Source organism: Amblyomma mixtum, chromosome 6 (assembly GCF_055824585.1).
Source record: "Amblyomma mixtum isolate Tamu chromosome 6, ASM5582458v1, whole genome shotgun sequence".
NCBI classification, from domain to species: domain Eukaryota; kingdom Metazoa; phylum Arthropoda; class Arachnida; order Ixodida; family Ixodidae; genus Amblyomma; species Amblyomma mixtum.
Genome location: NC_143017.1, coordinates 68,923,548 through 68,995,277, shown reverse-complemented (window position 1 = coordinate 68,995,277; position 71,730 = coordinate 68,923,548). Strand labels below are relative to the sequence as shown.

Here is a 71,730-nt window from a genome sequence, read left to right as displayed (position 1 = left end):
TTTTTTTTTTGATTGATCGCCAACTTTCTGCGAGGTCTAAATTAATGCCGCTGAATTCATTTTACTCCCGCGATTTTGGTACGCTTTACCGCCTTTCTTTTCTTTTTTGCTTAATCCGCGTTCTCGCTGCACTTTAACCCTCCAGCGCTTGTATTTCCCGTCGCCGAGGATTTAGGACTATTGGATGCGAGGATGGAACAACAAAACGACACGTTATCTTTCGTCCCGCGAGCAACTCCGAGCAGGAAGAATCCAGGGATGAATCCAGGGAGGAATTGTTGCCAGGGAGGAATCGTACAATCAGCAGGGAGGAATCGTACAATCAGCGCACAGCTGCAGCAGTGCAGTTGGCTTTGCGCGGACGTCAATCTAGCGCGCGAATTTCGCTGGTTCCTTCGCATATACGACGGGGAAATCAGGACGCGTCGCTCTTTTCCGGACTCGGCCGCGAATGCGCGCGCGTCGCAGATTACGAATCGATCTCGCAAGCACGCGTTGTAATGGGCCATCGAATAGCGGCTGGCGTGCTACGAACGCTTGATGCTCGTCCGGAGCATTGATGAAGACAACGTCGCCTCTCTTTCTCTCTGCTCCGGCGGGCACTTTGATCGGGGCGCCGCGGGTGTAAATATTTAAGCGGAACGAAAGTGGAGTTTTCCGGTATGCGGCACCGGACCGTATCTGCGTATACTATGCGTCCGTATTTCGTGCGTGTACGTGTAGAAAATTGGCCCCTAGAAGTTTTCATAGTGGCACCTCACATTCACTGAATGGATGAATGCGTAAATTTGTTGAAGAAGAAAGACCCGACGTCTGTGGTAGGGAAATTCAGTCGAAAAAAAAAAAACGACAGAATCTTTCTCCGAATACGACAAAGTATCTAGTCTATTGGTCGTAAGTTTTTTCCGCGGTATTATTCTGTACTCAGGGGCAGAACAATACCTCAGAAAATTATGTTGCTAGTGCAAAATGTTTCGTTGTTAATATAAGTACACGGCACGACATACTGCAAAAAATCTGTTGTGTCGGCAGGTAATTTTCTTCAATTTTTTTTTTCAGCATGAAAGGGGTATAAGTTTGCGCTAAGTGAAGTCCTTTGAACAGGCGCATAGTGCCACCTGTCGCTAAAACGTGCTGTGTTTTCTGGCGAAGATACCAGCCGGGGGACAAGTAGCATTGACAAGATGAATTAAATGCGTTAATGAATCTTTTCCAGGTTGCACTGAAAAGCACCACCGAAACGAACGCGTCTGGTAAGAGCGGAAATTCTTTCATAGAAAGGACAACCCCGCCCACGTGTGTGCAAAGTCTCACAGTCCTCACCCCACTCATTTACTGTCCCTGCTAGAAGAGGGGAAGGTCACCGACTGAGAACGACAAAGCAAGCCTTGCTCGCAGGGTTCTCCTAAGAACACTAGGTAGGCATGAGGCAGGAGGAGAGAAGAAGTACGAATTTCGGGAACGTTTATATCGCATCTTGTTGACTCGACGAACACGTAGCAAAACTACTGCTAGACCGAAATTTCGCTAATGCTGAAATGAACAGAATGGGACATCGCTGTCGTCTGCGTCAATTCCCCGAAAAACTTCGCCCCTAGCAGTAGCGGATGAGGCATCGCAAGTTGCAAACAGCCGGACCCTCCACCACGATTTTCACAAAAGGAAAAAGTAAACAAATGCCAGAGATTTCGGAGCGAGTCATCACTGGTATTTTCTTCCCCATCCCACACGAATACTACTTTACTTGCTTCACGAAGAAAACGACATATATCGTGCACGTGTGCCAAGTTCAACGAAGGCTGTTGCTCAAGTGAGCACGCGTCCGTAGTGTTAAGTCATCGGTACAGGTCGACAATTGAGCAGGAGGTTTTCCTTGTCATTTACAGGTTAGTTTAACCGTTATGACGCCTTGTGAGAAGGTACGACTTCAGACATCTAGCGACTGACAATCGTTACACGCGTTAGTCGCGCAAGAAAACGCACGTTGGCTGCGTCAGTACGGCACGAAGTCTCTGAAATCACGACGCGACGCACGTCGCGACATTGTTTACATCGACAGCGCGAGCTTCGCCTTGCTGCGACGGGAGCTTGTTGAATGGGAGCGGGCGAGCGCGCGCAGTCGCCGGCGCGAAGGGAGAAGAGGCGCCGGAGTCGGCGACTCACCTGCGCTGCGTGGTGCTGCCGGTCGCGGCGGATCCCAGCCGCACGCTGCCTCGCGCCGCACCTTGGGCCGGCCGCCGTAGCTGCTGCCGCCGCCGCCGACGCCGCTGTGGGGTCACGTGCCTCCTCCCCCCCTCTCCGCCCCCCGCTCTCTCCTCCTCCTCACCTCTCTTCCCCGCGAGCCTTCTTTTCCTCGGCGCCCCTCGGCTTCCCTCTGATGAAACGGAGCATGCGCTCTTACCGCGGGACCCCCGTAGACAGAAGAGCAAGGAACGGCTGTTGAGTCTTCCATTTTGGTTCTCCGAAACGGCGTGCTCTGCTCTCTTTCGGGTAATTTTTTTTGTTGTTGGCACAGTCGTAGTCGGTGGCGCTGTATTCCGCACGCCTTCCCGAGTCACTCTTCCCGAGGCCCTAGGGTTTAAAGATAACAATGGTCACGTAAATAAATCTGCAGTGGAAGTTAGCAAAGAGCGATTGGAGGATTGGTGGCTGAAAAGCAGAGGTTCTTGGGACTGGGCTAAACGCTGAGGTTAAGCGCAGGTTAACCTCAGCGTTTAGCCCAGTGATGTGACTTAAGGTTAGGAGTGTAGGAAACCGTGGGTAAAGAAGATGGCGAATCTTAATGAGAATTGACAACACAGTTGAACAAAAATAAAGAAAGAAAAGCTGAGCATTGTGGCAAACGGGGTGCCACCACCCCGTTTCAAAGGGGGGGGCTCCTATCCATCCATCCATCCATCCATCCATCCATCCATCCATCCATCCATCCATCCATCCATCCATCCATCCATCCATCCATCCATCCATCCATCCATCCATCCATCCATCCATCCGTCCGTCCGTCCGTCCGTCCGTCCGTCCGTCCGTCCATCCATCCATCCATCCATCCATCCATCCATCCATCCTTAGCACACCAGAATACAGAGTCTCCATGCTGTAGAGAAAGAAGAGGTGGATTTTAGTCGTTTGATACAATGATGATGACAATGATGACCTTTAATGGCGCAAGGAAAGCTTTCGCCAGAGTGTGCCATGGCATAAAGTATTTTCCATCTTAACAATATTTTCCAAGCGTTTTACAAAAGAGAAGCCCAGACCCAGGCCAGATGAAAGCTTCTACCCAATGTATCATCGGCGCTGGGTATCGAACCCCGAACCTCCTGCATGCGATTTCTCAAGCCACTAGACCACCGCTGCGATTCGTATTAGGCAATGTATGGATGAGTTAGTTCATTCTGTAAAGCAGAACAAACAAGACGTTTACCACCGCGCAGATTTCATCTGGCAAGCTGGTCACGGCTGAGTTATCAGTGCGTGGGTAAGAGATTTTAAATAAAACGATCCAGCTGAGTTATAATCCCAATGAAGCACTTCAGGCATAACGACAAGTACATGCAGAAATAACAGCTAATTTCAGGTAATTTAGGTTGAAAACATTTCAGAATGAAGGAAAAATGTAACTACCACGAATTCACCGGTGTGAGCTTCGCAGTTCACTCGAACAAAAAAAAAAATGTCCGAGAGAAAGACAGTGACACAGAAGAAAGGAAAGGCGGGTCAATGTACAGGGCGTGTTATGTACCTGCCTTTTTTTTTCACACAGTGTAAAAATAATAATAATAAATTATTCACTCATTCCCTTCATCAGCTGTGAAAAACAGCTGAGGGAGAAAGCCACAAGGGCCTTGACTAGCTCTCAAACCCAGGTACACCGCATGCACAGTCTTAGACAAAAGTCCTAAGGCCACAGGATTCACCCTCAGCGAAGTGAATGTCCCTAGAATGCGCCGTACAGCGGATCATTCAAAACACAAGTGAAGCAGGAAGCTTTTCTCATTCAGAATAAACTTTTTGCTAGCATTTCAACGTCATTTGATGTTTAATAGTGCCGTAATAGCTCTGTTATGGGGCTGAAGCGAAAAGCCTTTGGCCTTAAGACTTTTGACCAAGATAGTAAGCATACATGGATGCAGAGAGTATATAAAGTGCGCCTTCGTGTAGTCAGATGGCTCGAGTCTCGCTCACTAGTTCGCAAGTGGGTGGAGTGGGGTAGGGAACAAACACGAGTTAATGACATCCTAGTCGAAATCAAGAGGAAGAAATGTGCTTGGGCAGAGCATGTAATGCGAAGGCACGATAACCGCTATTCCTTAAGGGTGACGTAGTGGATTCGAAGAGAAGGCAAGCGCAGCAGGGTGCGGCAGAAAGTTAGGTGGGCGCATGAGATTAAGAAGTTTGCGGGGATGCGGTGGCCGCTACTGGTCAAGGGACAGGGTTAATTGGAGAGACATTGGAGAGGTCTTTGCACTGCACTGGGCGTAGTCTGGCTGATGCTGCTGCTGCTTCTGGTGATGATGATGATGAATCTTTACTCGGCTTCGAACTGGCTTCAAGCAGCTGTTCATTACATCAGTCAGCAGACACGTAAAAAAAAGTGTTTTATTCTGCAATACAAAAGTTGCCCTTATTCTCTTGAAAAAGCCTTTGCAGAATTGAGAACGCGAATAATTGGTTCCATAGATCAGGCTTATATGACATCACGCGCTTGCGTAAGGTCACGGCATCAGTTTTCAGTGCGTGCAAGATCACAGTGGCATTGTCTGTAATGATCTTGCTGGCAATAGAGGCGGATAGGCCCATAATATCCCGCATTATACTGACAAGAGCCGACGCCGGAGCTTCTTGTGCTCGGCCGCAACAATGCTCTCTATTCATAGAGTATTCCGGAAAAGCTGGGTCGTCAGCTGCGCAGCCTCGGCCCTTTTGCTGCCAAAACCCCTGAATTCTAAGCTTCAGCATAGAAGTGCAGATCTTGGTTTTTATCAGACATTGCCGGTTGTGTTGAGCATACATTTTTAGTAAAACGTGCTCCTTGGTTACCTCTGTAAAGAAATTCTCAAAAAGAATACGGCGCTCAGGAGTCATCTCGAAATATTACAAAGTAATCTAAACGCTTATCTGAATACCTCAGCTAAAAATTTAAGTTTCCCTGTCTAGCAGAAAGTTGGGTTTCGAGTAATACTCGTCTTTAGGAACAATCTCGCACTCATCTTTCGAGCAAGCAGAAAGTACAATCATAAGGGAGTAATTACTCATTGACATCCACCCGAGCGCAGCCATACGGCTACAAAGGAAAGCTATACAGCTTTCACAGAAACTTCGTTTCTCAGAAACTCCCTTATTACAAATTTACGCCACCTTGGGGATTCCCCTAAACATTTGACCAACACAGTTCCCTCTTCGAGTTATTGATCAATTCGCTCTCGCCCTACTATAAGCTTGCCGTCCCTGTTAGCTCAATTGGTAGGCTGCTCCGGTGAAGCGGTGGCCCCGGGCTCGAACCCCAAACCAGGACGAATTTTTATTTAACTACGAAGTTTCTGAGAAAGCTGTATAGCTTTGCTTTGTAGCCGTATGGCTGCGGTCGGGTGGATATCAATGAGTAATTACTCCCTTATTACAAATTTACTCCACCTTGGGGGATTCCCCTAAACATTTGACCAAAGTACAATCGACTGCGCATAGAAAGATAAACCTCGTCATTTATATATATTTTGGCCTTGTCTTTGTAACACCAGACTTCATGTTCCATTACAGGCGTTTTCTTTCTCTCATATATCACTTGCAGTCATTTAATAAGAAAAAAGATGCCATCTAAAATATCCTACGTACGGGACTGTTTTAAATTAGGCGTTCGCTTCTTCTTTGCAACAATTACAAGTTCCTTTGCTGCGTGAAAACTGAGCTGTACGTTCGAGTGAGGTTCCTACAACGTCGCTTCTCACTCAATTTTTACTCTTTCAACTAAGGACAGATAAAAAAGAAAGGAGCATCGGGTGGAAATTCTCGCCACTTCATTTAAGTCCAAGAGTTGCAAATGACGATTTCCTTGACGAAGCACTCATAGTTTGCAAGCTCGTTGAACGAATCTGCATTATTGTACGCTGCTGGGTGAGTTGGGGGTTGGGAAAGGAAAACACCTTAAAATAACGGGAGTACGAGCGACAGAACAGGCTCACACGAGCGCATACTAGCATCTGAATGCCTTTATTGGGTTAGTGCATTAAATACATGCGAAGAACGCACGCGCAGAAACAAGAATATTTAGGGGCGATCAATTGGACTGATGCAGAGGAAATTCCATAGCATTCTTCTTTCACTCGGCAATCTGTTCTAGTTCTTTTCCATTTCAATTCTGATTCCATTGTCTTTCGGTTGGTTGGTTTTTGGTTTATGGGGCTTAACGTCCCAAAGCGACTGAGGCTATGAATGACGCCGTAGTGAAGGGCTCCGGAAATTTCGACCACCTGGGGTTCTTTAACGTGCACTGACATCGCACAGTATACGGGCCTCTAGAATTTCTCCTCCAAAGAAATTCCAGCCGCCGCGGCCGGGATCGAACCCGCGTCTTTCGGGTCAGCAGCCGAGCACCATAACCGCTGAGCCACCGCGGCGGCATCCATTGTCTTTGACTCACCAATCTGTTCTAATTCTGGTTTCTGCCAATTCTGAGTCTATCCCAATTCTGTTCTAATTCAATTCTGAATCTATCCCAATTCTGTTGTAATGCAATTCTGATTCTATCCCAATTCTGTTGTAATGCAATTCTGAATCTATCCCAATTCTGTTGTAATCCAATTCTGAATCTATCCCAATTATGCTGTAATGCAATTCTGATTCTATCCCAATTCTGTTCTAATGCAATTCTGATTCTATCCCAATTCTGTTCTAATCCAATTCTGAATCTATCCCAATTCTGTTGTAATGCAATTCTGATTCTATCCCAATTCTGTTGTAATGCAATTCTGATTCTATCCCAATCTTGTTCTAATGCAATTCTGATTCTATCCTTATTCCATTTCTATTTGTAATCGCTTCCTTTATGCACCTTTACTGAGTCATTCCTAGTCCAGCCTCTCCCTCCTGTCCCTTAAAAGTAGAGAGGGGGATTTTCCTTCTCTCCACCTGCCACAATGGCAGGCGGCAGATAGAAGGCATCACAAAGACGCCGGAGCCGGACAGTTTTCGCATTCATGGCCCGCCTAACACCATTGCATTAAAAAATATATATATCAATGATTGCATCGACGATTGCACATATTTGCATAGTATTTCTCGTCTGTGTTTATAGGGAATGGCAATAGCGCTCCTGCTCTGGAAGGCGGTGGTATGTACTCTGTAATGCAGCCCAGAGTTCGTCTAGAAGTTACTGACGCTATCCATCATCTGCCATTTAAAACACCCTGTGGCGCTGACGACATCCCTCCTTTCATCGTTAAGGGCTGTTGCGACGTCCTGGCGCCACTTCTACTGGCAATATTTAGGTCGTCTCTTAGCACGTCAACTTTTCCCGCCGCTCGGAAAGAAGCTCTCGCAGTACCAGTTTTTAAAGGCGGAGAGCGCACCGCTGCCGGCAATTACAGGCCTGTATCCATTGTGTCTTCGTTTGCTAAGGTGTTTGATATAGTCATTCACTCACAACTGTCACTTCTTTTCAAAAGCCACTAGCACGACTATGGATCAGCATGGCTTTCGTACAGGTCGCTCGTGAAAGCAAACTTGTCAGTTCTTTAAGTAGTGTTGCTCCTGCAGTCTCCTGCCGAGAGCAGGTTGACACTGTTTATTTTGACTGCAGCAAGGCCATTGATGTAGCAAACTACTGAATCCTTTAAAAATTGTCGAACTATGGTATTTGTAAGTGCTATTGCAGCTCGTTTGGTAGCTAGTAGCTAGCTACCTACAATGTAGACAACGTCGCGTGAGCTACGTTGGTGCCTTCCCTTTAGGGTGATATATGGGGTTTCCCGAGGGTCCAGCTTGAGGCCTCTGCTATTCAATTTCTTTATAAATTACCTTTACGAAATTGTTACTCACTCTCAAATGTGACAATATGCTGACGACTCGAAGATATTCCACATAATCAGATCCCCTCGTGACTGCGTCGGCAAAGCTTTCGTCTCTCGTTTATCGGTTCGGGCGCCTCGAAAGCAGAAAAGACGCGCAAAGAGCCTGAACCACCAAACCAGCGAAGTTCAGCCTAAGGACATCATCATCATCATCATCATCATCGTCAGCGAAGTTGCACACGTGAGGCGTTGTGCGCGCAGGTTTGATCTGCCACGTTGTTGCTATGTAAAGGGAAAGCTATTGCCACCTAGCATTGCCAGGTGGCGCATAGCTGCTGACGACGACGAAGAAGGGCTCGCGCCGTGTGGAATCTGTCGCCCTTGCTGCCCCAGCTTGCGTGGCCTTGTCTGTCTTCGCACTTGTTATTAAAGCCCCCCTTCGTGTCTGCGGCCGGACTTGTAGACAATAGTGATGTCAAATTCCTGGAGCCGTAAGCTCCAGCGTGCCAGGCGTCCAGATGGGTCTCGCAAATTTGCCAGCCAGCATAGGCAGTGGTGATCGGTTACGACTTTGAATGGGCGGCCGTATAGATAAGGGCGAAACTTCATGGTGGCCCACACGACCGCAAGACATTCTTTTTCAGACGTGGAGTAATTGCTCTCGGCGCGGGAGAGAGTACGGCTAGCATAGGCGATAACCCTCTCAAGGCCCTCTTGGTGTTGAACAAGGACAGCTCCAAGACCGATGTTACTGGCGTCGGTGTGAACCTCGGTATCGGCATCTTCGTCGAAGTGCGCAAGAACGGGAGATGTTTGAAGGCGCTGGCGGAGCGTAGAGAAAGCGGTCTGTTGCTCAGAGGTCCAGACAAAGGAGGTGGTATTCCTGGTGAGACGCGTCAACGGCTCGGCAATCGTGGAAAAGTCCGCAATAAAGCGCCGATAGTACGCACAGAGACCCAGGAAGCGCTGGACAGCTTTCTTGCCGGTTGGAACGGGAAAGCGCGCGACGGCGGCAGTCTTTTCGGGGTCCGGCCGCACTCCCTCAGCGCTCACAACGTGACCCAGAAATTTGAGCTCTTCGTAACCGAAATGACACTTCTGGGGCTTCAGGGTAAGGTCAGCCGAGCGGAGAGCGTCGAGGACAGCCCGCAGGCGCTGGAGATGTTGATCAAACGTTTCCGAAAAAACGATGACGTCGTCCAAGTAGACAAGACAGCTTTGCCATTTGAGGCCTGTGAGGACGGTGTCCATCATCCTTTGAAACGTAGCCGGGGCGGAGCACAAACCGAAAGGAAGCACTTTGAATTCATAGAGGCCATCTGGAGTCACAAAAGCGGTTTTTTCGCGGTCCCGTTCATCTACTTCAATTTGCCAATAGCCGCTCTTCAAGTCAATAGATGAGAAGTACTTAGTGCGCCGTAATCTATCCAGCGAATCGTCAATGCGCGGCAACGGGTAGACGTCCTTTTTGGTCACACTGTTCAGTTTGCGATAGTCGACACAAAACCGGAGAGTGCCGTTCTTCTTCCTAACGAGGACGACAGGCGAAGACCACGGGCTTTGGGAAGGTTGAACAACGCCATCATCAAGCATTTCCTGAACCTGGGTTTGAATAACTGCCCGTTCTTTAGCAGAAACACGGTAAGGCTGCTGTCGTATAGGGCGAGCGTCGTCATAGGTGATGATGCGGTGCTGCGTGATGGGTGTTTGACGAACCTTCGAGGAAGAAGCGAAGCACGGCTTGTATTCCTTCAGCAGAAGCTCCAAAGCCAGTCGTTGTTCCCGAGGCAGGTGGCAGTTTATGTCGACGTTTTCAAGGGAGGGCTCGTCAGTGCCGGCTGCCGCGGAAGCAAAACAAACAGGAGTATCGATAAAAGATTCGGCAGAAGCAATAGCGGTTCCTGCAAAAAGATGTCGGTATTCATTAGAAAAATTTGTGACCAGCACCGCAGATCGGCCACTACGATGTCTTGGAACGGTTCACTTGCGGAACTTTGCTCGTTTTTTGTTTATTTTTTTTTGTTACGTCGACAGCGCTCTTTTTTCATAAGGGGGGGAATAATGCCACCTAGCATTGCCAGGTGGCGCATAGCTGCTGACGACGACGAAGAAGGGCTCGCGCCGTGTGGAATCTGTCGCCCTTGCTGCCCCAGCTTGCGTGGCCTTGTCTGTCTTCGCACTTGTTATTAAAGCCCCCCTTCGTCAGCAAGTACGTTACACTATATATCTATAGCGGTGCGTACGAACAAAGACGCACCGACACGTGACTTCACGATTTTTTAGTGTTACGTAAGGCTGAAAAAATTGATCGTCGTGTACAAAACAGGGTTACCCTACCTTTTGCAGCAAAGCCGCTTCTCAGCATGGCCAAGGCCATTCTCTCTGCAGAGGGGCAATCTCATTACTTTTATAAACAGAAATTATAGTAGGATAAGAATTAATAAATGACTTCGGTCTTATACAAAGGAGCCATCATGCGTGAACTATTGCGTTGCATCCCTCTTAATGACCCCACTCCTTTCTACCACCCTTCTTACATATTTGTCTATTCTCTACCCTATGCAGAGTAGCACGTCAGCGAATATACATGCCGGCTAAAACCTCGGCTTTTTATTAAAGAGCTCTCTCACTCTCCCTATGACTTAATAAAATAGCATTTGGGGGCAATGGCCCGTGGTCCGCCGGGTCTTGTATTAACGCGCTTACCACCTCAGCACTATACAAAAGCAATCTTTTCATGTTTTCATCCGTTTAAACTAGTCAAAGGGATAACCGTCTTGACACTTTCAATTCAGTCTTGTGAATAGCGTTCTGTCAACGTAATAAGAAAAGCCTCAACAACAGACAATTTTCTGTAGGCCGAGATTTTGTGTGGACTTCAGTGGTATCCGATCATGGTAATATAATTTCATTGCATTTTCGCGATTTTTAGGAAGGTCATTAATAATGTAACTTAAATATCTTTTTTAATTTTTTTGCATGTATGCAACGAATGCATCCTAGGGAGTGGTGTAAAGAGAACAAATAAATAACAATCACTATTTCTACAAGGTAGGTGCCTCTCATACTCGCAAATGCTCGCATGACTGGCTTTGGACAACACCGCCTGAATACGCGCCAAATCCGCGCCCGCTAGTCATTGTCATTATTACGGCGCCACAAACAAGACCGGCAGTAAACAGATCCAGGGGCGGTCAACGCTCCCGGGCAGCACTACGTTTTCTCCGAACAGTTATCGTTGTGCCGACGCGCCGCTGTCAAAGCCCTGTCTGCCTCTGACCCCATAGCGTTACATACTTCATGTCCCGCGGACGACACAAGCGAAACGGCGCGCACAGGGCACGTACACGCGACTCCTCTTCCCCACACCGCACCCTCGCCGATCAGTGCGACTCCCCCGTCCTGTGGGGGCGGGGAACCCCCGGAGGGCCAGAAATGAGGAGAGCGCGACAGCTGATCGCGCGCCCCTGGCCCGGCCGCATATGCCAGCGTGTGTGCCGACTCGGCGGCAGCGATCGATGCAGGCACGCCGCCTAGCATCTCTGCCCCGCACAAACCTCGATCGCCGCCCTTCCCCTCCCACGTCGCACGACGCACGTGATTTCTGGTCTGCCCGTGGTTTTGTGACCGTGCGCTAGAGGTCGTTAGCGAACACGCGTACTCCTGGACGTTCTTCTCTTTTCTTCGTTTATTACCTCTCGCACTTTCACTCCTTCGTGAGGTTGATACGTCTGCGAGCGCGACAGGGAGTCCCGTCACGGAACACTTGTTCGACTGGGTTGGCAGTGTTGCATTTTGACCGATCGTTCTGCACAGAGCGGAGGAAACAGGAGGAACGACCTCGGCGGCTTTCCTCGAAGCGTGATCGCTCTTTCAATGAGAAACTGGTTTGGTTTGGTTTGGTTTATCAACGTCCCAAAGCGACTACGGCTATGAGAGACGCCGTAGTGGAGGGCTCCAGAAATTTCGACCACCTGGGGTTCGTTAACGTGCACTGACATCGCACAGTACACGGGCCTCTAGAATTCCTCCTCCAAAGAAATTCAACCGCCGCGGTCCGGATCGAACCCGCGTCTTTCGGGTCAGCAGCCGAGCACCTTAACCACTGAGCCACCGCAGCGGCTCTAAATATATGTAAATATATGTAAATTACCGGCAAGTGAGATATGTACGAGGGCCGAAGCGTACGTCGGCTTCCTTGCATTTCAGGCCGAATCTGTTTCTTATTACTAGCGACGGGGATAAATCCGAGGATGCCCTCCAGACAGTTCTCAAACTTTACTGCGCTAAATGTGGCTTTTCCTCAGTAACAGCTGCATTGCAAAAAAGCCTGCTTGCAGAATATTTTCTGACAATATTACAGCGGCCGCGATAGGTAAATGCGGTTAATTTTTGACGCTTCAACAACTCCGCTTTGTACATCATCACACTAGATGTTGCCGACGCTTACTCACATACTGAAATGCCCGGTATGTGCACCTCGCGCAAATTTGAGGAATAAAAATACTTGGCGACCCTCAATGACATACATAGGATGCCCTACACAAATAACTGTTTGAATTGTTTTTAACACTGGCTCTTCAGAATTCGAGTCGCGTATTCTAGGAAGGATCATAGATGCTGCCATCCACACTCTTCTCTTTGAAGCGGTATCAACGAGAGCTTTAGGGCATCGCTCCCCTACTTTTTTTTTTGCAACCCTTAGAGGTTCGTATAGAGGGCAAAACACATTTCTAGAACGCGTTCTGGGCGTGTTTCGGGCCGAACACGCTATATATATCTTTAACATTTGGTTAAAAATTGTCAGGATGTAAGCATGTGCAGTTAAACTTGAATTTTGACATCATTTTGTGCCTTCCTGGTTGCAGCGGCTTTGGGATCTGCGGAAGGCACAGTTTGGTTGTTCTAGACAAGTGTTTTGCCCTCTGTACGGACCGGCCCTCTGCTCTGGCGCAGAACTCACGTCGTGTTACGGATTCGGAAGATGCTTGCTGGCTTTGATGTAATCAGACCCCACCTCCCTTCCGCCCCCCCCCCTCCCCCCCAAAAAAGAAAAAGATCAGTGGTACACAAACATACCGCAGAGCACATAAACATGCTCCATGTGCTGGATTCTCCAAACGGAAGAAAAAAGTGAAAATCCCATAACTGATAAATTACTGGCAGTAGCAAGGTACGGGTTTGAAGAGAGAGGAGAGTTGACAGAAAAATCTGGGAACGAATTTTGAATTCCGTGAAATTTTATCTCCAAAGCAGTTACATTTCCAACCGATTGATTCCGCTTCAGTTCCATCAGTCGTTTGTACAGTGTCAGTGCACCCCGCCTGTCAGTGACGAATGTCGCAAGGAAATATCTTCTTATCAGACAAAATCTCTCGTATTTGTGGGTTTTTTAATTAATTGTCTAATTTTTAAATTAATTAGCGTAAACATTGTGCGCAGACCTCGTCTTCGTTTGCCTGTATTCATCGTCATCTCCCATCGTCGCCTTCGTGGCGTACGCCATTCCTGCCGGTGGCAATAAACCCTGCTCCGGTCGTTCCCAATCTCTCGTCGTTCCCAATCTCTCACACTCCCAAGCCCTCTGGAGCTCCGTTCCGGTGGCCGTCTGGTCGGCCCACCAGCCCCGATGGAGCCCGTCGACTCTAGTCGCTCACAACCATCCACCTTCCTGCCATCGGCATGTTTACCCTTAGCCCCGAGCCACCGGCAGCCTCGGGCCCCCTGGAACCTCTACCACACCGTCGCCGGCCCCGCCTGCTTGGACGGTCAGCAACCGCCAGCGCGACCCTGCGATTTTCGCGGGCCTTCGTGGCGACGACGTTGAACATTGGCTGCAGTAATACGACCGCGTAACCGCTTTCAACCACTTCGACGCTTCCATGAAGCTTATTATTATCTCATTTCATCTATCTGATGTGGCCATAACTTGCTTCCTCAACCATGAAGATTCCATTCCTGGCCGGTCCCAATTCACATCGCAGCTTCCAGGCGAGTCTTACACATCCTACATTGAGGACTTCCTTGCTGTCGGCCGTCGTGTGAACAAGGCCATGCCATAGGCCGACCGCGTTCGCCATGGCCTGACAGGCATCGGCTTGTTAGCCTTCACTGCACTTGCTGGCCAGAACCCGTCATCGATGCTGGACATTCTAACCATCTGCAACGTCTTGACGACCTGCATTCCCACCCGATACAAGACACCTGGGAGTCGCCCAAACTTGGGAATCTCAAATTCTCTAATTTTTGCTTTTTCTTCAACTTTTGGATCACCCTGCATATAAACTGGTTCTTTAGCTCTTTTCGCCGCGTCCTCTGTTATCGACATGCGCAACCAGGATTGTAAGCATGTTTTCTTCCTCTTCGCTGTTTCGAAGCATTATCGCTTTGAGGCGCATCAGTTTTGCGACCAGACGTCCGCATCCTGCACACAGTTTCTTAAGCCATACAACTATCGATGTATTAATTATAGCCCTAATAACAAAGACAGAAGTGCCGAGGAAATAGATAGTTCTTGTTAACAAAAGATAAATAAACAAAATCCTTAAAGTAAATCCAACGAGGGAAAACCTACAGATGAGGACAGGGGACGTTGAAGACGCAAAAAATTATCGACAGTTATCTTACTAATCGTTGCTTGCGAAGTAGTTACTAATGTTATCCCTAACATAATCAGGGTAACCTTACACTTTAGTCAAGCAGGAAACCACTAGGTTTTCGGAAATGGCGTTGAGCAATATTTCCTATTAGCTCCATACATGATGGTTTATGATTTACGGGAGTTTAACGTCCCAAAGCGACTCAGGCTATGTGGGACACGGTAGAGAATGGCTCTGGAAATTTCGACCACCTGGGGTTCTTTAGCGTGCACCGACACCGCACAGTTCAAGGGGCCTCTGGAATTTCGACTCGATCGAAATTCGACCGCCGCGGCCGGAACAGAACCCGCGTCGTTCGGGTCAGCAGCCGAGCGCCGTAACCCCTGAGCCACCGCGGTGGCTAACTCCATAAATGAGGCGATACACAAATGGTCAGGATACAGCCAACCCCTGTGCATAGCTTTCACATATCACTAAAAATCATTTGATTCCGTCGGAACAGCAGCAATCATGATGAACTGCATAGCGAGCCACGTAAGCGACAAATGCGATGTACTACAGAATACCTAGATGGACTGCGCACGACCATAGTCCAGCACATAAAAAGTCGCACTTGTCAGGACGAGAGTGAAGGAAAGTGACACAGTGTTTACAGGGGTACTCGATGCGTGTTTACAAGAGATGCCCAGAGTGTTCGATTGGGGACAAAAGTTATTCGAGAACACCTGCACCACCTCCGACCTGCTAGTGACATTGCCCTTGTTTGGGACTGTGCGTGTGCGTGTGCGTGCGCGCGTGCGTGCGTGCGTGTGTGTGCGTGTGCGTGTGCGTGCGTGCGTGCGTGCGTGTGTGTGTGTGTGTGTGTGTGTGTGTGTGTGTGTGTGTGTGTGTGTGTGTGTGTGTGTGTGTGTGTGTGTGTGTGTGTGTGTGTGTGTTTGGTTTGGTTTGGTTTGGTTTGGTTTAACGTCCCAAAGCAACTCAGGCTATGAGGGACGCCGTAGTGAAGGGCTCCGGAAATTTCGACCACCTGGGGTTCTTTAACGTGCACGGACATCGCACAGTACACGGGCCTCTAGAATTTCGCCTTCATAGAAATTCAGCACCGCGGCCGGGATCGAACCCGCGTCTTTCGGGTCAGCAGCCGAGCGCCGTTACCACTGAGCCATCGCGGTGGGGCGTGCGTGTGTGTGTGTGTGTGTGTGTGTGTGTGTGTGTGCGTGTGTGTGTGCGTGCGTGCGTGCGTGCGTGTGTGTGTGTGTGTGTGTGTGTGTGTGCGTGCGTGTGTGTGCGTGCGTGCGTGTGTGCGTGTGTGTGTGTGTGTGTGTGTGTGTGTGTGTGTGTGTGTGTGTGTGTGTGTGTGTGTGTGTGTGTGTGTGTGTGTGTGTGTGTGTGTGTGTGTGTGTGTGTGTGCGTGTGTGCGTGCGCGCGCGCGCGCGTGTGTGTGTGTGGGGGGGGAGGGGGGATTACGGATCTGTAGTTTTACAAGCGAAAACCTGTTGTAGAAACTGCATTAGAGAGTTAGAGAGAAAAAAATTTCAAGTACTGTAGCGGGTAAAACCTATCAGCTGGCCGCAAAGAAGGAGCAGCCGTCGATCGCAATGAGTGACGGGGAGAGGCGAGGGGGACATTCAAGGAGAGGACATGAAGCGCGACTTATCGATTCCAGAATCGCTGCCGTGGAAAGAAGGCCCTCAATTCATGAATGGTGGCACCTGGACATCACCACGCAAACTGTAGGCTAGGTAATGGACACGTTGATAATGTTCAGCCATGATTTAGGAGCCAGTGCAATGGAATAGACGGATATGAGAAAAAAGCTGTGGACGCAAAGCTATTTCTACTTCACAGTTTTTACAACACCTCGCTAACAGTGGCGCAGTCTAGGCAGTACGGCTGAATGCGTCTTAGAATAATACCAGACTTTTCTAAGCCCCTAAATAGGCTTTAAAAAACTGATCTATAGACGAAGATTCCCGGGCTTGGGATTTGTTGGCTAGAAGAAATTCTAAAGCTGAAGACATGCTTGTTACCTTCTCACCAACTCATTTCGCGGTCAGTTAGGCAAGGCTCATGCGTTTCAAACTCCTTTGAAGGTTCTTTCTACGAGATATGGGAATAAACTCATAGCTTGGTCTAGAACTATATTTCATGTAATTTACCTTAACTGGTCAACATAGACCCACACTGACGGATGTCGACAACCGTCGTTAGCTGTGTTAAATATGTCTAATAAATCGGCATTCTTACATATTTTGCTCCCACGCGCTCACCTGAGATTGATGAAGTGCCAAACTTTTCGTCAATTGTACTTTTGCCGGATATTAACTCCATATCAGGAACCCATGTGAGAAAAAAAATTAAGGCAAGAAGAATCAATTACACGTTACGTACAACACAATCGTCAGTTTGGAAAATTGGTGACGGTCAAGCGAGATATTGAAAACAGTGCAACCGAAAACATACATACTCGTAACAAAAAGACACTGGACATCAGCAGTCCAGAAGAAAGCTGTGCGTTTTATATGCCATCGTTGTGATCGCGATTTCTCACCCTCTTCTACACTTCTCTCATTGAATTTAACCACGCTGTCTGCCCGTCGCCACACTGAATCATTAAAATTCTTACATTGTATGGTCAATTCCCCAGTAAGGCTCTCAGCTAACCACTACATTAACTTTTCACCATTATCATCTACAAGAAGTCATCACGAGCTTAATTTGATAGCGTTTTTTGCGCATGTTAGTTTATTCAAACTCAGTTTTTTTCCCCGTTCAATAGAAGCCTGGAATTCTCTACCTGAGTCCATTCGTTCTTGTCCATTTCAAAACTTTGTAACTGCCGTTGAAGACGCATAATAACTGTGTGATGAGGATTGCTGGTCACTGGCCAAGGTCAATAAAGAAAGACATTTCGGGGGCGCTACCGCTCCCTTGTACACTAGTGAACAAGGGAGCCGTAGCACTCCCGAAACGTTTTTCATTATTGACTTTGGCCAGTGACCAGCAATCCTCATCCCCATGATTCCTGACCAGACGGTATGCCGTCAAACCCTCGACTACATAATAGCTGTGTATTCTTACCCTGTCGCTAACAATTCCTTTCTTGTTTGATATTTTGTTTGTGATTTTAACTTTTTGTAGTGCTCACTTTGTACATTTTGTTGCATTTTGTTACCTTGCATTTTGTGTTTTTGCCACTCCTGCCATAGTGCATATAATTCCGCTGCAGTATGTATAAATAAAAAATAAATAAATTAACCGTTCAAGATATGAAATTTCAGTTTTAAAAAGGTTCACATAAGTATCGCTGACACAACATTTTCCTCTTTTTCTTATGTGGTACGCCTCAAAAACCTCCCGTGCCTTACTATCACCGCTCCTGCCCAGAATCCTTATCCCATCAAGTCGTGGTCCACACTTTTTCCAGAGCTAACAATTTTCCCCCGCCGTATGTTCTGCCGCTCGGTGACGCACCTTGCACTCTGCGCAGTGTTTAGGTAGATGCGCACCTCCTACTTCTTTGAGGTGGGTGTCCATGCCATGTGTTTTTTGTTGTTGTTGCTTTTTTCATGTGTGTATATACAGTCGCAGCGCCTCTAAAATTGTGCTAGACGGTCATGTACACCTGATGTGAAAAGTTTACGGAGCACGCGAGTTGCGGAAAACGTAAATTTTGTGGAAGCCACTGAATGTACAGTACGGTCCACTGTCAAAGGAAAATTGCAATTGCGTGGCTTCCACGCTTCGCGAAGCGCTGCCGCCCAGAACGTACGAGAATTGACGGCACAAGATGCATGCACAGTAATCATGGCGGCTGGTCTTTCCGCGCATCCACATGATGCCGCCCATTCTCGCCGCATCTAGCCAACAGGGCTTCCCGAAGCGCGGAAGCCACGCGATCGCATGTTCCCTTTAACAATGTTCCTTACTGTACAAAGAAACGAAAACCTATAGGCTGCGCTTTACGGCAGGGAAACTGCAGAGCCCCGGTCATTTTCAGGCTATCTTACCAGACTACAAGGAAATAGTATATTTGGGCGACACTTGTACCCCAGAAACTTTTGACGTCGGGTGTACCTGTCCAACAAATACGAGAACTAAGCGAGGCATGCAATGCTGAGGCCGAACGCAACGAAAAACTGGAGCAGTAAACAGAGAGGAGGCTGTACACCAAGGCTTGTAACTTCTCGCTTTCCGCATCCTATTTTTCAACCTCGACGTGACATGCGGCGAAACACATGCCGCGGTAGCCATTCAAGCAAACCGCGCTCCTCGGACCCCGATAAACTTGTAGCGAAATACGGGAGGCTTGAGATGAAACAAGAAATTATTCCAAACTCATAAATAGTAAAAACAAAAACGAAAGAGAGGAGCAACCGAAACCGGGAGGAGCAGCACGCATTTTCATTTTCGTTTCGGGAAGCAGGGCCCATTTGGACATGAATCTTTCAAGAACGTAGCGGCGGACGCTCCTTCTCCTCTCGCTTCGCCTTCCATACCCTCGTCCCTACCCGCCACGCGATGGAAGCCCACTCTTCAGTATTGAACAAAGAATAGAAAAAAATTCAAGAAACACATTCACAAATTCAAAAAAAAAACAAGAAACGAGAAAGACAGAACGAGAAAGAAAATGGGTGAGCCGCGCAGGCACATTTTCTTCAGAGCATCCTCGCGAGCGTGGCCTAGCGGCAGACACCTGCCAAGGTGAGTTGGAGGACCGTGAAGAACGCCGGAGCGCACTTCGTCGCCTTCCCGCAATGTCGTCGTCTTCCTTCCTCTCGTGAGACGAGCGCTGCCCTCGCCGTCTCTGCGGCCTCCTACGCACGCTCATCGCCGATGCGGCGGCGGCGGCGTCCATCCATATATCCGGCCTTCTTTCGACAGCCCCGACGGCGGCAGTCAGAGGAAACGGACGTTGGTTTTCCAGCCTGCGCGTCTCACGCTCCCAGCACGGATTCGCTTCAATTTCATTGCTCACCATATATCACGCCCAGCACCACCAGCCTGTATACCTCTTTCCTTTTCTCCCTCTCAGGCGCGTCGACAGCGCGAGCGCTTTGCACTGCCCCCTCCTCTCTCTCTTACCCCGCGTCTGGCACTAGCTCTCTCATCCTGAATAAGTTTTGCGGGCAAGCGCGCGCGCGCGCGCCGCCGCAGCCACACACAGAGCGATGGAGCGAAAATGCACGCCGCCGCCAGCCGTCGACCGGCTCTCGCCAAGCGACGGTCAGCAGGAACGTTTTTCCCCTATTTTTTCCCCTTTTCCCTAACCCCGTTTTCTACGTATCCCTAAACTTCGGTTCAGCTGAAGGAAGTATACGGGAAGAATAGGGAAAACAAGAAAAAAATAAAGCATGCGCCACGCTGCGGCGCATTTCGAAGCCGGCCCAGCTTTGATATCGGCGGCCGCACGCAAAGTGGCCCTCCAAAGCGCATTGCATGGCTGCTCGGTCGGTTTCGAGCATTCAGCTGCTGCGCTTCCCGCCTTTGCTTCATTTTTTTTCTCGCCCCTCACTTTTGGGGGTCTTTGTTTTCGAGCTCAGCCGCCGAATCCGAGTCGCGGGTACGCGCGCTTGCCTCAATATATTCGGGAAAACTCGGACAATTGATGAGTGGTGCGCGCTCTAGCTCGCGGGACGCTGTTTTCTTTCGCGCCTCGCGCGAATGCAAAACCAGCGGCTCGCTGAATTGTCTCCGCTTCTTTATTTGCTGTTCCTGTTGCATCGAGAAGGCTATCCGTCAATGAGATGCGTCCGCCTGCGTGCGACGCAACTCCGCTCCGCCACCGGCGATCTGCTCATACAGTAGTTTAAAAACGTTTCAGCGCGGGGAGATTGCGAGATACTCTCCGAGATCTTCGCTTCTGTTGTTTCGCGGATGGTGCGGAGGAATGATTTGTTGCTAGGGCGATCCCTTCTCCTTGATACGTTAGTGCCATGTAGCGCAGTGGGAATGCAGTGCAACATATAGTTCACTTTAATGCAGTGTTAGTGCGCAAGTGTTTGTGCACGGCAGTGCGAAGAAATTGAACGCAGTGTAGATCAGTGCAGCGCACTTCAGTACGGTGCAGTGCGGCACAGTATAGAACATTATATTGTAATGGGATACGCAGCATTGCTCGGCATAGGTGTATGGTGTTAGGCGATGCTATACAGTGATGTTCAGTTTAAGTAGTTAATTGCAGTGTACAGTTGCTTGGTGTGGCGCTCTCGAAGGTAATGAAGCTCAGTGAATACTGGTAGCCTAGTTGGCAACACTGTGCTGGGAATTAATGCAGCACAGGGCTCTGCACTGTAGTATGGTATAACCGAGCGTAGTGCACTGAGTGTGCGGTGAGGAAGAATGAGGAGGAGTTAAATGCGTGTAGTTTACAAAAACATCCCTAAATTATTGACATCAGCTGAAGTTTCCATCTTAGTATCAAGAAACTGTGAGGCAACACTGGTACTCCAGAAGCCTTTGAAGAGACAGTGATCTCGTCAAATGTTCCTCAGAAGTTTTCTCTCCTGAGCACTTCGTTATATGCAATCATGTTGTACATCTTTACTCCCCTATTTTCTCCCCTACGCAAAGTAGCACGTCAGCGAAATCTCTCTTCTTCATTGAAGAGCTCTCTCTCTCTCTTCATGTCTCTCTCTCTCTCTCTCTCTTCATCTCTGCGCTTATACTTCGCAGGTTTCATGCATCGTAACTGCAGCAGGAGGCGCCGAGCTGAAGCCGCAGATGACAATGTGTAGGGGAGCGTGCCCCGTCAGCGACAAACGGCATCTAGGCATAGAGTTTCTAAATATTACCTAGAGGGAAAGATGGCGCCACCATCTATGCGAGTTTCTTAAAGGGCGCTTCTTCCACCGTGGGAATGTTGGGAAGACAGCCTGTCGTACTTGTCTTGGACCTAAAACATAACTACGACTGAAGAAATACAAATTTTCGCAAAACATACATGGCAAAAAAGCTTTGTTTCGCAATTAGTATGGTCTGTAATAAAATATTCTTACTGTGCATTTCAATAAATGAGCTGAAAAAATCCAGGCGTAAATGATTACCGAATCTTCCCATGGTGAGAGGGCTTTCTCTTCATGCCGCCAAATATAGCAAACCGTGGAAAACAATTTTTTGTGTTTAACAGACACACGTTTCAGAGCGAATATTCTTTAAAAAGGAGGGGGGGTTAGCGCTTAAAATAGCGCACGTTAGAAGCCTCCGTTTTCGCATTTTCAAAAACGGAAATGCTTCATTGGTGTAGTCTGCTATTGGGGGTTCGCGCTCTATGTCTGTGCATAGGCTAATTCGTGCCATGAGAAACTTGCCTCAGCCCTCGCTTTTCTATGAGATACTAGTTTGCACGCACTAAGTGCAGGCTCTCGCCATGTCTTGGCGCCGCACTTACAGCTTTCGCCAAGAAAAATATCAATTAGGAAGCGGAAACATCTCCTACCAGAAGTAAGTGACGGCCGTGTTCATGCTGACGAGTGCAACATGCGGTTATTCGCCTGAATTAATCCATGAAGTGGAAGTCGTTCCTGCATGCAATGCGCGGCTACTGCCAGTCTTCGAAATGAACTAAACGGAATTTTCGGCGAGTACAGTTAACGTAAGTTGCGCTTGTCGAAGTACTTCGCGCTTCTCAAAGATAAGAATTTCCGAGACTCTTACGAGAAATGTGCAGAGTGGTCACGGCAGCAGACTGTTCCGTTCTCAATTCACAAAACACTTTGCTCCCTTCTTTCACCTTTCAATCCACATGTCGCACAGGTTCCCTTTGAGAAACCCAGCTTGCTGCGGAAATGGCTTCCAGCGAGGGAGCAAACGGACTGCGGGCCTAGCAGGCACCAGGCACAGTGCTCAGCTCAGTTCGAGTGAAGCGCCGTCGGATGCTTCGGAACTCAAATAAACTGCGTGCGTAGCTGCGCTACACAGCCACAAAGTGCACAAAACATCAGTAAAAAGTACAGGGATGAAAACGAAACTGAACAACCAAAAGATACAATCCGTAGCACAGTCAACAAGCCACTAAATCTCAGTACGAAGAGCTGTCTTCCCGGCATGCCTCGGGCATCCATGCAGAGCCGCCAGCTTTCCCTCTAGTGAACAGTAGTTTATTGGTTTATAGGGTTTTAACGTCCCAAAGCAACTCAGGCTATGGGGACGCCGTAGTGAAGGGCTCCGTGATGGGAAGGAAAATTTCGACCACCTGGGGTTCTTTAACGTGCACTGACATCGCACAGTACACGGGCCACTGGAATTTCGCCTACATCGAAATTCGGCCGCCGCGGCCGGGATCGAACCCGCGTCTTTCGGGTCAGCAGCCGAGCGCCGTAACCACTGAGCCACCGCGGCGGGGTCTACAGCATCTAGGCTAGTGACGTCAGTTACTCAGTCAACGTCAGAATTGGATGACAAACTAACGCATCACAGTATGCAAGCAGCCTTCCGGGGATTTCATTTTTTTCCTTTTTTTTTTCTCACGACTTAAAAAAATGTCTGCATGTACAGTCTTTGTCAAAAGTACGCAGCCCAAGCGGTCTGTTTCTGGGCCCTCCAGCGCGGCTCCTCGTGCATACTCAAGAACCCTAATCTCACGAAAGCGGAAGGAATTGAACTCATCAACCCTCCCATGCTTAGGACTGTTAAATGTGCTTAACAGCACCGCTACACGGCCTAGAAGTAGATACCTTGGGCTGTATATTTTTGACAAAGACTGTACGTCCGTCTCTTTTGTATGCGTCCTTGATCTCCACAGAAATGTCGAATAAACTGGATATTTCTTACCTGTATGTCACCGCACAACTTTTATGTCGCCAGCCGCCCTGACAACAACCGGGTACCGCAAAGGGGACGGCGGTTGTGCTCTCATGCTCCCTGAGCACTTCGCAGCTGCATTTAGCCTGTGTATAAATTTTAACTCCAGGCAGAAGAAGCCGTCCTCTCTACTGGAGGACCGCCGGCGCGTACACGCTTGGACGTGGCGGAGTAAACAAAGAGCTCGGGAGAAAGCCCAAGTTATGGATATATGCATTCGGTACGCGTCCCCCGACGCTTCGCTGAGCACCCGCGGCCTCCCGGCATCGACAAGGTGCCGCTGCAAAGCCGAGGTCTCTGTCTGTTCTCTGTTTGCGAGAAGTTCCACTCCGCTCGAAAGCCGACGCGCGCCGTGTGCACCTTCGGGGGTGCGTTTCCACGTCGCAGCGATGCGATGCGCGCCGCTGTGTGTTCTTCCCACTCGTGCTTCGCTCCCTCCCTCCCTCCCTCCCTCTCAATTCGCTTGCTGCGTTTTCTGAGATCCTAAAAGGAAGGCAAATAACGCGAGAGTGGAGAGATAGCGGAGGGAGCGGATGAGCAGATCTCTTCTTTCTCTTTCTCTCCTTTGGCTTGTAAGACCGCTTGTCTTCTTTTGTTTTTTGTTTTTTTGTTTTTTTTTGCTCGCCGCCTCAGTCGTTCAAGCTCCGATTTCGTGGGCATCAGAGAAACAAAAGCGCTTTCTAGCGGGTAAAAAAAAAGGAAAAGAACAGGACGATTCTGGATGCTCTGAGGTGAAGCCGAAACAAACAGTGAGCACGACGACGACAAACACTCGTCGTATCCACGCTTGAACGGTGTGTCTTCTCCACCTAGCTCCCCATTCCCCTTGCCACCCGCCTTATTTTTCTCCTAACCTCCCCCGCCGTCGATTCCGCGCTCGTTTCAATTTAAAAACAGCCGTTTTGTTTGATTCCCCGAGGCGTGTGCTCGGAAAATGAGACTAAAAGTCTGTCGATTTGTTCTTTGTTTTGTCGCACTCGACTTGTGCTTGTTTTCCAGTTCCCCGTTGCGGGAGGGATTGCGCGACTCTATTTTCCGGCCTAGTAACATGGGTCCACGTAATGGCGACCACGACGCCGGCGACACGCGAACGCGCAGCCATGCGAGCATTGAAAAAAAAAAAAATACGAGAAAATTGGCGCTGAAAAAAAAAAACCAGCAGGCATCTTCGCCGGCCTCTAATGCTACTTTTCATAACAGCCACGGTCTCAGTCTTCGCTTTCCTTCCTCACCTGTCTTTCCCCTATGAAGACATAGACATCGCGTATTCTTGGTTCGCGAAAAAGGAAAGAGAAGGAAAGCCTACCGCATCGCATCCGAGATGCACTCTGTTCTTCCCGATTTTTTCCCCCGGGGCGAACCAAAAAAAAAATGCGGCAGGAGGACACGCATAGAGACAAATCTCCATTGCCCAGGAAAACAGCTGTTGCCGTTCGCACGGGGAGTAGCGGTTGGGAAATCTTTTCATGCGCATATTGACCACCACCATCTCCACCTCGCGCTGGCTGCTTCTGCTAGCTGGAGGAATATACTACGGGCTTTCCCCCTCTTCCAGATGGGGAAACCAGGCTGGAGAGTTTGGGAGGATGCTTGGCGAGCGGGCTGGCGAGTTAGAGAGGAGGGTTGACGACTAGGCTGGGGAGTTTGGGATAGAAGAAGCGCAGCACCTATCAGGTGTTGCGTAACCTAGTTTGTTCCCTCCTCCTCTTCCCAAATGGCCACAGCGAGCGCTTGAAGAGTCGCTAATGGAGATTAGAGCAGTGTCCGGAAACCCTCGAGGGTGTGCGCGGTCCACTAGGTCATCTAAGTGCAGGGTGGGAATCTCGGAGGCTCTGTCTATTTCCCTGCGTAAGACGCGTAGAGAGCATCTTTGCATACTCATTGAAGCGCGTAGCGGAAGTCTCCCTGCTCCGGGCCTTCCCAGCATTTACATTTTTTTTTTTTTTTCACAATACCATGGGACCAAAGTAGAAGCTCTGGCAGGCACCATCAAATTGAGAGCAAAGTTTTCAAATCTGTTCACTCGTTCAAGTAGTACTTCAAAGGCCGGTACTTTTGTTGTTATGCACTGAGCTATCACGGCTGCGATCGCGAAGATTAGGTGATTCGGTCCCTGATTTCCCGGTGCGAGCAGCATCGTAAGACACAGCTTCACAATCATCTGTACCGAAAGATGCGGCTGATGTTCGAGCAGAATTCCGTTTCATTGTCAGCTCCAGCTCCTACCTTGCGTAGTGCGCTGCAGGGCAAAGAACTCTTCCAGGTAGCCTTATCCTGCGTCAGCTGCCAGCCACCCAGTCCTATATTGCCTATGTTCTCATCTCTGCACCTGATCCTCCCGCTACCTGCCACGTTCTTGTTCTTGTTCTTGAGAGTGTGTTCTTGAGATGACTTACCCACACGACAAGCGCGGGGAACAAAAAGAGCGTTTATTGTCGCGTGCGAAGCGCATTTATGGACAAGAAAGGAGAGAGAAAAGTGCAGGCTAACGCTGAGGGAAACAAACGCGTGGCTCCGGATTCAGCCATTTGCGTGAGAACTGCCCGCAGTTATGACACTTGTTTTTCTCTAGGAATGAACTCAGTAGCCGCAAATCAGTTATCTGTTATCTGCGCCATGTGTGTCATCCAAGTCAATCTCTTCTTTTTTATCAGATATCATTAGCTTGCATTTGTTCTCTTAACTTCGCTGATCCCTTTGTTACTGTACTCCTCCCTAATAATTTACTTTCTGCCGCTTGTTGCTCTGCCATAAATTTGATGTCCTTCAAGTATCGTCTCCATACGTGAGCGTCGCTGGGATACAGCTATCAGATACTTTCCTCTGCAAGAATATTGATAAGCAGCGATTCATGACCACATAGTACATGCCGAACGCATTCGACCCTTTCCTGTTTTCAGCTATTTATTTCTCATGGGCCGGATTTATGGCCAGCACTCTGACTAAACAGATGCACTACCCCAGAGCTTCTAACGCCTCGCTGCCTATTGTAAACCGCAGTTGCCTCCCCAGACCCTTGGCCGTTACTTTAATTTCCTTCGTATTACTTTCGTATTCGTATCGACTTGCAAACCTTACATGACGGAAGCCAACAGTCGTCGAAACCAAGGACCACAGGGAATTTTTTTTTATTTGTGGTGTTGATTATTTGTAAATTCAGTGTTATTATTTTATGGCTTAAATATAAACGATTAGGAAGCAGGAGCAAAAACAACCGAGTGCCACTGGTGGGATCCGAACCCACAAACTTCGAATTTCCGCGTCCGGTGCTCTACCAACTGAGCTACGGTGACGGCTGTCCCATTTTCTGCGCTCGGGGGTATTTGTGTGTCGTGTAATCAAATTTTGAGAGTGTCAATAGTGGCGGACGTAGTGCGTACTGTATTACCGCGAGTATGACGTCGAACGTCATCGAATGAGGAGGGGAGGGGGGAAGGGGAAGCAGTACGAGAACATTCTAATGCTACCTACGGCATCAAGACTGTCAGTTGAACATCATCGAAAAGAGGGGGGGGGGGGGGGGGGGAAGCAGTGCGAGAACCCTCTTACGCAACCTACGGCATTAAGACTGCCAGATTCGAGGCCCTCGTTGAGCTATTGAGCAGACAAGGGTAAGGGAAAAGAGCTGCTCGTTATGACATACACGATATAAGCAAACAGTCACCGAAACCGTTTGATCACGTTCCTACGTTGCACACGTAGTAATACAGGACGTACTACGTCCGCCGCTATGCACGAGGGTGGCGCTGGTGAACACTCTCAAGGTTCGGCTCTTGCGAGCTGCTCACTTTGGCGAGTCTATTTAGTTTTCATGCATTATGTTCATTTCCTGTACAGGAGTCTGGGGAAAAAGGTTTTTTTTTTTATATAAATGCTGCCAATATCTCTCGCCTTCTACTCCTGGAATCCATCTGCCAGCTTGGCTGCCTGTACCCTCATTTCACATCAAAATTGCCTGTCAGTACAGTATACTGCGTTGTTAATTGACTCAGTGCGGATTCGGCATCTCCATTAAACCTTTCCACCCCTTGTTTTCGTCACTGATAGATGTCGGTGCATATCCTTGGTTACCTTGGCTCCACTGAGGGTAGTAAAAGGTAGCTCGTGCTTAGGTGCCAACAAACTGTGAGACGGAGAGAGATCGCGGAAAGCTGCGACGTGACGAATAATGCGGAAGAAATTACGGCAGCCTCTTCCTTAGAGGTAAGCTTTGCCGCCCTATAGAGAAGGAATGGACAAGAGAGAGGGATTCATCAGGAGAACTAACGAGTGATGTGCGCGTTCCGTTGGCAAATGTGACTCCCCAACTCCTTTTTCTTCAATATAGTCTTGCCTCCTCCTTCTCCTCCATAGGGGAGTTAACATGTTTGAAGCGAAACGTGAAACGCAAAATGAACCACCAAATTTCTGTTTAAAAATTTTCAGGAAGGAACTGCTGCTCAGCAGTTGCAACGTGCGAGGAATTTACGCTTCTACTTTGATTTGGCTGTTCCTCAGACAGACTTTCCAACTCGGCGTCTTGGCTCCTGTTTAAAGCCGCATACACTGCAAAGCTATCAGCATACTTTGTTTTTTGAAGGGTCTGGCAGGGGTATTACAAAATTTGGCTGCTTTTTTTTTTGGCAACTTTGACTGGTTCTAAATTACTTTTCTTCACTTCAAAACTTTCGCAAGAGTTAGAGCACCTAGTTCACATTTTCTTTACCTCTGTGCCTGCAAAAAACCAACTAGCCCTTGTTACCTTTCAGCTCTTTCAACACAAAACCAATTGCTTGCGCGTTCTGTGACTGAAACAAGAAACGCGCGCGAGCCCGCACTGTCTGCGCGCAATGTATTGTACTTTTCCTCTCTTCCTTCTTCTTTCGTAATCTCTCGTCGCTTCCACATTCCTGCAGTGAATAGATTTTAGTGTCTAAAGAAAAAACTTCGAATTCGAAACATTATTTTCCCAATAACCGAAAGGGGCAAGATGCATGGCCATCGGAACACAAAACAGGTAACTTTTTGACGTAGTATAAAAAGTAAAGCTTACCTTGTCTGACGTGGATAAACGAGATTATATGCTTTCTACCTTAGTCGTCCTGTTTGCTGTTTCAACGACGCGTTCTCATTATTTTGCAGAGGGGAACTTCAGCTTTGCAACTTCGGCTTGGAAACGGGGCTGATCGAAAAAGTTTTCGTTCTGAAGGTGCTGCAACGCTTCGGGGCAAATGCACCCTTTACAAAACGGCAGACAAGATTCGGGTAACAGAATTTTTTTTTCTCATGGCATTTCCGGTTTCTGAGAGAACTACGGCCTCTTCGCGCTGCCAAGCATTAGGCTGTGTAGACGAAGAAGGTCTTATAGCACGCACGGCAATGCCACAGCATACGTTCGTCAGTGTGAGGAAATTTGCTCGGACTGCTTATGCCTCGCCTTAGACAAGCGTTGAAATGCCTTCGACACGCGCTAGGTTTAATTTTCACACCTTTGAACAGGGGGACTGCCCACGCGCACGTGTCCTGTGGTCTTCCGTATCGCTTTCCACGCAGCCTGTAGCGTTCTCCTTTCTTGAGGGCTCACGCATCAAGGCACGTCGAAGAAAGTTTTGATTGATTAATTGATTGGTTTATTTATTTATTTATTGACTGATTGATTCATTGGTTGATTTATTTATTTGTTAACTGACTAATCGATTGATTGATTGATTGATTGATTGATTGATTGATTGATTGATTGATTGATTGATTGATTGATTGATTGATTGATTGATTGATTGATTGATTGATTGATTGATTGATTATGCGCCAATGCAACAATGCAACACGGTCAGCTATGGGCAAGGCGCAGTGGAGAGCTCTGGGCTAAGTTAGACTCCTAGCGATTTCTCAAACTTGCTCTAAATTGATAAGCCGCAATTTAGTGTGTCACAGCACATAACAGCCTTTCTCTGATGACGTAGTTAAGGTCTGCGGAGGCCGGATTATAGCCAACTGACTGATGCTCAGCAGGCAAACGCCTCAGTTGTTCAGCCACGGCGGAGAGTAGACCAGCTGCAGTGTATTCAGAGCACCAAGCTCGCTCGAAAGAGCATGCGTTTTTGCGGTAACCAGAAATTGTCACCTGCCTAAAGGCAAGACCGCTGCAGAACATTCGCTGGGGATATGACTGTGAAACCCAGCCTTTGGACTAACGGGAGAAGTTAGGGCAAAGCAGCGGAAAAAAAAAATACGGGACACGCGAAAGACACTGCAGAAAAGGACACTGTCCCGTCTTTTCACACTCCTTTACTACGATGCGTTACCAACCCGCCCTGCTAACTATTAGACCGAAAAGAATGACGGTTTGACCGTCGAGTGTGTATGAAAAAAGAAACTGACGGATGCGCAGGTGTTTCTGCTGCGATGAACTCAGTGCCCTTTTGGGATGATGGTTTTCCGTTTGATGCTTTTCCTTTCTTCCGCATCCCATCGCCTGAAAGCTGCGCCAATTTAAGTTTACTTTGGATGGCTTTATGGCTCGCTAATAATTTTTAAGCTTTTAGATTTGTTTCAATGCGCACATTTCACCTTACTTGGCGTGTTGCTTTGGATCAGCCGATGACGCGCGCTCGCTTCCGGCGCCGCTTTTCTTCGCTTTTCTCGCTTGGCGTCGTCGCTTCGCCCACCTCTCCACCTCCGTCAATGCAGATTTCTCTTCTCTCCGGTCGTCAGCGTAGAGAGAGAGCAAACTTTTACTGATTTCGAGGGGTTGCGCGGGTGGTGCGCGCAAGTCCGGCAAACCATTGTCGAAGACTGCCCTCCAAGCTTGCTCGAGCAGCTGGCGCTGAAGGGGGAGCTCAGTGTCAGCCATCTTCGCCTCCCAGTGTTCACAGCTGAGTTTCTGAGAATCATATGTTCCATGTTGATCAGGTCAGTTCCGAACCATGAGACGATGTTGGAAATCTCTCTGCAGGCCGAGCTTGCATTAGTGGCGCATTGGGCGGGCCAGATAATATTGTATCGAGCTGTGTTAGGCAGAGTGCGGGCTTGCACGTTTCACCATACAGTGACTTCCTGACGAGTGAGGTCTTTGTGGGGGTGCGTATTTCTTGCGACTGAGTCGGTGATATTTAACTTTTCCGTACGTTAGTGGGGACGAAGGTTCGGGAGTGGACGGCGACGGGGCTCGGAATGCATGGCCTCGAACTATCTCGTCGGGGGAGGCTCTCGCACTCGGATCGCTGCAGGTGCCGGAGGCTTCACTTACCAGCTACGCAGAGACACACGCTGGTGTTTTCGCCTAAAAACACTCATACTGCTTACGCAAAGCCTCCGCAGTGGGTCAGTGGCTCTGGTGCTCAGCTGCTCACCCGAAAGACACGGGTTCGAACCCGGCCGCGGCAGTCGCAGTTCTGTCGAGGCAAAAAAAATCCAGGTGGTAGAAGTTATCCGGAGTCCTCAACTACGGCGTCTCTCAGCCTCAGTCTCTTTGGGACGTTAAGTCTGGTAAACCAAAACCATACTATTTACGCAGGGAAAAAAAAGCAGCTGGGGAGAGTGAGGGGGAGTTAGGGCTGGAAGCTTACGGACTAAATGCAGTCTCTGTGTGGTCATTGGTGCACCCTGGTTGAAGCTACAGAGGTGATGGTGTCATTGCTCCAACCATTGATCCTGGCTCCTCCGTAAGGTCTGAGATCATTGAGGATATAGGATTTTTTTTCTCTCAGTTGAGTCGCGTATTACCGAGTGCTCAGAACATCAAACTTCGCTAATTTATAGCTTCATGAACTTTTCAATTATTCCATGCATCTTTGCCGCAACTCTTGTTGATAGCTGAAAGTGGCAAGTCAGGCAAGCTCACGAGATATAAGCCATGAAAAAAGAAGAAAGAGAAGAAAAAGAAAATTTGAAACCCTACGGACTCGTTCCCCTGGAGAGAGATGGTGAAACATGGAATACTTTATCTTTGAAGAGAAATTTAATCTGGCCGCAGAACGACTCAGCAATAATGAAGTTTGCTATCGACACCGAGGTAGCGGTGAATGCACTTTAACGTCATTTTACTCCAAAAGGCTTTATAAGCCCAGTTTTGGCGAGACTTGGCTAACTATGAAAAGCCGTTATTAATTACACTTGATTGCGACGGCGTAATGTACGAACGGAAGAGCCTGGAAACCTCTTTTAATCTCTTCAGTGAATAATGACGCGTCATCGCGCAATCCGACGGGAGTAGATCAATACCGCAACTTACGAAACAGAAACTTAATCTGTTTAAGTATAGAACGGCGTGAAAATAAAATGACTACTTCTACGAAGACGTTAAAATAAATTCCTACATGACTCCGAATAAGCGCTAGCTGCAAACCGCTCGAGTGCGAGACGTTAATGACGCACGAGTGAGATAAATTCATTAATAAAAAAAAATCAGAAGAACTCTGAACGAGACCCAGTTTTAAATCTCGGGTTGGCTGGGTGTTATGGAAAGAAATCAACGCTTCTGCAATATCGGGGATCTCTTACGGGCCCCGCCAGAGTAAAGCGGGGAGATACTAAGTGATTGAAGACGTGCAAAAGCGCGCCAAGCAAATACATAGGAACCAAAGAGAGAACGCTGTTGTATAACGCCAGAAATGCAAACACGTTCCCTATTTACGCGCCCCTTCGCTCGGGAATCGATGGATAAGCGCAAAACGCGGCAAATCAAAGCCAGCGGCGGCGGCGGCGGCTTTACCAAGCCGGGACAACCCCGAAACGGATACAACTTAGTCTCTTCAGCTCACGCTCGCCGCTCGTGATCGCGAGGTTGCGTGTGGAGAAGAAGGGGAGGAGTATGGGAGAGAGGGTGATAAATCGCGCGAGAGCTGCTGCGGAGAGCGGTGGAGAAGGGTCACAAAAAAAAAAAAGTCGATCTAGCCGCACCGAGCTGAGAGCGGGGGAGCCGTGGCAGTCTCCGAGACAAACTCGCCCAGGCTGCTCTCCGCAAAACTGGATCCACAACAAAGAGGCTTAGGCCTGCATCCTCCCTCGTCGTCGGCGCTGTATCATTTTCTGTGTTTTTGTTTTCCTTTGTTTTCTCTCGACCGTGCGCACGGGGGAGGCCCTTTCCTCCTCCTTCTTCCTTCCTTCTTCCCATCCCCTTTTTTTCCCTGGCTTCCTTCAGTTCCTCGCCGTTTGTGATTAAAATTCCGGAAGCGTCCCGGCTGGAAGCCGAGTTCCGCCCAATACCCGAATTATTTGCCGATCGAAGAACCCATTACGAAAGAGGCGGCGGTGGCGGCAGACTACCGCAGCTCGTGTACGGCGAGTAGTCGACGAACAACGGTCCTTGTCTTCCTACTCTTCCTCCCCCTCCTCCTCTCTAATGCAGCGGCAGCCTTGTTTCGGATGCGTGCGATCGCGCACCTGAGCGCAGTAGGACTCCCTAACTGCGCGGTGAGAACGAATCAGCGGTAATCGCTCCTCTTCGTTGTTTTCGTGCACAGAATGAAACGGGAAACCCTTGGAGCAGAGCGAAAGATGAGATACGGGAGGGTGGGGAACTGAGTGGGGGCATAACTGTGTCATTTGGGGTGGATACCTATACAGGGTAGGTAAGGAAGGTATTGAAAAAGGGAGGGGGTTATTCACTTTGCGGTTGAGTGAACTACAATCAGCTTCGTAGTGTGAGCCAAGCGGCGGAAGGTAAGTGAACTAAACCGCAGAGTATACGGTCTTCTTCTGCAGGTATTCTCGCTACGCTCGCACAGCGTACAGCACAGGTAGGCATTACACGCGCCGCTGAGCGGAACAGAGCGTGCAACCTAGCGCGTCGCTACGATGAATCCTGGTCGACAACGCTGGCTCATTCAGCGAGATAGAAAGCCACTGTGATTGACCATCCCCGGGATCAGCTGGTGATTCGCAGGACGTCAGTAGGCTACTTCAATACAGCCAGAAAACCAGCCACTGTGTACGTCTAGCCCGACAAACTTTTCGCACAATGACCTTCAGGCGTTGTGGCAACAGGGGGAAAATGAACATTTATGTACTTCTGTACTTAGGTACAGTCATGTAATTTATGAGCGTGAACACGAGAGCGCATGGCGGATAGCCTCGAGCCCTACTTGTGGCGACACGCGGCGGCTGTTTCTAGCAACGTGGTGGAAAGGGTTATGCCGCCTTGCCAACTTCCAGCAAGCCGAAGGACACGCCTCCCTTTCCACTTTGTTTATGAAGGCGGCCGCCGCGTATCGCCACGAGTACGGTTCGAGGCTATCTGCCACGCGCTCCCGTGCTCACGCTCATAAGTTTCATGACTGTACCCTTCGCTGTACGCCATCTGCACTTTATAACGGAATGTAATACGTGACGTTATCAAGTTTTTATCTAATGCTGACGTTGTGTGATGTCACGCGAAGTCCGTGATAACCGACAACGTCACGTCTAAGTGTGACGTGATGATCACGCTTTTATCTATACGCTTCTTTCTGCGCTCTACAGAGAGAACATCCTGGTTCTTAGCCCAAGCTTCAGCTGCTGGGCCCCAGTACGATGTCGACGGGCAGTCGGCCGAGGAGCACACGGGAGCCTTTTATGGCAGAGCATAGCAACCTCGTTGGAGATGAAACATGGAGACCGCCTTCGTCACAACTTGTACGGTGGCCACGTCTGCCACCTGCCAGCTATTTCCCTCTCTCTCTACACCTTCTCCCTCTGCACTTGCAGAGGATAGGAGGGAGACGCTAGACTAAGAATGACTCAGTTCATAAAAAAAACTACTACACGAGCTTAGTCAAGTAACTCGTGTAAGTTCGGGTAGTAACTCGGGTTGCTAGGCAACGGCACAAGATCGTACGTGCCGTTTTTACCACTACGCTTATGGTGTTAGCTTGTGGTTTAGCTTGTGCCGGCTCCCTGGCCGGCACGACGCCGTCATGAGCTGTGCAACCCAGCACCTGTGCGAGGGTGGTGCCCTCTGGGTGTGTGGGCGATAGGCGGCAGCGGCGCGGCGCCATCTGTTGGAGCGCAGCTGAGTTGCTAGGCAACGGCGACTCAAGGTCATTTGGTAGCCGCACCGCCACGAGCATACGCGACGAGGCGAGCTGGGCTCCAGTAGTGTTGCTTTCGCAACAAAAATGACTAAGGAGGGCGCCACAGAATTTATTAAAAGGAGCGATCAGAATCACAGCCCAATCAGAATTTGAACAGAAGAAGAAATTAATAGAATCAGGAGTGGAATGCCGTCGCACTTCGTCCGCGTCAATTGATTTGATCGCCTCTAGTTTTTTGTTCTCGCCACCGTAACTTGCACGCACCGCTGTGCTGTGTCATATGGAACAGCGCTTCATGTGACCCTCGAACCGAATGTACAAAGCATCGGTACAACGCTCATTCGTAGAGCTTTTCCCAGCGACGGCAGACAAGTTGTGGCGGTTACCATAACGTGTGACTCTCGGTAAAATCCAAGCAATTCACCTGTTACTGTCACTCTGCCAGCAAAAAGGAGAGGAGGAAAATTGTGCGGTCTCTCTCTTCGAATGCTGCAGTGCAGTCCAAAATGAACTTTGCATACTTTTTTTCCTCATGCATATACCGGTCAAGAGATGCGGCATAATGCTCCTAACATCAAGCGCGCGGTTAAAGATATCCACTTGGAAACTATCCTCGATATCTACCTTCTCTCCCAAGCCGTGCAGGTTCTCGGCCCAATATTGGAAACGTATTGGCAAAGGATGTCAGCAGACCGTTGTTAGCAGAGGTGTCACGCGTTTTTATGCGAAGCATATTACTAGAGCTACACTACAGCCCGTCGAGCGCGGCGGTGGAGCTACCATTGACCTTTAGCGTGACCACGTGACACCACGTGACAACATGACGTCACAGCAGAGGAGAGATGGGCTGCCGGCTCGCGCGGTCGGCCGCGGCGGTGGAGGCTCCACATCAGAGGCGCTGCAGCTGACCACGTGACGCTACAGCAGCGGTATAAAGCTGAGCTTGCCTCAGCTTTCCAATGTACTTTCCATGGGTGCCAAGAATGTTGTTGTAGCCGGTGCTGGGGCAGCGGTTGTACACTCTGCATTGAATTCACCGATGATCCCGTATATAGCTGCCACGGCAATCCTTGCTACACTTCTAGTGGTTGTATTAAAATGACCAAGTATTCAACCAAGGAAAGCCATATATTGCCAAGCCTAGCCATCAATATGCTTCGCATCTGACTAGGCTTAACCTTAGCTAAGCCTCAGCCATTTTTTAGTCAGACCAGAAAAAAATCTGTGTGCACGATGTGCATGATGGACCATCCTTCCGTTCCGCAGCCGAGCGTGCTAATGGCTACGCTACTTCCTGCCAACGCATATGTAGTTCTCCTTGTCTAGCACGCTGGAAAGTGTTTGCAGAAAGGCGTCGAATCAGACGGATGCCTCCCAAACGCCCTCCAGTGTCTCCAGCATTTAAGATTCGCAAACAATTGTGTACTTAATTAACATCTTAACCACACATCAGGAACACAAGCAGCAACACGGAGCAAAAGGCTTTCGCCTCACCGCACTTTAGGTCAACAAAGTGCCCCACTGAATTTTTTTAAGCCGACTTGGAAGCAGCAGCAGCCGTTGCCTTCGACCTTAGTCTACATTTCAAATTAGCAACCATTAATTAATAAATTAATTTAATTTTAGTGTATGTGCACATCGTACACAAAGAGGTTGAGCCAAATAGCCGACGCTAGTGCAGGCCCATTTAGGGGCATATGCGGCTGTGAAAACACGCCTGAAGTAGATGACAAAAATCGCCAGGACAATGCTTGTTAAAACAAAAATCACTGAAAACACATGACAAATAACTAAATAAAAATGGAAACCAACGAGAACATATAGCCTTGATTTATACGTATAAAAAACAGAATATGACAGGAATACGATGTTGAATCACACAATCACAAGATGTAGGGACGGAGCAGTTTTTCCGAAGTAGAACCTTTTAGAGAAAATATAAAGTTATTGAATACTTCAATTTCAAGGGGGAAATGAAAATTGGTAAATTGGTTTTTGAGTGAAGGAAGTGGCGCAGTAATTGCCTCGCATCTCGGTGGACACCCGAACCGCAACCTAAGGGAAGGGAGTTACGTGGTAGTGAAAGAAGAAAGAAAGAGGTGCCCTAGTGAAGGTCTCCGGAATAACTTCGACCACCTGAGGATCTTGAACGTGCCCTGACATCGCACAGCCTAGAGGCTCCTTTTTACGTTTCGCCAACATCGAAGCGCGGCCACCACGGCCGGGTTCGAACCCGGGAATTCCGGCTCAGTAGCCGAGTGCCTTAACCACTGAGCCGCCGCGGCGAGTCAAGAGGGACTGTATTTCATATTTTTGTGCCCATGTACAGCAAAAGACGTTGACCGTAAAACTTTCTTAGTGGACATAAGTCTATACTTACTTTCCGTCTATAGATAAATGAATTAGCGTTGATATTTCATCTTTCGTTTTTTTTTTTTTTTCCTGCTGAGATCGCGCAGGCTAGGCCGCTGTTTATTTCTGACGAGTGCACTCACACGCATGTGCTTTGAACAATCGAATACTAAGACCTACTAACGAACAAGCCCTCGCAGCTTGACACTAAGGAATCGTTGCGGTCGGTTCAGCTACAGTTTGCGAGCGCTAATGTTTCCCCACGTAGTTCCCGTTCCCACCACAGTAATGGATAACAGAAGACGGACGAGAGTGGTTCGGCGGTCAACAGCAAATCTCGGAACCGAAGAAAAAAAAAAGCAGTAAAGAAGGGCGGACTGCAGGAAGAGGGAAAGTGGTAGCGAGAACAGGACGTGACGTTTCTTCCATAAAGCCCAACAAATACCCTGCTTCGCGCAACAGACGCACTTTACCGCCCTCGGTATTGCTTCGCCTACTTCTCGACCGTAGGGGGAAAAAAGGTGAAAAGAATTGAGAAGTTGGGAAAGAGACACACGGGAAAACAGCGTTCGCGCCTCGGACCGCTCGACACACGGCCGGCGACCCGCTCCTTCCTCTGTTCAAATATCGGGAGAGCTCGCCGGGGAGGGAGGTGGCCTGGCGTGCGCCTACTGTTGCACCTCGCGGGCAGGAAGTGATTGACGCCCTTTGTTGACGTTATATGCGTGCCAGGACGCGGCGACTGCGAGCGGCCAAAGCGTCGGCAGCGCTGCTCCGACGCCAGCTGTCAGCAGCAGCCGCTCCGTCGACGACAAAGAGCGCGCGCACTTTCCTCGACAACGGCTCAGCCGCAGCACCGCTGAGAGCGGTGCGGCCCTCGCCCTGTACGCGCGAGATGTGCTTCCGAACGTCCAAACACTCGCTCGCGGAGCCGAAGACCACGCGACGACGACGCTGAAGGAGGCGGAGATCAAGCACGGCGGTGTAAACAAACGATTCGCTCGAAAGAGCGAGCGGGGTGGGAGCGGAGGGTCTGTTTCTCGGCGAGAAAGAAGGAAGAACGGTGCGCCGTTGGCACCTTTGGAAGGAGACACGGCTTATACATCTAGAAGCCAGCGTTGTGCTTCTGAGTAAAGAGGACCACGCACGAAGGCAAAACTATGATAATAATGAACTAAACAGCGCACACAGGACGAGGACACAGAGAAGAAGCGACAAGACGTGAGCGCTCGTGTCTTGTCGCTTCTTGTCTGTGTCCTCGTCCTGTGTGCGCTGTTTAGTCCTGCCGTGCACCAACTAGCTCAACTCTCCGTACTTCTATGATTATAATAATCTTTCCACTCTTTCTCTCTACCTATCTGTCTCTTCCTGACGACGGAAAACGAGCATGGCCTACACTTCCTGCTGAAAGAAAAAGGTGCATAATACTGCAGAAAATATCAAAAGTCTCGAGACGAAACGGTATAACTGGATGCCACCATTATTCGCATTGACTTGTTAAGGACGTCACTGAATCTCGAAAAAAAAAAAACGCAGCTTTCACACTTATACCACAGCTGCGTTCAATATACCGCCTAAAGCGGGAGTTGGGGCTTGTGCGTTTAGACGCAGTCGGCGCGTCGGCACCCCTGCAATTACTGAATAGCCTCAAATACAGGAATCCGAGGGCTTCGTTCCGTAGGCGCTGAGACTTCGACGTTGTCTATTAACGACGCACTTTAAATGTTCCGGGCATCGAGGGCTGCCCTGGTTGCCGCTATCGCGTTGGAACTCGTATCGAGCTTGGCTGTACTATCGCGCTCAATATGAGTTGCAACGCGCGGTCTTCGACCGGGGCTCGTTCCGTGGTGTGCCTCCTTCAAACAGTCGCTCGGAATTCTGGGAGAAACTGCTGTTCCAGGAAACAACAGCACACCCGCTCAGGAAAAAGTTTCTCCCAGAATTCCGAGCGACTGTTTGGAGGAGGCGCACCACGGAACGAGCCCCGGTCGATGACCGCGCGTTGCAACTCATATTGAGCGCGATAGTACATACTGTAGACAGCATTGCGCACTTGGGCGCATGCTACACATTAACTTTCCAGTACTCGTCTATGAAGCAGACGCTTGGAGGATAACGAAAAGCCAGAGAATAAATTCCAGGCGACGCAGCGACCTATGGAAAAAAAAAACGGCACAGGTGGCATTAAAAGACAGGAGGAGGTTATGATGTGTTTAGTTGGTTTACTGGTTTATTGGGCTTAACGTCCCAAAGCGACTCAGGCTATGAGGGACGCCGTAGTGAAGGGCTCCAGAAATTTTGACCACCTGGGGTTCTTTAATGTGCACTCACATCGCAACAGTACACGGGCCTCTAGGATTTCGTCTCCATTGAAATTCAGCCGCCGCGGCTGGGATCGAACCCTTGTCTTTGGGCCAGCAGCAGAGCGCCGTAACCACTGAGCCACCGCGGCGGGGATGTGTTGGCAAACAAACGCGACAGGTGATGGACGTGTAACGCGGATAACAGACAACCCACCTTCCCTTAGGGTATTGAAGTGGATTCCAAGAGTATGTAAACGTTAACACGGGGACGCGGAAAGTCAGGTAGCCGAATGAGACTATGAAGTATGCGATTATGAATGGTCACAGCCGGCGCAGGAAAGCGTTGTCTGGAGGTAAGAAAGGCCTACGTGGGATCACGATGATGATGGTGATGATGCATTTCTGTGACCAAACTTGCGCAGTATGTGCATGCAACGCGACAGCGCCACTAATCGAGACCCTTTACGCTGCTACCTTTCTCATGAAAGTTACCACCAGAGACGCAAACCGTTTTAACTACTCCAAAGATCTCCGATGGCTACATCTGAAACGTGGAAACGTTCAAAGCGGGCTCACGTGTTATGGCCTCAAAAGGCGGAATGAAAAACTTTGAGATCACTGCGGCAACCCGCACTGGAGCAATGCGAAAGCAAAAAGTCCACATACTATATCGACGTCTGTGGTTGTTCTGACGTCCATGTACTACATCGACGTCCATGCTTATTCTGACGCCTAAGTGTGCTTTTTCGCATTTAATTAACTAATTATGCCTCATCAATCAAATTTTTCCCACGGAAACTTTGTATCACACGCTGTCTATCACTACCACACTTTCACACATTTATCTTCAGAGAACGACGTAATCGTGCGGAGAAAATTTGCGGGCACATTTTGCGGGCACTTTTTGATGACGCAACACGGCCACATAATGTTTTCGCGTTAAAAAAAGTTATTCGTTTGCCACTGCTTTTCCACACCGTGCGATGTAGTGAAACGGCTCTCTTATTTCTGCTGGGACGACGAGCGGGTAAAGGAGAGAGGAGAGGGAAAAAGAGAGGGAAGTCTTTCTTCTCCCGTGCACTACCGCTTGCCAGCTCCAATAGTGTGAACTGCCAGCTTTACCGTCGCTAAAGGCTGTGTGGCGCGTACGTAACGTTCGTTGCGCGAAGGAAATTCTTCGTAGGTTACCTTCTTCCCACGTACCCAGCGAACAAACGATCCGAGATCCTATTGCACAATCAAGCTCTTCCGCCAAGTCGCGTCTCAGGAATGCGAGAAGCCTTCCGGCCCTCGTAGAGCGGCCCCGACTCAACTGTCCAATATCCCGCGAATGCTCCGCTGAATCTCCGCCGCAGTGCGAGAAATGCGTGTAATGCATGAGACGCTGCGGGCTCCTGGAAGCAAGGTGGGCTGGCTCGCTGCTTCTGCCTGGAGCCGGGAGGTCCGGGTAAAAGTGAAAACACGACATTTCCAATATCGGGTTTTTAGGTGCGCTCGATTTGCATGGGTGCCCGCCAGCTATGCGCAATGGGGGATCTCGGTATTGACGCATACCATTCTGGATTTCGAATCTCTCATCGATGATGTCAGGTCAAGACGGCGCAGTGTGGCTCGCTCGTAGCTCGAATTTCAGAAGAAAAAAAAGAGATTAAAAAGATAAAAATCGTGAACGTTATAACATAAATATCGTGTTTTAGGTAAGAGACAAAGAGGTATTGTTTGGAAGAAATTAGAAGTACTAACAGTGTCGTTTATGCGACCCAGCGTTAAAGTTGCGTAAATCAATATGCGCGTTCCCTTTCTCAGGCATTCCTCTAAGCTGGCAGCAATAATAGGGGGTATAAAGTGCAAAAGGTAATGGAACCCCTCAGCAACGTCTTTAAGTATTTTTGGTTGAAAATACTATTACTTAGGGGAGAAGGGGAACTCCGAAAAAATTCGATTAGAAGAAGCTCGTCTCACGTGCCGTCCTCAGTGACGCATCCTCAAAACATCATTTTTAAATCTTCAAGAGAGGGAATGGAAGATTGTTTTCTGTAGTACACCTGTCAATGCCTCCAAAAATCAATATGATTATTTTTCTGCTAGCTACATTTACCAACGTTTTGAGGCAAATTGCGGCATGAATTGATCGGCATGAACGCACTAAAAGCTACGAAGCTAGAAGGGGCCTCGTCATTGCTCACTCCTCGACATCAATATATCACCCAAACCATTGTTATCTATGTAACCGCTATTTTCTTTCACCCACCGATACATGCCCCCCTCATGCTTTGGTGTAACAAGCATCGCCCAATAAAAGAAAGCTAGGATTTTTTCATACTTCCAAATCTGTGAACAAATATTGCTTTTCTTGCGAATTCAAGCCGCCTATGTAGAAAACTGCTTATTTCTAGAAATGTGATATCTGTGCTGTCAATGAAAAGCTTCAAGAACTGTGTCGCTGGGATAAGCGCCCAACTCTCAAAACTACTGAGAAAAGAAATCAGCTATTACAGCCACAGCTGTTAAAGGCCCGTTCCATGAGTTTCGCGTCGTCGTCGTCGTCGTCGTCGTCGTTGTCGTTGTCGTTGTCGTTGTCGTTGTTGTTGTTGTTGTTGTTGTTGTTGTTGTTGTTGTTGTTGTTGTTGTTGTTGTTGTTGTTGTTGTTGTTGTTGTTGTAACGCGTAACCTTACTGTGGTGGACGCTGGAACCACTCAGAGGGCGCTTAACGTGGAAGAAGGAGGGTGCTAGCGCGAAGAATGCGCATCCGAAGGGTGGTTGCTATGGCAACCAGCCGGAGAATGGTTACTGTAGAAAGAGAAGGGTATGGCTTGAGTATAAAAATGCGCAACTCGAATAGTTGTGGGGAATCAGCCAGGGAGTGGTTACCTTCAAAGGAGGAAGTTATTGCGAGATTGTTAGAATGCGCAATCGGAGAGCGGTCGCCACCCAGAGAATAGTTACCGTGGGAAAAGGGGGGTGCTGCGAGAGCACTAAAATGCGCATCTGGAGGGAGGTTGTTACGGGAACCATCCTCCGGAGAGTGGTTACCTTTGTTTTTTTTTTACCTGCCTTTTTGTCATCTACTTTATCCTCTTTTCCATTTCCCCTTTTTATGTACCCCTTCTGCTTTCTTAAGCCCAGTATCTCCTGTTTGTTCGTTTTTTTTTCTCCTTGATTTCTTTTCCTGCTTCTTCTTCCTTCCTACAGATCCCCGCACCTTCCCTCTTCCTGGTCGCCTGCGAGCCTGTCTGAAGAATCTGGGTACGCTGGACCCATCCCTGTTTCATGTTCATTTCGTCCTTCTTAATCCTTCAGGGGCGTCTTGCCTTAAAGATCACTTTTCCCCGCCCATCATTTGTGCCTCTTTTTTTTCTGTCTTGTAATTGGTTTTTCTTAAATTTTCTCTTGGGCGTTGGCCCCTTTTCTTTTATGTTTAATTAGATCGCCTGCGATAACCTGAGGTTGGGTGCGGGCTTCCTCTCCAATTTTTGTTTATTTTATTTCATTTCTTGAGAGTTTACAATAAAAGGGGGGAGAGCGGAGGAATGCGGAACCGCAGGGTGGCTGCCAAAGGAAGAAACTAGAGGGTGGTTAGTGTTGAAAGAATGAAGAGATATTGGCGCGAGCGGAGGAATATGGCACGCGCCGTCGGTGACGGCTTCGGCAAGAAGCGCCGCCGACGCAGCCTACGCCGCGCTCCTCAAATACATCAATAGCATTTGGGACGGAGAGACTCCTCTCCCTCTCGATTGGAAATCGGCTTATGTGACCTTTATTCCGAAGGCCGGCAAACCTATTGATGTGGAGAACCTTCGCCCCATCTCCCTTACGTCTTGTGTCGGCAAGCTGATGGAGACGATGGTGCGCGACAGACTCTCCGATTTTCTCGAAACACAGCACACTTTCGCGGACACCATGTTCGGTTTTCGCCCTCACAAGTCTGCACAGGATATACTTCTGCAGCTTCACCACGACATCTTAGATCCTGTTGAATGTCCCCACAACGACAAGGTGGTCCTGGCCTTGGATCTTAAAGGCGCATTCGACAACGTCAAACACGAAGTAATCCTGGACCACCTCAGTAACACCAACTGTGGCCACAAAACATTCAACTACATAAAACAGTTTCTTACAGACCGTCAAGCCTACATACACATACAAGATGCGGAACACGGGCCATACACCATCGGCTCGAGGGGAACACCTCAAGGCGCGGTCCTGTCTCCCCTCCTCTTCAATTTGGCAATGCTTCATCTTCCCTCCAAATTGTCCTCTTTGCCCGGGATACATCACGCTCTTTATGCGGATGACATTACAATCTGGGCCACGCAAGGTAACCTGGGCCACATGGAATCCTGCCTGCAAGCAGCGGCGACCCTAGTCGACGACTACGCGGCCTACTGCGGACTTCAGTGCGCCCCATCTAAATCAGAATTTGTGCACATACGTCCCTCCCCTCGGGACACAACTCCGCTTTGCATCAGTCTCCCCTCGGGACCGATCCGGGAGTCCAAGGAGATCCGCGTCCTTGGTCTCTTCATACACCACCAACGCAGAGTCGACACCACCCTAGCTAAACTTCGCACGGTGGGAGACCAGGTGGGCCGCATGGTCCGCCGGGTCTCCAACAAGCGGGGCGGATTACGAAGCAAGGATGCACTGCGGCTTGCCCATGCTTTCGTAACGAGTAGAATCCTCTACTCAACCCCCTACTTGCACCTGCGCAAACATGATGATGACCAACTGGAGGTCATCCACAGGAAAGTCATCAAGCGGGCTCTAGACCTCCCGGTCACCACGTCCAACCAGCGACTTCTGGCCTTGGGCGTGGTAAACACATTCCGGGAGCTTCGAGAAGCCCACTTAGTCAACCAATACACGCGTCTTGCACAGACCACGTCCGGTCGCCGCCTCTTGGACCGGCTATACATCAAACATGACTACCATATTGAGGAAAGGGAGAGAGTGCCAGAACCCTGGAGACGCGCCCTCCGGGTCCGACCCCTTCCCCGCAACATGTCCAGAGAAGACCATAGCGGTCGTCGCCAGGCGCGCGCGGAAGCGTTGGCGCGATACTATGGTAACCAACAACATGTGTATTACGTGGACGTTGCCGGCCCACACCACGGGGTGTGGTACACGGCCGCAGTCGTACACAACACAAACACAGTCAACGGGCTCACTTTCAAAGCCTACAGCGCAACACACGCGGAGGAGATTGCCATTGCTCTTGCTCTCACTACTCCCAAGTCGAAACACATCATCACCGACTCGCGAGGGGCCTGTCGGAACTATGAGTTGGGTTGGGCTCCCCCGCTTGCGTGGCGCATATTGGAATATAGCTGCCGATGCGAAGATCCAACTCCACGCAACCTGATTGGGGCCCCCGGTCATCAGGGCCTCCAGGGAAACGAACAGGCCGATCAGGCCGCCCGCGCACTCTCTCCCCGGGCTATCTCCCTGTCCTTGGGCGCCTACTCCCAATCATACAATCTGGCCCTTACATTCAAACACATCACCGATTACTACAAGGAGGAGCACCGGCGCTACCCGGCCCCTTGTAAGGGACTGGATCGCGCTGACGAGCGCCTCCTCATCAAAATTCTTACTAACACTGTACTGTGCCCGGCGGTACTTAAACATTTCAACGCATCCTTTGATGGCACGTGCCAGTTCTGTGGGGAGGTGGCTGACACCTTCCACATGGTGTGGGCGTGTCAATCAAACCCATCTATCCCCCCCAACCCCAACCCCACCAAAGAGGACTGGGAGGCGGCCCTGCTCGGCTATCAGGACCTAAAGACCCAAAAGGCCTTGGTTCACCGGACGCGGGCGGCGTTGCTTGCCAATGGGGCCCCGGAATAGGGGCTCCACCTAGTATTGTTAGGGGAAAGGGCCAATAGGGCCTACCCCAATCACCTCTCTGTAAATATTTATTGCATTATAAATGTTTTTCACCACCACCACCGAGAAGCGGCTCAGCGGAGGTGGCGAGGTGCTGCTGGAACTGCGGAATAGAGAAGTGCGTTAGTCGAAGGATGAGTGTAAGTGTAGACTAAAAAAGCCCTATAGTTATGCATATGTACCGTCTTTGTCAAAAGTAACCAGGCTGCATGGTTTGCTTCTAACTTGTATATTGGAGCCCTTGTGGCTTTCCGTGTTGGAAAGTAAGAAAACTCCCAGTCCCACTACTTCTTACACCGTGCCCAGTCCTTACTTTTAACAACCCTTTCAGCTTCAGGGAAGTTCTAAGGGCTCCACTGCACGAGCTAGAAGCAAAGCATGTAGCTTGGTTGCTTTTGACAAAGACTGCATGCTGCTGTCAGATTCTTTACATCGAGATATCCCGAAATGAAAATACGTCAACAACAGCCGCTGAATCTCGCGCTATACAGGGCGGTAACAGTCGTATAAGTTTGAATCTTTTAATGAACTGGGGATGCACACGTGAATACCAGACTCTCGTGCAATTCCAGATCATTCTAATTAAGCACTAAATGAGATAGGAAGAAAACCCGCATACATGATCGCCTAAAGCTCTTTACAACTTTTTTTTTTTTGTGGTCAACGCAGTAAACAAGGCCGGAACGGTGTTCCGCGGTGAAATGTAGCACGTATGCTGACTTTACCACAACTACAGCGCAGAACCGGGTGCTGTAGTTTGTGCGACACTTTCATAGTAATGCGCGCCAGGATCAAATGTGTTTGCTCTGTCATTCCGTGCTTACTTGGCTCAGAACTACTGTCAGTGCGCAAGGAATCCGATCTGAATCGAAGTGTGGTCCAAACAAAACGAATTTTGCAACTCTGAATATTTCTGTACCGATTGAGTTGGGAATAGGTGACAAAAATACTGAATATTTCTGCCCTGAAAAGAACAGAGAAAGTAGTAGCAGCATTGGAATTCAAACATTTTTTTCACTTAACTCAAAATAGCTACTTTCTTTTTTTAATGAGATCAAATAGCGTGCCACTAAGGCCTCGACAGGAGAGCGAGATGCCCGAGGTTGACACGCACACGCATTGTCTCTAGACCATTTTGGCACAAGAACAAGGAGTTCATGATGGCGACGACGATGATGATGACGATAGTGATGTTGTTGCTGACATCAGGCTTTCTCCGTTCACTTTGCTGTGGCCATCGCGGCGATGTATCGTGACGTCACGCTGCATACTTCAGAAGTGGCCATCAGAAGGCTAAAATTTTTGCATTTCATTTATACACAAGAAACCGAAAACCACCCAGAACTGCTAATCAAAAAATGTCTGGCTTTCTATCATTCCTAAGTACGAAATATTCCGTTTTTTGCAGGGGGACACCACCGCCACGTACCTCACAGCGCGATTGAGGTGTCCACTGGCCCAGGGAGCCAGTCATGCGACTTTCCTTTCCTGAAAATCAATGGAGTTTAAACGTGCCACTGGTTTAGAAAAAGGCACATAACTGCCTAAAACTTTAGGCTTAGAGAAGGGCACATAACTGCCTAAAACTTTAGGCTATAGACGCCACCGCCTACTCACAGTGCGATTGGCGTGTCCACTGACCCATGTGAGCCAGTTACACTTGCTACTCACCGGCTTTACATACATAAGCAGACACACACATCTGAAACCCGGGAGGAGGGGGGGGGGTGAAAACATTTATTAGGAAGGGACAGGAAGTATGATTGGATCAGCCCGTAAGGGACCAATCCTTACAACACTGGGTGGAGGTTCCTAGCTTGGATCAGCCCGTAAGGGACCAATCCTTACAAACACTAGGTGGAGGTCCCTAGTCTGGGACCCAAGTGGCGGTGGCCGCCGCCCGGGCACGCCCGACCAAGGCTTGTTGTGCCCGTAAGTCGTGGCAGCCGAGCAAGGTCTCCTCCCAGTCCTCCCGGATTGGGTTGGGGATGGGGGGAATGACCGAGTTGGACGGGCAGGCCCACACCATGTGATAGGTGTCAGAAGACACCGCACTACACTATGGGCAGCTGCCACTAAAGGAGGGGTCAGAATGTTTTAGTGCTGCCGGGCACAGCAATGTATTGGTGAGAAGGCGGAGAAGGAGTCGCTCATCCACCTTCTTGAGGCGTTTACATGGGCGAGGGTAAAGGCAATGACTATCTTGATTGTAGGTTATGACATCTTTGAAGGTATAGACCAGATTAAAATCGGGTTCCTGATCAGGTGGGGACTGCCGCTAGAAGTCCTTTCGCACTAAAATGACATTTTAAACTTGCTCCTCAAGCAAATATGCTTTTGGACTGTGATTTCTCGCTGTACCGAGGGCATTACTTTTTAAACCTTAATGCCATATCCTTCGCGTCATCGCTGACTTGTTTGGAGGTACTGCGTAACCTCGACCAAGCTCGGCGCCCGAGTCTGTGGGAAAAAAGTGAACAAGACCCAAAGTCCACTTTGCGCACAATCCGGATCTGGAAAACACCTTTTGCAGAACACATCCGAGCGCACACGCACACACGGAGTGCATACGTCTTGTTCCACCTGACCCGGGGCAAATCACGAACGCGGTCGCTTGGCTGGACAGTCGAACTACCTTGGTCGTCATCAGCAAGACCAAGAAAAAGCAAAGCATACGGCCGGGAATTTAAGGCACGTCCGGAATCCAAACCATGAATGTGACAAACCCGCGCATTTTTCAACACCCAGTTTCCCGCCCTCACGCCTCTCTGCCGGTGCATTTTCTTTCCATTTACATGTCCTCTCCTGGATAACGATCCAGAAGCGGTCGGTCTTCTTTTGTTCATGAAGACAAGAACAAAAATTGGGGTTGCGGAATACATTCTCTTTGGTGCTATCGACACGCATTTTTCTCATTTTCTTCTGCAATTTTATGACAACTTTAATCCTCTTATCTCTTCCTAGTTTAATGGAAGAAATCTAATTAATTGAGGCAGCCATGCGAGTGCGGGTCAATCTAGATTTCATCTTTTTATTCACACCTCTGGACTCGGGGAGTTTTTCCGGGAGCAGACTTCTTGCGAACACTAAATTACCGGCAGAAATTTAATCCCGAAGGTTATTTTCTTTTTCTTTTGGCACCAACCGCCATTGTTCGTCAAGCTTCCTTCGCGAGGAACTGTACCTGCTGCTGAACGACAAAGAAAAGTTTTCTTGTCTGGTTGAAGTTTTCGCATGCATACCATCAGCTTGGCATGTCTGCGCAATTTTTATCTGAAACTTATCCTCTTTTTTATGTAAGTTTTAAAAGCATAGAAATTGGCGCCGACGGCATAGGTCGGGGAGCAGGAACGAGCAGGATACAGATCAAGGTAGGAGTTAAAGAAAAGAGCATTCAACTACTGCTTAACTCATAGATTTCGTCTCAGTCAAAGGAGAAGTTCCTATTGAAAATGAAGTGGCTAAGTGGGGGGGGGGGGGGGGGGGGGCTGCTTTATGTGTGACTGAAAGAGGCACGCAGGCGTGGTAGGCAGCACTGCGCATTGTAAAAAGAAACTCGAGCAGATTTCACGCAATCAGAACCGCGGGTCACAACGGCGAAAAAAATGGCTGAGGCTTAGCTAAGGTTAAGCCTAGTCAGATGCGAAGCGTATTGATGGCTAGGCTTGGTAATACATGGCTTTCCTTGGTTGCATACTTGGTCATTTTAATACAACCACTAGAAGCCTTCGTCGTGGGGGAAGACAACGGCATGGCTACAGCGGAACGCCGACTAACCCCGAGACGCGCGTTGGTTGAGCGCCTGGATTGCCACGGAAGCCGCGTCTGCCTGCCCGGTGGAGCGAGCGTTTCACCTACACCGAGTGTGAACGCGCGTTCGAAATGCGCGGGAATGCCGCTCGAGGACATTCCGGCGTCTGTGCGATGGCATCGTTCTCCCTCTCCCAGCGCGTGACGGCGATCTGTCGTGACGTCATCGTGTCACGTGGTGTGGCATCATGTATCACGTGATTTGGAGGCGCATAACCACGGTGAAGGGCTGAAGTGGTAGCTAAAGTAGTATGCTTCGCATAAAAAATAAACTAGCTTGTCGAGGAAATCGAAGGCACTCTGGAAGCGGAGTGTTCATTCCGAACGTGTTTGCATCGCCTACATAATACATAAAGATGCTCACTACATAAGTGCTCACTGCGACCTTGGCTCCATCGTTTGCTTCTCGGCCACAGCCCATACACTTCGTGTGTTGTAGTGTAGACGACCAGAATGATATTAGTCGGAGGATGTTAGTTCTGCCTATTTGCATATGTATTTTTATTTTGTGATGTGAAATAGAGTAGTAAATGCACTGACGCCCAGAAATTATCTGCATAAAGAAACATTTTCACAAATAGTCTTCAGATCCAGGGAAAACTGAAGACGGTCTTTTATTTAAACTTTGAGGAGGCGGAAGGATATAAGAGAACGGGGGGGGGGGGGGGGGGGACATGCTCAGCAACCAAAGAAATCCTTTTTGGAGCGAAAGCTCTACTTCACGACCCAAAGCTGCAAAAGCCGGGCTGTCGGTGAAGCCTTGGCCTCAAATAAATGAATAAAATAAATACTGCCGCGAATGTGATTCGAAAGCGCTTCGGCGCGAACAGATCAGCTTCGCTGGCCACTGCACGAGAGCACTGTGCTATCGCTGCATTTTTTTTTCTTTACTGCATGGAAATACACCCACCCTTACGTGCTTCAAGCCCGACATACACAGTCACACCAGCATCCCGCTCTCACTTTGCCTGTACATCAAAATTCCGGGAGACACACACATGCATCGAGGAAATGCAGCCAGGAAGGAGGTCGGTATCATGTGCAGCATGTACCCGCCGCACCATAGCACACTGCTCTCTGAACTGAGACTTCGATGAACATGGCGGCTCTGCAGGCGATCTGCCTTGCGGCTCTTCCAGAGGCAAAACAGCCCTATGAGCTCTAGAAGATCACATGGAACCTTAGAACCTTCCATTGTAGGCAAAAATCTTATAGTATGCTAGCGCCGCAGACTATCCCGCCTTTTGTTAAACTATAGTATTCTAGTTCACTATATGTTAAACTGCAACACTCCCTAGCGCTGTGCATTGCATATCGTCATCGTCATCAACTTCCATCAGCGGCTAGAACAGATGAGATGAGCTTAAAGGTGCAGTGAAGAGGAATCTGAACTAGTATTTTTGCTGCGGGAACTCAATCTACACGTTCCGAGCATTCTCAGAAACTTCGATTTATTGCCCTGTGTGGTCGATTTCCCTAATTAAATCAAATTAACATCCGGCTCCCACCTATATTTTTTTTTTAATTCTTCCCGTACGGTGGGCGGAGTCGACCAACGCGTGGAGTGCCTTTCACTCAGTCCCGTGGCGGCTTGCCGCTCTACCATCGGCGGAGTAATACGTAGTAATCCGTAGTAGCAAATAGTCCGCGCGTATTTTTATTTCTGCGGGCTTATTTTGCGTCTATATTATCTGCGAATGAAACTATTTATTCGCGGAAACCTAAAAAACAAAATAAAGCGAAAGCAAAGCCTCCACGGAGCTGGCTGCAAGGCACTCCACGCGTTGGTCGACTCCGCCCACCGTACGCGGAGAATTCAAAAAATAAAGGCGGGAGCAGGACGTTAATTCGATTTAATTAGAGAAATCGACCACGCAGGGCAATAAGTCGCAGTTTCTAAGAATGCTCGGAACGTGCAGATCGAGTTCCCGCGGCAAAAAGACGAGTTCAGATTCCTCTTCACTGCACCTTTAACCTCGATCCGAGGTCAACCTGAGTCTAATATCGTCGCCAGACGTGCCGACGACCCAGCAAAGCAAAGCCATAAGCTAATCAGGCTAAACACATGCTTTCGCACGTTTGCTCGGTTTAACTACGTTAAACCCAAACAATTTTTTGGGGGGTGGTGAGGATCGAGATGTCGTGAACGCTGCTCCTCTAGGCATGTTGCATAATCCCAAGTGCCTTGCGTTTATTTTCCGTGAGTTCGGAATCCCAGCCGCATCATGTTCCTCGAATGTCTGCTTCTCTCCTTCCATTTTTATATCCAAATTTCTTCGTCTTGCGCAGTACTCACCAGCCAACAGCGCATCGCCCTGTTCCTCACAAACTTCAGGTAACAGCAGTCTGTGTTATGTGGCGTTCGTTAAAATTAGACAACTTCGTTCAGCGGGTGCAAACGACATCCGTTTATTCCAGGTTACATGACACGACTGCCGCCCCAAGGGGCGCTCCTTTGTTTCCCTTTCCCAGCTTGCTTGGCTTGTCTTGCCTTCCGACTTGGGACGGTCTTGTTTCGGTTTCGGTTTCGCAACACATTCCCCCCCGAAAATGACTTCAGTCATTTTTTCCTTTTACGTTAACTCAAGAGGATACACGAGTTGGATTGGTCTCTTGAGGGTTGATCCTCCAGGTAGTCTCAGAAGGCACGATCGCACCTTCCCGTCTCTTCCAGGAAACAGTTTATCAATCCTTGCGGTTTTCCACTGCTGCCGTGGTTGAAGACTGTCACGAAGAAGAATCAAGTCACCTTCCTTGATCGCTTTTCCTTGACGTTCGTTCTGACTCTGCACATTTCGCAGTTCCTCAAGATACTCTCTGGTCCACCTACGCCAGAAAGCTTCTGTGGTCTGCTGGCGTCGGGTCCACAGTCTCTGAAGAGATATGTTGATCTGGTCATCTTCGCTTTTTCCAACGCTAGGCAGCGACGTGAGGCGTCTTCCTGTCAAGAAGAAGGAAGGGCAAAGAGGTTCCGGTTCTTCCGGTCCGTCGTATACGTGAGTTAGTGGTCTTGAGTTCAAGACAGCTTCAATTTCGGCCAAGGTCGTTGCTAGCTCGTCGAAGGACAGAAACTTGGCAGCGATAACTTTCTTGAGCGCAAGTTTGGTTGATCCGACGAGTCGCTCATAAAAGCCACCCCACCAAGGGGCGCGCTCTACTATGAACTTCCATTCGATTCGTGTCTTTGCAAAGTAGTCAAGAACCTCCGGTTTCCTGATAGAGTTCCAGAGGTATAAAAGATCTCTGTTGGCTTTCTTGAAGGAAAGCGCGTTGTCACTGTAGATGACTCTGGGTACACCTCTTCTTGAGATGAAACGTCTGAAGGTCATCACGAACGACTCCGCTGTCATGTCCCTCGCAAGCTCTAAGTGAACTGCCCGTGTCACGGCACAGGTGAACAGCGTGATATAGGACTTGTACAGCGAGTTTTCTCCTTTTACTAGAAGTGGCCCTGCAAAGTCCACCCCTGTGACCTCAAAGGGTTGAGCCTGGGTCACTCGATCATGTGGAAGCGGTGCAGTCACTTCCGATGCTGGACGTGCATTGTAGCGTTGACAGGTTATGCACCCTTTGATGATTCTTTTTACCAGCTGGCGGGCTCGTACAACATGGTACTTCTCTCTCAACTGTACCAAAGTATCCCGTGCTCCCCCGTGAAGTACTTGGAGATGAGCTTGACGCACGAGCAATTCGGCTAGGTGATGTCGCCTCGACAGTACAATTGGATGGCGTTCGTTGTACGGCTTGCCACTCTGTTGAAGTCTGCCGCTTATACGTAGAATGCCGTCGTTGTCAACAAACACTGGAGTGTCCCTCAAGGGCGAATCAGCTGGAAAGCGATCTCCTTTTATCGCGCACTCAATTTCCCTCTTCAGGTCTTCTCGCTGAGCTTGTCGTATCCAGTATTTCTCGACATCATCCAGTTCAACTGCCGTCAGTGATCCTTTGTTAGTGCTCAGATGTCGCAGCTTGTTGACATATCGTAATATCCAAGCTGTCACTCGGAAGAGTTTTGTTGCATTGCTGTATCCATCTGGGTCTAACAGCTTTGGAACTTCAGTGGAGCTTGTTGTATGAAGGACTTCCACAATTCGCTTTTCTTCTTCCACTGTCGGAATGTTCCTTGGTTGAGAGAAGCGTGGCCAATTGTTTTCAGTCGCCTTCATCTAGGGCGTTCCTTCCCACCAGGTGGAACTCTCAACAAGCTGATCTGCTGTCACTCCCCTGGTCATGAGATCCGCCGGATTCTCGGATCCGGGACAATGTCTCCATGCTGAGGTGTCGGTAAGACGCTGAATTTCTGTTACGCGATTCCTCACGAACTGTTTCCATTGCGAGGGCTCTCCCGTGATCCAATGCAATGCGATTGCCGAGTCGGTTCAGAAATGCGTCACTTGTGGTGGTTCCTTTAGGCTTTTCAGGATGTATCGACTCAGTCTGGCCGCTAAGAGACACGCCATCAATTCGAGTCTCGGAAGAGTGAGTTGCTTGATCGGGGCGACCCTCGACTTGCTAATGAGGATGCTCGAAGTTGCGATGCCATCCACATCTGTTACGCAGATGTAGGCCACCGCCCCGTATGCCACTGGGCTGGCGTCGGCAAATACGTGGAGGACTGTTTTGATGGCAGGTTCGACTGTGCCTGCTTTGTAGCAGCGTTGCACTTGAACTCTTTTCAATTCGGTTAGTTCTTCGCACCACCGCATCCATTTTGCGTCCAGATCCTCTGGTAGGATGTCATCCCATTCCACGTTTCTTTGCCACAGCTCTTGGAATAAAGCCTTTGCCCGGACTGTGAATGGAGCTAGCCATCCAAGTGGGTCATACAGCCTTGCTGTAGTCTTCAGAACAGACCTTTTAGTACTTGTTCCTGACTCAGGTAGCTCGATAGACTGTGGGGTGAAGGTGAGGTTATCTGTGCTGGGATTCCACGTCAGTCCTAACACCTTAAGGACCCCTGGGAGGTATCCTAAGTGTCTTGCTTGACAATCATCCGTCGCAAACCGGTCGTTCAATGCCTGGTTGTTGGACGCCCACTTGTGGAGTGTCATAGAGGCCGCGCTGAAGATGGTCCTAGCTTCTTCGTAGATCTTCAGGGCTCCCTCTTCGTTTTCGGCTCCCGTTAAGAGGTCATCCACATACAAGGAATGCGCCAGCAGTGATGCTGTGTCCGGATACTCTTCTTCCATATTCTTCAAGTGATGCTGAAGAGTTGCTGTCAACAAGAAAGGACTCGCTGTGGTTCCGAAAGGAACTCGCTTCATTCGCAAAGTCTGCACCTCGCCTGCTGGCCCACTCGTACCTGGCTTCGTATGGTACCACAGAAAGCGCAATGCATCTCTGTCGTTCTCTCTTATCTCTATTTGTAAGAATGCCTTTTCAATATCTGCCACCAAGGCGGTTCTGTTGCTCCTGAAATTCAGTAGCAGTGCGACAAGGTCGGCTGTCAAATTCGGACCACTCTCGAGGTTTTGATTCAATGACTTTAACTTCTGTCCATGCGAAGAAGCATCGAAAACCACTCGCAGTCTTGTGGTATTGCTCGTTTCTCGGAACACCGGCTGATGAGGCATGTAGTAGATCAGTTTTCCTTGTTCTTCTTTTTCTACTACTGGCTCAGCTATCTCTTCCATGCAATACTGTCTGATGACTGCGTCGTAGGCTTCCAGTAATTCTGGATTTCTTCGAAGACGGTTTGTCAGTTGGGACAGGCATTTTTCCGCAGTCCCCTTGTTGTCACTTAGATCTATGTTTTGCTTCCAGGGAAGGGCTACCTCGTATCGAGATCCACTACGCCTGATAATGTCTTCGAAAGATTCGAGTAGCTGTCGCCCAATACAGTCGTCGTTATCCGTGACTCCGATTGACTCCAAGGTCCAGAAACGTTCCAAGCAGTTCGTGGTCTCACTCTCGGCCAATGATATGCGAAGGGTGATGGTTTGCATTTGCTGTGAGTCAACTATGTTTATCCCTACAGGTCCTTGAATGCACCACCCAAAGGCAGTCTCGACTGCTCGGAGTTTTCCGTCTAGCTGCTTGCTTCTTCCAGTTACAAATTCCCAGTAATGCTCTGCTCCGATGAGGAGGTCGATATCACCTCTTTCGTTATCGCAGGTCCTGTCGGCCGCAGCCAAAGGTCCAAGTAGTTTCTTGATCCTGTGTTCGGGAATCGGGATTCGTTGTTCGCATATGATGTCCGTCTCAAGAACTTCGATCGGTTGAATCTTCTTGTTTTGTGCGGTTAGCGACACCAGCACTCTGTTAAAGTCTCGTTCCGACTGGTGTCCACCGAACACGCCAACTTTCAACGTTTCTGTTCCGAGAACTCGACACCCGAGTTTTTCTGAGGCTCGATTTGTGATGAATGAACGTTGGCTTCCGCCGTCAAAGAGCGCTCGTAAGTATACCGCTTTCGTCTCACCGGCACACAACGCCGTTGCCGTTTGTAGCAGTACTTCTCGTTTGCGAGTTTCCTTCACGGTAGATTGCAAATTCACTGGGACTGTTGTCACATCGGTTGCATTTGCCTTGACTTTCGGATGAGTAAATTCTGGGTCGCACATTGTTGTCGCATGCCGCCCTGCACAGTCACCGCATTTAATGCTGCTTCTGCACTCGTTAGAACGGTAATTTGGTTTCATGCAGCGGAAGCAGCGTCTTCCCAAACGTAGCATTTTCTTCTTTTCTTCTAGCGAAATGCCAGCATGGCAGGCAGCGGTTTCGTTATTATTCTCCTTGCAAAAGAAACAGTGATCTGTTCCTGCTGACTGCTGCAGTACAGCAGCTGATGATTTAAATTTCGTTCCGATGCTCTTCTTGTAACTCCCAGTTAAGTTTGACGTCTTCAGCATTGATACCTGGTGCTTCTTGTCAGTAACTTGCTGAGCAACCAGATTCTCTCGGCTTTGCACTTCAATCCTCAAAAAGTCAAGTAACTTCGTGAATAAAGACGGAGTACCTTTTGTAGCTGTTTCTGTTGGCTGCCCCGGTGCGTCGTCGCTCCGCAGCGCAGATCCAGTTCGTTCCGTGTTCTGTGTTGACGTTTCGGAGGGTTCCTCCCTCGCCACGGCTCGGTGAAACTCGAGCAATATTTCTTTCGGCAGGGCGCGCTGTACCACGGGGTAGAGGAGCGTGCCGTAGGTCTCCTGTTTCTGGCCGAGCGCCTCCAGCCCGCGGAGGTGAGAGACGAGGGCATCGTACAACCGTCGGAGGGACCGTATGTCTTCGGCGTTTCGCACAGGCTCAAGGTCCAAGAGCTTTCGCATGTGCGCTTGCACGATGGCGTCCTCACCGCCGAAGCGTCTTTTCAGCAGCAAGATGGCGTCGTCATAGCACTGGGATGTGGGGGGAAGGCCCGTGATCGTTCTTGCTGCTTCGCCAGTCACAACCGATTTTAGGTACCCGAACTTGTCTAAGGTCGTCAGCCGATCGTTCTTGTGAATCATTTGCTCGTACTGTTCCCAAAATTCTTGCCAGGACACATCTTTGCCGTCAAATTTTACGAGCTCTAATTTTGGAAGCTTCACCTGGCAGGTCGTGGTTGCCGCGCCTGCGTCGTTGCTTGGTGATGGCTCTTCTTTCGGCTGCCTCTTTCCTTGGATTTCTTGAATCTCCGCTTGGAGCTTCGCAACGTATGTAACGATCTTGTCGTCATACTCGATGGTTTCGATATAGTCCTGCTCCGCTTCTTTCGCTGGCAATAGCTCCTCGACAGCGGAGTTAGCTTCGTTTATACGGGCCTGCAGAGAGCTCATTCTTGCCAAAAAGACAGTGAGTTCCTTTTCGTTGCCCGTGCGGCTTTTCATGCAGGAGTCAATTTCCGCAATGAGTCTAGTCACCTGTGATTGGACAGCTGATCTCTTCGCTTTGTGTCTGTCCATGTCGCTGCACTCGGTAGCACTGGGCGGCGGCTTTGGAGTAGAAATGGGCTTTTTCTTCGTTATTCGTTGCCGTCGCATCCAGGTAGTTGTCTTCGTTCGGTCTCGGGGTATATCCCGGGTTTCGGCACCAGCTTATGTTATGTCGCGTTCGTTAAAATTAGACAACTTCGTTCAGCGGGTGCAAACGACATCCGTTTATTCCAGGTTACATGACACGACTGCCGCCCCAAGGGGCGCTCCTTTGTTTCCCTTTCCCAGCTTGCGTGGCTTGTCTTGCCTTCCGACTTGGGACGGTCTTGTTTCGGTTTCGGTTTCGCAACAGTCTGAACAGCCTTCCCGTTCACGAAACACTACAGCCCCACTCGCCGTACTGGCGCAGTGGCTAAAGCGTTCGGAACTAAACCTGAGGGTGCGGACTGAGTTCCCAGTTTGCAGTGGTTGCAGTTCAATGGTAGAGAAATGCAAATGCACCCGTGCACTAACATTTCGACGCACTATAAACAACCTCAGGGGGTCAAAATTAGCCCGGAAGTTTCCAATACTTGGCTTGTCTCAGAGTTCATTTTGTTGATCTCCCACGTGAAAATAAGCAAGTCAATAAATAACGTTCATACGGAAACGCGACTGGGACTTTTCCTCGTTCAGTTAAATGTTCTCGGCCTTTTACATGCCCCAGTCCTAAAAAGCCTTCGATTATTTGACGACGGACGGTATTTGCAACGCGGTGTTTATAAGCCGCGCATTATGGTGCGTTTGTCCAGTCGCAAAGGTTAGTGCGAGCGTTTTTTTGCTTATTTCACTGCGGTCACGGAGTCGCAGTACGCCTACCTGGGGCAGTCGATCGATGACCGATCTTTTGGATCACGGCTTTATAGGTAGCGTCCTTCGTTTTCGAGTAAAACCCACTGATCTCTGTTAGGTGGCTGGGTGCCGCATTCCGGCTTTTCGGGGCGAGCGCGAGTGAAGCCACCGGAAGTTGGACGGCTTGTCCCGGAAGTCGGTGCCTGATGTGCATTTCATTGCAGAAAGTCGGGTTTTTCATCCTTTCGTTCGCGTTTTTTTGCCTTGTTGACGTGTAATATCGACTGTTATATCAACGGAACAAGCAAGCAAGCTGAGCCCGAGAAATGTGAACATCGTTTGGAGGGCCCTATCATTTCAGAGAAACCAAGGAAAACAGTCATGTAGCTTCCACTCTGCCGCGGCAAAAAAGTACGTACAGTCTTTGTCAAAAGTAACCAGGCTGCATGGTTTGCTTCTAGCGCGTACAGTGGAGCGCTTACAGCTTCCCTGTAGCTGAATTGTTCGTTAAAGGTAAGGAGGGGGGGTCTTCTAACCTTCGAACAACTTTTTATCTTTAGGGAAGTCACAAGGGCTCCACTATACAAGCTAGAAGCAAGCCATGCACCCTGGTTACTTTTGACAAAGACTGTACATAATACACTGCATTCTTATCTGGTTCTTGTCTTACGAGCGTAAAGGGGCACTGGTGGAATGAAGATGAAGCTAGGTCATCTTAAAACTGAATTTTCGCCTAGCAAACAAAAGGTGAACGATGGCGAAAATCCTGACATTCGTCCCTTGAATAGCCGGCCCTTAAACAGTTGGTGAAGTTTCAGTTTCGAGTTAGAGGCTGCCGATGTCTCGTCTCATCGATGGTGGGTGATGTTTATGGCTTGAAGACGTCTGTTACCTTCCAAACGCGCCTCTAACCAAACCTAATAGCACAGACGCGTTTGTATACGTACACCCACAACAAGCACGTAAAATAATATCCGGGTTAGTCATTAGCATATTTAGAGGTTCACAGCGTGAGAGGAACGACTGACGACAAGGACGAATGCTGCAGCACGTGTCTTTTTCGTTGTGCACAGAAGAGGGAAACCGTGGACGAGAAAGAAGAACTGAGGGCAAGAGCTATCAGAAGGCAACTGCACCAAGCATCACGAATAAAAGCTCATTCAGGCATAATTTGCTACAGTACAAAATAGAACTTGGTACACTCCACTGGAAAAGCAGAAGCATACATTTTTAAGGCGCTAGTGTAAACCAGCAGAACACCGTCGGCACCTAACCAGATAGTACCCGCGCCCTCGCTCCGGTTCGGTCGGGACATAAGAACATTGCAAAGTCCACTACCTGGTGTAGGCTTTCGCTTATTCTTTCTTAAATTTATCTCGCATTGATGGTGTACCTTGGGCTTAGAGCGCGGGAACGTGCATCACAATAGAGCGCAGCGCTGGCTACGCTAGTGCGAAGGGACGACACAGAGCTGAGTAGACAAAGCTACGTACCGTCTTTGTCAAAAGTAACCAGGCTTCATGGTTTGCTTCTAGCTTGTATTGTTGAGCCCTTGTGGCTTTCCTAAAGATGAAAAGGTGTTTGTAGGTGAGAAGACCCCCAGTCCTTACCTTTAACAACCATTTCAGCTTCAGGGAAGCTGTAAGGGCTCCACTGTACGAGCTAGAAGCAAACCATGCAGCCTGGTTACTTTTGACACAGACGGTACGTGCTGTGTGTAGCGACGTCCTGTCGTACGCTAGTGTCGTGCCATTGCAATGCAAAGGACCCTTCTTTTTTAAGCGTATTTCCCAAGGACTTCACAGGTCTCCTCATGCAGTTGACAGCGCAACAATTGGGCACTGTCATGGAAAAAAAAAAACGGGAATGGCAGAGAGACGAAATGTCGAGGTGCAATTCGTCTAATCAGACCTAACGCCTGAATCGCTTGCTTTTTAGCTCGAGAAAGCCAAGCAGTCCCTGTTCCTGACTCGTGAATCGTCAAGCCCAATATTTTGACTATCGAACTTTCTTGAAGTGGAGTTCCGGATAGATGGAGACGAATTGGTGTCGCAGCGAGTTTACGGCGTCCCCAGCGGTTGGCAACAGACACATACGCCCGCTCTCATGTTGCAAGGCAGTTGGTGCGGGCGGTTGTGCAACCGCGCCTCGTGTACCAAGCCCAATTCCAGCATTTGACGAGGGCTCAGTGGGATCGCCTTGAAGCCGTAAATCGAGAGGCAATGAGGGTCATCACTTGCCTTCCCCGCATAACCCCGATCGTGGCGCTCCAAGAACATGCGCAGCTGAATACTCTAGATGAGCTGGTGCAGCAAAGACGTGATGCTCGCCGGCTTAAGTCTAACCTTACACACGCAACGTGTGCACTCAGGGCGTATGCTTCCTCGCACTCCATTCGACAGCCGCCTCCGCCAGTTCTCCCTCCCTGGCATTTTGTGCAGCTAAGCGATAATAAACCAACAGATCTACGCCGGCCATCATCTACCCTCGCGGCGGCGTCGTTTCGCGAACGAATTACACAAGAAGACGCCCATCTGCCGCATGGCTCCATCGTTTTATACGTTGACGCAGGCATCCAGGCTTGCGAAACCACTACTGCAATTTACTGCCCTTGCAAGCCTGCCCTCAACAAAACGTCTAGGTTTCGCTTCCCAGAACCTCCTTCCTCCTTCTGTGTGGAGATGCTTGCCGTTCAAGAGGCACTATGCTCAGTGGCCGCCGTTCCCCTACTACCTACGGCTCGCATTGTCATCCGCACCGACGCTCTTCAAGTCATACGCCTACTACGACGCGTCAGTCGCACCCCAGGCATTTGCCAGGACATCCATCGTCTCGCGGCACGCATCCCGCAGCCAGTCCGAATACAATGGGTCCCACGAGACCTCCTGAGTTCGCAAAGCCGTGCAGATTCTGCGACCCACCTTGTGACCCCAACTTCGTCTTCGCCTCGAGTCCTAACACTGGATGACACCACCCTCCTTTTAACAAAAAAGGAACACCTCCGGCGCCGCACACGTGCTCTAATCCCTCCGTGTGCGGTAACCCTCCCCCGTGGTCTTACCCGTGCAGAGGAGGTTGCGCTTCGGAGGATCCGGGTCGGGGTTGCCCTAACTCCAGCCGTTACACGAAAGTGGCCGCAATTTGAAGGTGTATTTCCCCGCCCCGGGTGTCCAGTCTGCAAGAACAGAAATCTTGAGGCCGACATTCACCACCTCCTGTGGGTTTGCCCGGCGCTGAAGCCTACAAGAATTCGGCACCTGGCGGCAGCGGGTCTTTCGCCTGAGAACAGTGCGTCATACACCGCTTGGACACAAGGACCTCATCATCGTTCACTGCTCGATTTCATTAGATCAGCGAACCTTTACTCATTCATTTAGGCATCCTCATTTATCATTACATGCCGTTTTATGCCCTGAGGCAATAAACATCGCATTAAAAAAAAAAATGTCGAGGTGAAAACTGGAACTGCAACTGAAAAACTGGGCTGATTTTCCATTTCTTACGCTGCCAAAGGCTGACTTCCGGGACTAGGCCGCTTACTTTCGATGGCTTCACTTTCGGGCAACCCATGCGCCATCGAGCCCCCTAGTAGAGATCAGCGGTAAAACCTTATTTTACCCGAATCTTGCACCCCGAACATATTTCTTAAAGACCGGGTTAAACCTGGTTTATGCCCGAAAATGAGTCTTCTGGACAATGCAGGTTTTCCAGTTTACAAGGCGGAGGACGCCTCAAAAGAATTTTCAGATATCTAGTACTTTTTTTATACGGGTGTCCTTGGTCAAATAGAAACCTTAAACCTGCTTTAAGGCTAATTTTCATGAGGCGGATGAATTTGAGGATGCATTTGAAAAGGGAGATTAGAAGTGAGAAGACAAAACATGGTTACCGAGAAGACGTCTTAATCGAAGTCACTTCATAAAGCACTACGCACGCCCACCAAAGGACCTTGCGTGTTTAAAATTGTCGCTGTGACGTTCAATGTTTTGGCATTGCACAAATGAATGCAGTGCCCGTCTTGCTTAGACGCGGGAGTGCTCCGTAGGAGATTGATAACTTACGCGACGAAGTATTTGTAATATATAAGGGGCAAAAAAATCTTACTGGTATGGTTTTCAGTGAAACCCGGGATTTCCATGTCGTTTATGAATTAATGAGCAACAAATGATGCTTTTATGTCAAGAAGATTGATTGATTCATACACGTTCTTGATAAAAAGCGCTCACGTGCACATTGTTCGAGGCCTCTGTGCGGGCATGGGGTCAGCTCCAACAATGCACACCAATACCTCCTTATATCACATCTAAAAATATACATAGCAAAAGTAGGTTGGGACGGCGAAAGTCTGCTGGGTAGTTGAGATTAGGGAGGATATTTTTGGGGATAGAGTGGCGGCAGCTGGCGTGTGACAGAGCAAACAGAAGCCAATGACAGAGACGTTTGTCCTCCACTATAGTGTACATAACCGGGCTGTTGCTGTTGCTCCTTATTGTATCGACGACAACCGTGACTTTTGTTTCTGACTTGGAACAGTCGCGCGTTTACAGTTCTCAGCCCATTCTCGTGTCTCGGCGTACGAATGGAGACCGGAGATTGAAATATGATTCAGGCTTGCATAATGTGCGATTGATGACTACCGTCAGTGCCTGCGAGCATTTTCTTTAGCCGTAGAGGTGGCGTTGGGCCTCACTGCCGTTAATAACAGCACCGGACGGCGATGCGTAAACAGCATGGAGCAGCTCCAACTACGACCGTCTGATCGCAAGTTGCAGCATCTTCTGAGAACAGCTGCTATCGTTCGTAGGCAGTCGCGGGCAAGTCGCACGAAACCGTCGCGACTCGCCACTTTTAAAGTGCCCAAGAGCGCTCGCCTTACGTGTTCATCCTCTGGAATTCTGCGGTCAAGCGCAGAGGCCACCGCGGCGAGATCGGTGTGACGCGGGTGTTGTCGGACCCTTGAAATCGGAGCTCTCGGACAGAGTCGAATCCTAGAGGAGACGGAGGCGTAGTTTCCCAACACGCGCGCATCTCTGCATGGCGCTAATGAGCAACGGCACAAAGGGTCGCTCTAAGTGCCCAGCGCCGTCAGCTCGAGTGAGACAAATCTCACCCCAGGATACATTCGATTCCGAGAAAACTTCTTCAGAAGTTTGCCATGACATTCCAGCAACGAGCGACCGCGGTTAGCCATTGCGAAATTTTTAAAGCGAAAGCTTTACTACTTGCACTTTCAAGCCTTTGCGTGCGACGGCGGTGTACATGAAATGACCTTTCGCATGACCTCTGTGTGACGTCACGCCGAAGAGCTGGGTGACCATCTCGCGCCGTCTGCGAGTAGTGGCGGTGCCACCACCGGCGGCCTTAGATTAGATTGGATTAGATTACATTAGGTTAGATTAGATTAGAATGGACTAAATTGGATTGGATTGGATTGAATTCGATTTGATTTGATTGGATTTGATTGGGTTGTATTGTATTGGATTACATTAGATTAGATTACATTAGATTACATTACATTGGACTGGATTGGGTTGTATTGTATTGGATTACATTAGATTAGATTACATTAGATTACATTACATTGAACTGGATTGGATTGAATTGGATTGGATTGTATAACCGATGCATCACCACAAGTCTAACCACAAGCACCACCACCAGCTACACTACCAGCTGAGCCATGGCGTAGGTACGGATATTGCTTTAGCAATTACCGGGCTTAACCAAGCTAACCCACAGAGAATTTAAGCCTTACTTAAATTTGATATTGGTACATTATAATTATGGTTTTTATGCGGTTAGATAGAGCAGACTATACAGGGATTAACTGTGTCAAGGAAGAAGCGCGGGTTTTTCTTGGATATCAGCATATAACGTTAGATGTTTTCACGTTGTCATCATCTCATAACTGCTGCCCTCTAAACACAAATTCGCCTATATGGGAGTCAAAAGGGAGTAAGATGTCCTCCCTTTTTGTGCGTGCACAGCTAAAGATCCAGTTAGTACGATTCGAAATAAGTTAGATGCAGATATGTACAACATGCGAGATTTGCTTGTGCGTGATGCATTCACGTAGTGTACAGCCAAATGAATTTCGAGGCACACCTTCAGAAAAATTTCGAAAGAGGTGTTGAAGATTCACGCTTTCACTTAGATACCCTTACAATAACCAAGGCAGTAACGTAAAGTACCGCCGCTTACGGTGGAGATACTCAGCAAATGGGTTAAATGCTCTAAAATTTATCAACAAATGTATATCCTTGATAGCCATTTAGTACGCGAGGCGAAGTAAAAGACAGTTTCCTCAACGTTCTCCGTACTTCCGGTAAGTTTGCTGTATTAACACAGCAAACTTACCGGAAGTACGGAGAACGTTGAGGAAACTGTCTTTTCGTCTCTCTCTCGTAACTATCGCAAGTACGACTTAGTAGTTGACAATATGCATTGATATAAAAAAAAAATGCTTTCTTGAAAAATATTTGATGTCATTCATGACACGGACAATTTGGTGAGCCGACAAATACATATAGCCTGATACCCCTCAAGAATGAAGAGACTTTTTCATGGCAGAGGACCCCTTCCAACCAATGGCGTCCAGCGATTCTCATGAACTTGATAACGTGACAATGCATTCAGCGCGGTGACAATAGAGGGGGCAGGACTATCCCTGACAATGGAGATAGGGGACTATTCCCTTTCATCTGCCACTTCCTTCACTCTCACTCTGCATGCATAAGATATCTACAATAAGGAACATACTAATCTGGTTGACCACTGCATTGCTTGCACCAATTGTGAGCTGCGTTTCTTTAGCGTTTCAATCCTTGGCAGAAGTGCTCAAAAAACAGCCCGTGAAACCTCGGAAGCTTTCTTTATCAGGAAAGGGGGACAGGACTGCGTTAGTGACATGTCTATCGTTCTTTATAATGCCGAGATAAATTTCCTATCGCGTCTTGTATGATTTCCTATGGAATTCCAAGTTCCTCGGTAGGTAGCGCTGGCGCATGCCAGAAGCGTATTTATATGCCTCGTTCTTGCTTCAATAACGCAGTAGCGCCCGTGTTCGTCTTGTCTTTCTGTCGTCCCGTATTTTGCACTAAAATATGCCTGTGAAGTCTGAACACCAACTAGCCCAACATTTAACACTCTAGCAGGCTCATGAGAATCGGCCGACGCCATTGGCTGGAAGAGGATACTCTGACGGGGAAAAGCCGCTTTGTTCTTGAGTTGTATCCGACTATAGTTACTATCGAAAATGATGTCAGGTTTGAATTAATGCTTCTTTGCGGTGTGAGTGCGCTTTAGAGTCGAGCTGTTTAACATGAATTCATTTCTATTTAACTGTCTTAAGAAACCTAAGCTAGTCACAGTGGTACAAAACCTAGATCAGGCTTTCTTGAACAAGTTCATGTCATACTTCATATGCTTGCTATCTTTTGATAAGTGCACATTTTCTGTTGCTACACTAGTCTGTCACGTGCATGGAAGGAGAGAGCAGTGCATGCGCAGTTCTTCATCCGAATGGAGCTCGAATAAATGCTCTGTTGAAAGTTATCGCTCATGGCGTTTCTATCTCCCTGGATTCTGTGCAACTGCGCTGTTGTTTTCCAAACATGCAGAAATTTGGCAGAAACATATTCAGCCCTTTATGATGACTAAATGGGCATTTCGTGTTCGATCTTTATATGCCCATGCCGTGACTCTACACAGATTCAGGGTCTCAGTTGACCCATTTCTATCAGGACTAGTCATCATGCGAAGAATTCAGCTTACTGTTGTTATTTTAAAGCGCTGATGAATACGAAATGAGCAATCAAAAGACACAGCCGCTCCAGAGCTTACGTAAAACACACAGACATCACACGAAAAACATTTTTTTGTGTTCGTTTCGCACGCTTGCCCGGAAATGGTTCAACGCGAGTTGCCGCAAAGTGTTTGAAACGTAAGCTTCAGCCATTCGTTGCATTTATATCCAAGCAGTAATATTCCGTGCATGATTACGCCATGACCATCGCCATCACAATTTACCACAAAAAAAATTTAAACTACGACAGGATACATGTGAGCAAGTAGTTATTGTCATTTCTATTTCTTTTTTGTGCGCGTGCTTGCGTGAACGCGATTTGTGTATATAGTTACAAATAGTAATCCGCTTCGCTATTCTTTCCTACTATCCTCCTCTACTTACTTCGTTTCACCCACCACTGTCGCTGCCATTTTAATTTCCGCCGGAGCAACAGATCAGGTGTCCAAAAAGCAAGCCGCAAGTTCTTCGGCCAACAAAGACCTTTTTACGAGTTTGCGTAACGAGCTCGTTCTGCTGAAAAACCAGCGTCGTCGTCAGTCGTCCTGCGTCAGTCGGAGAAAGTTTCACAAGTTTCAAATGAAGCTAACGAATTGGGCGAGGATCCAAGTGAAGTCAAAACAGGAGAGGAGGTTCCTCTAATGGAGGTATTTCAGACTACAGAAGTAATCCGTTAAAACAAATTAACCGGCATTGGCGTTAGTACCCAAGCCATCCGCGTACCAGGAGGGCATGGCACACATAGGCCACTACAGGGTTTCTTTTTTCAACGCGTTATTTATTACAGTGATGCGATGTACAGTCTTTGCCAAAAGTAACCCGGCACAGGTGGTTTGTTTCTTAGCCGCGTAGCGAAGCACTCACGGCAGACCTTAAGCTCTGATTCTAGCTGTGTAAAGAAAGGTGAGACCTTGTCCTTACATTATGGCACCGTTCGGTCTTTAGGGCTGCTGTAAATGCTCCTTTACATGTTTGAGAAGCAAAAACCTGTTGCTCGGTTACTTTTGGCAAAGGGGTTCCGAAGGCCACTAAGGGTCGTTGGACCAAGCGTGTTAAAGGGGCACCTAGTGAAAGCGTTGTAGTGTGTATGACTTAGTAACGTGTGCGATGTGAATATGATATTATAGTAAATTAAAAATAATAAACCCAAATAATAATATGCTAATTAAGCGTTTACAGCTTGATTAAGAACATAAAGGACAACGTATCCGCAGGATATGACGATATAAAAGCTATTCAATTAAAATATGTGTCAAGCGCAGTGTGTGAAATTTTGGCCTATGAAATTTACAATTACCGCCCAATCTCTGTTTTGCCGGTACTATCTAAAGTATTTGAAAGTGTCATAAACTGTAGGCTAAAAGCATTTTTTTTTTTTTAAGTATAATGTCAGAACTCCCTCTCAGTATAGATTCATAAAAGGCAAATCTCAGAACAAGCATAATTAACAGTCAAAGACAGAATCATTGAAAATATTGAACACCGTAGATATAGATTGGGACTATCTTCAGACTTCCACAAAGCATTTGACTGCGTTCAACATGGCATCCTTCGGCGAAAGCTATCTGCCTATGGTGTGAGAGGAATAGCTTCTAATCTGCTGATGAGTTATTTAAGTAATAGATTACAGTATGTCGCGCTGAATAATACTTGTTCTGACAAATTAGTTGTCATGCAGGGTGTGTTCCTCAGGGATCGATATTAGGACCTCTCTTGTTTATTATATACGTTAATGATATCTCCCTGTGACCAGAATCCCCTGACCTCGTAATGTATGCAGATGACACCAATGTATTCTTCACAGACCGTTCGCTGCACACTTTAGAACAATTGGTAAATTCTTATTTTAGAAAGTTGCATATTTCGCTACAGATTAATAAACTCACTTTAAATTTTTCTAAAACAAATTACATTATATTCCGACCAATTAATACTCTTTAACGGCATGTTTTAAATGTCAGATATGAAAATACACAACTAAAACAAGTGGAAAAATTTCTTGGCGTTTGGTTTAATGAAATTCTTTCATGGAACATTCATATTGCCAGTCTAGTCAGAGATCTAAGTAAAGCAGCCGGATGCCTGTATAAAATCGCTGGCTTAGTGCCTGTCTCTGTCAAGCGTCTATTACACTATGCACTGTTTTATTCGCGACTCACATACTGCATTCTTATTTGGGATACAACAACGCATAAAAACCTAAACCTGCTCATTGTCGTACAAAAAAGGGTGCTAAGAGCAATTGAAGGATACTACGGAAACCCACAATATCTGCATACTGCATCGCTATTCCAGAAGCACAGTATGCTTAAAGCCAATCAGATTTATAACTTTCGTTTGTTATAGTATATCCGTCAGCAGAAACTGCATGTAAAAATCCCTGATAACAACTCAGTAGGCTACGACCTTCGAATCCACAGAAAGTTTATTCCTAAAGTTCGAACAAACTATGGCAAACAAACACTAATTTACCAAGTTCCCTCTCTTCTCAATAGATTCAAACAGGACATTGACTTTTCTGTCAGCAATGCTACATTTAAAAGAAACATTGAACAGTACCTAATTGTCAACAATGTTGAATTTTGTTCCCTGTAAAACTTCCTTCGGATGACTTTGTTCGTGAGTGACAGTAGGGCCCCGATCCACCGACGTCTGCAGTTTATTTTGACTCTCACTGTATAGTTTGTGTTCCGGCAGCTTTTGCGTGTGTACATTTCTTCAGATGTACGTACTAATTGTGATGTGATGTATGTTTTGCTTCTGTTATTTTACTCGTCTTCACTGTCAAACTGTTACGATGCCGAGGCCTCGTCAGGCTTTTCAGCGTTTTGTCTCGGCTGCCTCTTTCTGTAGAAAGAAAAAGTAAAGAAAAAAATCGAGTGTAAAGAAAAGGAGCTGTTATAGTGCTTCATGAAACAAATGGTGTGTATGAGTAAAAATAAGAAAAAGAGAAAAAAAAGGAGAAGGCGCTTTTCCGTCTACTCTTAAGATGAAGCTTAACCACCCTCCTAATTTTTCCCTTTTATTATTATTTTAATAAAAAAAACCCACTATAATCACCAACAAGTGCACTTAGACCCAAAGAGGTTCACATTCGCGTCACATTCATTCGTTTGAACTCATATTCCACACTCCTGACACACCAGCACACACACTGCGAATGTGACTGTGGCGAAATGAATACGCTAGTGCGTAGCCTGCCGCCATTTTATCTCGGAGTCTGTGTCGATAAGACCCTTTTTTTTTTTTTTGTCGTAGTAAGACGTACAGCCTCCTAGTTCACTTTTCAGACAACACTGTTTACCAGTGAGTACATGGAGGCCTTTCGTTAAACAGCCTCCAGCAGTGCGAATACTGGCAATGCTCCACGCTACACTCAATGAATTCTCAGCCATCACTTCGAATAATCTATGAACATAAGCAGAAAACATATCGTCGCACGCTTAGGTGTCGCTAACGGATCGTATTGCTGAGGCATTCCACACAGCCGTTACCTTTCAGGTTACTTTCAGCACCTTTTCCGTCGAGCACGTTCATCGACAGCTAAAGGAACGGTTTCGTCTCAGTCAGGCTATGTTCACGTATTTGAACACCCAGCAGAGTTCTCCAATCTCCTTTGAGCCTGTCAATCTTCCTGCGATGAAAAACGCCGGTACGACGAACCGCTAGCTTTAGGCGCTGTGAGAACAGTGCAAGAAATTCCGCGTCTTCGCCGCGCGGTATACACCGAAGGAGACCGGTGTTTCTCCCGCAGTGCTGCAGAGCTGGGCACCGCGAGCGGTATGAGTTGGGGCTCCAGGAGACGGGTCGGTATGCCGCCGTCAGTGGGAGAAAGTATCCATGACCCGCTAGCACGCGCCTCCACCGCTCGCTCAGGCAGATCGGATCGCGAAACAAATCACGCTCTTTCTTCTTGTCTTTTTGTTTTTTTTTTAACGCGGCACGGGTTTCACGTGGGGCATGGTGACACTGCGCGCGCAACTGCGAATAGGAGTGCATACCAAGCGTAGCTGTGATATTGAGCTGCAGGCGCAAACTCTACTCTTAAGGAATAAAAATAAAACAAAGAAATCGTAATGGAAAACGGCCTGCTGGCGCTGGTGCTTCGATGAGAAGTACATTCAAAAGTGGGAATATAGAGCTTGTGAAAGGAGTGGAATTTGCAGAATCCTGATACGATCGATGTTCAGTGCTTCTAATAAGAAGGAACATGCAACGATTTGTCTAAGTTCGTCTAGAGAAATTTAAAGTTGCACTGTTACGAGTAAAGTGAGCTGGAATCAACCTCGTCGTACGGTTTATTTAACTTAGGAAGGTATTCGGCTCGTCCATGGGCGACTCGTGTCTTTCTGGTGAGCACGACGTGGAATGACAGTGTTGAGCATCCTGTGTCTTGCCCCATGATTAAAGGGTGCGGATTTATCTCTGAATACCACAGCGCAGCTGCATGGTATTGTTCTGCGAGGTCGTGTTGTCGTAGCCCACATATGTCGCACCCCCAGATTCCTAAACCCATGCATCATACAACCTGTACTGCCACCTCACCAAACCGCGAAGTCAAACCTGTGTCATAAACCTCAACACTCTACCCAACCCTACACCCCTCACATCCACCCCTCCACCTGCTGGCTGCTTATTGCCTTCGACCACTCCAACACTGCCAACGCCTCACTCCTAGACCCGCCTCATCTCTTTATCTATATAGATGCATATACTATACAGAGATGAGCGACCGTGCACGTCGCACTTCCATACCACAGCTCCCCCTTGACTGCTTAGTGCACATCTCCTGGCACTGTCAACGCCGCAACCCCCCCCCCTCACAGTGCGGTAGGGTAGTCATGCATCCCAACTCTGTCAACGCCTTTCCCCTAAATACCACCCTCACCCTCACGACTACCCTACCATGCTGTGAGGGTAGGTTGAAGGGAGGCAGGGGTTGGTGAGGCGTTGACAATATTGGGGTAGCCAAGTGCAGTAAGCAGTAAGGAGGTGTGCGTGTGTGCGTGTTCGTGTGTGTGCGTGTTCGTGTGTGTGCGTGTTCGTGTGTGTGTGTGTGTGTGTGTGTGTGTGTGCGTGTGTGTGTGTGTGTGTGTGTGTGTGTGTGTGTGTGTGTGTGTGTGTGTGTGTGTGTGTGTGTGTGTGTGTGTGTGTGTGTGTGTGGGAGGGGCGGGGGGGGGGGGGGGTTGGCGAGTGTTGTGCGCTGGCGTGTAGCGCATGGTGGCTGATCCATCAATGATTCATATAGAGATAGAGAGATGATAAGGCGGATGTGGGATCTACGACTACCCTACACTTCTACCTAACTACACTCCTAGCCCATACCCAGAGTCACTAAACAATCTGACTAGCGTAAACATTTCGCAACACTCCCATCTTCGCTAAATTTGGCATTTCAACAAGGGCCAACGCCCGAAGAATTGTTTTCCGCAATTTCTCATGCTGAAAATGTTGTTGTCGCGCTTAGTTGCTTTGCCTTCATCTCAATGACCAATCCCAAATAGTGACTTGTACGCCCAGCTCTAGAGCACTCAGTGAAGCCCGTACGCACACTCTCTTTATGTGCTGTGTTGGGCGCCTATAAATGTCGAGAAAGAAGATTCATTTCGCCAAATATCTGAACCCCGTAATTTCATTATTCCTTTTATCCGCCTTCGCTTTTTACGTCCTCTGAGGAGAAGTGACCCTTAAGGAGAGTAACCCTCACACGGCAAGTTAGGCCGCACAACACCGCGGTGCTGCCCTGGCTTGCTTCAAGTCAAAATGACGCACCGGAAGGCTGCGCGCAGACGTTGATGTCTGTGCGCGACGTGAAATACTGGTCTTCTGGCTGGCACGGAAAAGGGGGAGGCAGATAGAGAAAGGCGCCTGCATGTCCCGGTAACGGTGTTTTTACGGCGCCCAGCACCCCGCCACTAACAAATGCGAATTTGCGGGGGCCGCGGCAAAGGAGCTTCTTCCATGCACGTCTTCTTCCCCATCTTCCCAGGGTGCACTTCCAGCCAGGCATGGAGAGGAGAACGTGGAAGAAGGAAAGAAGAAGATGATAAACAATACTGATAAAAGAAACCCGGGAGGAGAAAGGTTACCAGGAAAAGAGGCAACAGGAGAGGAGGAAAAGGAAGCAGTCGAGGCCGCGGGCACGCGGCGCGAGCGATATATGCCATCATTATTACGGGCCCGGAGGTCGGGACGAACGAGAGCACGCCATTAGAAAGCGGACAGCGACAGCCGAGAGAAATGGGCGTCCGGCGACCAGCGGGCCGACCCGCGTCACGGATGACTTGTTGCTCCTCGGCCCAACCACGCCCGGCCACGGCGAGCTCCGCTTCCCTCCTCCCTCCCCCTCGTGTCCCGCTCAACACGGCCGCAGCGGGAAAGCCCTGCGTCAGACAGAGCTGGCCGCTTTGTTTTCACTACGCGACCGGTGCGGAGGCGAAGGAAGAGGAGAGCTGGTGGGAGAAGACCACACTGCGACCGCCACTCTCTTCC

At 48.7% G+C, this 71,730-nt stretch overlaps 2 protein-coding genes across 3 annotated transcripts in view; both read right to left on the bottom strand.

Annotated features, from left to right (window-relative positions):
* Nucleotides 1-2,266, bottom strand: part of LOC149339311 (uncharacterized) — a 276,702-nt gene extending 274,436 nt beyond the window's left edge. Inside the window, exon 1 of one of the 2 annotated variants that reach the window (XM_089550452.1) lies at nucleotides 2,164-2,266. The gene's annotated coding sequence lies outside the window, so the exon portion shown is untranslated. The remainder of the gene's footprint in view (nucleotides 1-2,163) is intronic. The other variant, XM_089550454.1, reaches the window with a different exon arrangement.
* Nucleotides 2,267-32,277: 30,011 nt separating this feature from the next.
* LOC149339310 (uncharacterized) lies at nucleotides 32,278-56,507 on the bottom strand. The gene is made up of 3 exons (XM_089550912.1): nucleotides 55,712-56,507; nucleotides 53,758-53,968; nucleotides 32,278-32,353 (listed from the first exon to the last, which is right to left on the bottom strand). Exons 1-3 carry the CDS (start codon nucleotides 56,505-56,507, stop codon nucleotides 32,278-32,280), a joined length of 1,083 nt encoding a protein of 360 aa, XP_089407038.1.
* Between the last annotated feature and the right edge of the window lie 15,223 nt (nucleotides 56,508-71,730).

Bases quoted from the DNA above. Each gene is read 5' to 3' on its own strand.
- LOC149339310 (XM_089550912.1), bottom strand. From the start codon at position 56,507: ATGAGCTCTCTGCAGGCCCGTATAAACGAAGCTAACTCCGCTGTCGAG. The intron at 53,969-55,711 runs GTACTCCGTCTT...TCTTGTTGACAG, and splicing joins AACAGAAACAGCTACAAAAG to CAACTCTTCAGCATCACTTG. The intron at 32,354-53,757 runs GTTTGCGACGGA...TTGTGGATCCAG, and splicing joins AACCAGGCATTGAACGACCG to TTTTGCGGAGAGCAGCCTGG.